General features: G+C 37.9%; 1 pseudogene; it reads right to left on the reverse strand.

The window, feature by feature from the left end:
• Window positions 1-680: 680 nt before the first annotated feature.
• Window positions 681-56,038, reverse strand: LOC133773460 (threonine aspartase 1-like; annotated as a pseudogene).
• Between the last annotated feature and the right edge of the window lie 16,051 nt (window positions 56,039-72,089).

Consider the following 72,089-nt stretch of genomic DNA (forward strand, 5'->3'; position numbering starts at 1 on the left):
CTCATAACTATGCAATATTTAAGCTTAGAAAAACTTGGGGAAAGAAGTACAAACTTTATCAATAAGAATTATTTTAAAACATTCTGAACTTAATTCTCTGGTAGATTGTTTCGCTGAAACTATTCTTTAAGAAAAATGCCCCATATGAGGGATGAGAACAACAGTTTAAGTTACCACTGGCTCCACTTAAACAAGTTAACAAATAAAAACTCCTTATTATTTATCATTGCTTTTAAATGGAGGGCTACCACTGTCAAATCATTTAATCAAGTAGGTTTACTCTTCAATTCAGACACATTACATCAAAGACAGTTGGTACTTCTTTATGAAATAAAAAGTTTTCTTCAACTTTAGATTTTCCTTGTAAACAGTTAAAGCACACATTTTGTAAAGACGATGTGATCATTCTTGGTCCTAGATTACACAATGAAGAATTTCTATTTCATCAGGGGAGAAGCAAATACAAGCACTATACACACACACACACACATTCCCACTCACCTGCCAGAAGCCCACACGTCACTAAGCATGAACTAGCACTTGTGTCTTGAGCGGTACAAGAGGTTGCTGTCAGAATTATAAAAAAAAAAAAGAAGATAAAACACTCAACTTCAGTTAAAAACCCCCAAAAGCTCAGGTTCTGAAATAACTTTCAGTTGCTCCCTTCTCAGCCTGAACTGTCAGTTCACTGGGCTTTCCAGGTGGCAAATCCCACCTTTGATGGCCACCGACTATCCTGCCACCGTCACCGGGAGGAAGACTTGAAATGTGAATCTTGGCCTTCCCACCCTGGCTGACATATTTCCAACACACATGCTTTCTGTCGTGTGGCTCCAAGAAACTCCATGCTTCCTACTAATCACACTAAGGCAGGAATCTCTGAACTTCTTAGGGTCTATGGGGTGGGGTCCAGGATAAAAAAGAAGAAATATATGCAAAAGTGTCTGCTTATTTTGGGATGAGTCAGCCTCTGCAGAACATCTGTATGATCGGCAAGCAATCACTCCACTAAGCACACTGTCTTCACTGGCAAGGAAAGGTGAACTGATAAACTTGTTTTGCATAGTCTCCAACAGAGCTCGGTGAGCGTCTTCAGCTTGTAAAGCATGTCAACATTCTCTAGCCAGTATGGTGCGCACAAGATGCTCCACATATCCTGAGCTACTCACAGCTGTGGAGTAGAGATTATGAGCTCCAGTATTTTCCACCCAGCAGCCACATCCATAAAGAGTAGCCAGTGCAACTCTCCCTGGATATTCCAGACCAAGCCTCCACTAGAGACAGCAGCAGTAATGTTCCCTTCACGCTCTACAGCCACAGTATTCGCTATGTCCAAAGTGCCTGAGTCATTTTCCTTTTTGCTTGATTTTCATCTTTTCTTTAGCTGAATGAAATCTGTTTCTACTCTGTGCCAGCTCTAGTTTCCTCTTGTTTCTTTTAAATGCAGCTAAACTGAATCTTGTGTTCATTTTAGGAGGACGACAGGGTATTCTATGATCTGCTGCCCATCTATAGGCTCCTTATCCAACTAAAAAGCTGTCATAAACTTACAGCAACCGGCACACTTAAGACTAACCAATTATTTCTTCCTTAAGATCACAAGCAACTCAAAGATTTGCACTTTCATACTTCCATTCCTTGTAGCTTACAGCCAGTGCAATAAGACAGACAGAAAAGGAAGGAAGGAAGGAAGGAGGGAGGAAAGGAGGGAGAGAGGATGAGAGGGAAGAAAGGAGGGAGGGAGGGAGGCAGCTATATTCTCTATACTGCTTCATGAAGCTATAACATGGACAGATAGGGAGATATGTTCCTTTTTTCTCTCTTCAACAAAAGAGCCATTGTTCCAAGTTTTTGGAATGAGGTCACTGGGAAGCCTTCAGCTGTCACCCTCTACAGGGATGGCTGTGGGAACAGGCAGAGAGCTTCCTTGCTGATGCTGACAGGATTTGTAGGGCTCAGTCATTTTGGCTCAGAAAGGGACATTTTACTTCCAGAGCTACTCTTATGAATTAGATACGCCAGGATTTCTCAAGCTTGTTACTATTGACATTTTGAGCTGTATATCTGCTCTGGGGTCTATCCCATGTTTGACATCATTCCTGTCTTTTACCCACTAGATGCTAATCGCAACTGAACAGCCCCACCTGGGTCATGATAACCAAAATTTCACTCAAAGTGGGACAAAATTGTCCACCATTGAGAACCAGTAGGCTAAAGCTGTCAAGTCAGTGAATTCTCCCACTTTCCAATCTTCCCTTGGCCCTTAATGTTGATTCCAATGCCTGCAAACTAAGCCCTTCAAACACTAAACCTTGTCCAGATTCACAGAAAAATGAAAATGCTGTTTAAATCCAAAATCCAAACTAAATAGTCACTAGATTCTTAGGAAGGTGACTATAATTCACCTAATCTACTTGAACTCCTTGCAGAGGCTGTTAAATAAAACAGAAATTCAAAGCTGAACCACACTTTAGCAAGCTACTTTAAGGAATTTCTAAGTATGTAGAAATACAGGTTGATGTAAATTAAGGGGGTGGACTGAATTGCTCTGCACAATTTAAAAGAAAGATTTTTGTGAATTTATTTATGGTCACATGAGGCAACAGCATAGTCAGGAAAAGCATGGTGAAGAAAAGTTTGGGAGAGGCAGGGTTCTATGGAAAATTAAGCTAAGTAAGAATTGAGCTGGCCTTTAATTAGATTGTTGGTGTTGTCATGACATAAATAAAATTTTTCCTTCACCCTTCTATAAAAATGTAATGAATTCATAAGGAACTTGTAGGTATGGTGTGTGTGTGTGTGTGTGTGTGAAAATTGAGGGAAAAGGAGTACATTTCACACTATGGGCAACCTTTCAGAGATCAGCACACACAGTAAGAGGCTGTTGATCTCTAAAATGACTGTCTTCAAGAGGAGCCTTCAGTGTAGTGCTCATAGGGAAATACTTAAGTCCTCAGGCTGCCCTCAGATTTCAGGAGAGATATCAGGGAACATGGCATTCAAGGGGAATTCATATCAATTTAATTTAAATTTGAGAGGGCTGGTCACCTTTTCTGACATCCTGATTATAATGAAATATAGTGAATAATTTCATGTTGCTTCACATTTTCTAAAACATTTTCACTACAGCATCTCAACTGAGATATACCTTGCATGATAGTTTACATCTTTGTTTTTAACACAAAAATCACTGTTCAAGACCTAACCAATGGATATCCTCAGATACTTGAGTCCTGTTCCATCAATCTCCATTTTCTTTTACATGTGTTTATTTATATTTATTTCATTTTAAATGTTTTCATTTGAAATCCATAGAGAAGGGAGGGAGAAAAAGAGAGAGCTAGTGCTTCACACTCAGGTTCACTCCCCAAATGTCTACAATAGCCTGGGTTAGGCCAGGTCATAGGCAGGAACTTGTAGCTCCATCCATGTCTTCCACGTGGGTGGTAGAGTACTTGAGCCATCATCTCCTATCTCCCAGGATTTGCATTAGCAGGAAACTGAATTGGGAATGTAGGTGGGACTTGATCCAATGCACTTGGATATAGGATGCAGACATCTCAAACAGTGGCTTGACCTGCTGTGCCAACATGTCTATTTTCCTTACACATATTTCCATCAGAGCACTTACACTACAAAATCAATAATTGTCATAAAGTATATTTTCCTGTAATAAAATAGTAATTGATCAGAGACAAGCATTACATTTTTCTTTGTCTTGCTAAATCCTAGGACAGTACCTAAATATATGCTAAATGTGGCAGGTAATGCTGCCACCTGCAGCACTGGCATCCCTTATGGACACAGGTTTGAGTACAGGCTGCAGTGGAGAATGGCCCAAGTGCTTAGGCCCCTACACTCAGATGCAAGACCCAGATGAAACTCCTGCCTCTTGGCTTTGGCCTGGCCCAGCCCTGGATGTTTCAGCCATTCGAAGTATGAATCACCAGATGGAAGAACTCTCTCTCTCTCTCTACCTTTTTTTTTTTTTCCTTGACAGGCAGAGTTAGACAGTGAGAGGGAGAGACAGAGAGAAAGGACTTCTTTTAACGTTGGTTCACCGCTATGGCCCGCGCGCTGCACTGATCTGAAGCCAGGAGCAATGTGCTTCTCCTGGTCTCCCATGGGGTGCAGGGCCCAAGGGCTTGGGCCATCCTCCACTGCACTCCCGGGCCACAGCAGAGAGCTGGACTGGAAGGGGAGCAACTGGGACATAATCCGGCGCCCTGACCGGGACTAGAACCCGGAGCGCCGGCGCAGCAGGCAGAGGATTAGCCTAGTGCGCCGGAGCGCCAGCCTCTCTCTCTATCTTTGCCTCTGCCTCTCTATAACTCTTACTTTCATATAAATAGATTAATCTTTTAAAAAGCGATTTCAATCTAGTTTTTATAGATGCATTCAAAATAAAACTTTTCAAATGTATTTTTATACTGTTATTCCATTACACTTGTGACTATACAGATAGTCAAAACTGAAAAAATGGGAAAGAGATGAAAAGAGAAAGACTAAGACACCTACTTATGTGCATGCTAATATACATGCATTTCTGTAAGTTTTTAAATATGCATGCTTACAATAGGATTAACCATTGAAATGTTTGGTCCTTTTAGTAGTGATAAGTAAGTGCTTCATAGTTGCAATAGTAGTTACAGACAAGAAAATTATGAATATACTTATTTTCGTTCACAAGGATTTTGATTCCAAGTTTGCCAGTGTAGGCTTGGAAAAATGAGAAAGAAAGAATGCGTTGGAAGAAAATTTTTTTGCCTTATTAGTAACACCTCATAAAACATTGTTCTATTACTGGTGCAAAGTGACTTCCAAATATTTGTAGCATCAGATCATACCTTTCCTGTAGTTACGAGTTGCTGGCCCCAAGGTACATTTTCATGTAGTTAGTTACATGCTTTATCTTTGATCTCCAGCCAGATATTCCTCCTTTAATCACTGTGGTTTTATGTGTGGGGTAGACTGTTGTTCGGTTTCTGTCTTTATTTTATTTTATTTTATTTCTTAATTGGGGGAGGTGTGGGTCAGAGTTGGGATTTCTCTTCTCTGAACTTCTTCCAAACTGTCTGGGGTTTAGATGCCTGACACTGAATTTCAGCATCCAGGTGTGGTATTCTCAGAATTTCAGAGGCTTGTCAGTCTGTGATGAGATGAAACATGTCTTCATTTGTCACTCTGCTAAGTGAACTTCTTTGGACAAATATCACCAGACTAGAATATGTAACACCACTGTCATCTTGATTCTCGTACAAAAGTAGAAATCAGGAGTGTGGTATATCTATGTGTTTTAAATACATCTTGCATAGTGGTTCCTTTTTGTTAAGTTGTCCACCCACTTATTGTTGTGTAAAAAATTAACCCAGGTCTTGGTGGCTTAAAACTGTGCTTTATCACATGATTTGTGGGTCAGGATTTGTGAAAGAGCTAGGTTGGGTGTCCATCACCAATCCACGTGGTGTGCTGAGGCAGGCAGGCTGGACTACACAATTTTGAAGATGACACCTTCATGCACACATGGGATGCCAAGAGGATCCTTGGATTTTTTTCTTTTCCCTTTCTCCATACATTCACTTTCTCATGATTTCTCATTCTCCAGTCCTTTATAAATGGCTTAGATTTCTAACAGCTTCAGCTGTAGAGAGAGGTTTGTTCCTTTTACCAAGAGCAATTTTCAAGAACTCCAGGGAGAGACCATCCAAGTGCCAACCCTCCAGCTTTACAGACCCTCCACACGTTATGGCCAGGGATGCAGGATGCCTGCTCACGTGGAAAATTCCACATCAGCCTCATCAATGGAGAAAATATTAAGTCATTGGACAAGAGGAAGGGCATCATATCTCTAATATGCCCTTATAAGATGAAAATAGAATTATAATAATATGATAAACAATCTGTTTACATCCCTCAAGTAGCAGCACAGAAAAGGATATAAAATTTTGTGTATAAATGACAAAGTTATACACATGCACCACATTCCTGCTCTATGTAAAACTCCGTTTAAAAATATGTTCTCTTTATTTATTTCACCTTTTACTTTTTCTACAGGTTTTATTATTCCATTTTTCATATGGTCATTTCCTTAGCATTTGCTTTCCAAATATAACTCAATATGCTACTTGGAAGATTGCTTGCTACAGCCTTTGGAAGTGACAGTCAGGATCTAAGATCCTGTGTGTATGAGAATCTATAACTGAATGACTTGCAGAAAGCAGGGAGTCACAATGTGTTAAACTGTCTCTCCAACAGGAACTAAATAACTCTTCCCATTTGGGAAAAACTTCAAAGGAAACTTCTGGTCTGCCTGAGGCCCTGGGTATAAAGGAGTCACCCTTAAAAGAGAGAAACCAGGGGCTGGCATTGTGGCATAGCAGGTGAAGCCACTGCCTGTAGTTGCCGGCATAGCATATGGGTGCCAGCTCTAGTCTCAGCAGCTCCACTTCTGATCCAGCTCTCTGCTGTGGCCTGAGAAAGCAGTAGAAGATGGGCCAAGTCCTTGGGCTCCTGCATCCATATGGGAGACCCAGAAGAAGCTCTTGGCTCCTCGCTTCGGACCGACCCAGCTCCGCCCATTGTGGCCATTTGGGGAGTGAATTAGTGAATGGAAGAACTCTCTCTCTCTCTCTCTTTCTCTTTCTCTCTCTCTCTGCCTCTCTATAACTCTGCCTTTCAAATAAATAAATAAATTGTAAAAAAATGAAGTGGGAAGCTCAAGCTGGTGTGGGATCCAGTCAGATTATGTATATAAGTAAATATACCATACATCAAAAAAATGAATATATGAACTCATTAGTGACTGATGCATTTCTCCTGTCAAAGATGAAGCAAATAAAAAATACTAGATTATACAGAAGAGAGTCCTGTAAAGAGTTCTGTTTTGCATCACATGTAGATCACACAAAAGGAAGTTTTTAGGGAGTTTCAGTAGAATCAAATCTAAATTAATAAAAGTATTTAAAAAGCCTTTAAAATAGAACTGTTTGAAGTATCTATTAAACAGTCAACTAGACACGGCCAAAGAGAGAAGGTATATTTATATACAGATTGTCTTAAGACAAATAACCTTTCTTTTCCAGATCTAAAATAAGAAATAAATGCACAGATTTAAGCCTATACCAAACCCTAAACATGATGAATGTAAAATAGCACACACCTGTTAAGAACAGAATGAAAGCAGAACTTCAAAGGCAAAAAGAAAAATTTTGAAACTTGGAGACAGATTTCCTATTTTTTTAAAAAGAAAATACCAATTAGTTCTACTGTGATTTTAGCATCAGCAAAACATTGGGGTAATTTTTTCAAAGTGCTCAGGGGAAACTTTGGCATTATGATTTTCTGAAAATTTTGTATTAGCTGTCACTCAAATTTGAAGGGATAATATAACAGTTTTTGCCTCTCAACCAATTTTTATTTTGAACAATTTTAAATATTCAGAAAAATTATAAAGTTGTATAATGAACATGGTATTTTGAATGACTAAAGTCAAAATCATTAGCATTATCTACACTATTTTAATTTTTTTGCTCTATAGATTTATTGATCATCTATCTCCACATATAATCCTTCTCTAAAGCTTTTGCAGATTTCTTGCATACTCTATGACAGTTCATTGTTAACTACTTATGCATTAACTTTCCTGAAAATAATGATGTTCTCCTTCAGAAAACAATACTGCAATCATTGTAGAAAATTTACGTGGATATGCTCAATAGAGTAAACCTATATATTATATAGTTAGAGGTCAAACCTACCTCATGTTGTAATAATGCCAATTTTAAAAGTTTATTTAAGTTATACAATTTCATGTTTCATATATATAAATTTAGGAACAAGGTGATATTCCTACCCACACTCTCCTGCCCAGCTCCAACCCTCTTCCTCCTCTCTCTCACATTCCCACTCTTAAGCTTTTCAAAGATCAATTTTCAGTTTATTTAGTGATTATATAGTCAAGCTTACACTAAGTAAAAGAGTTCAACAAATAGTATGAAGAAAAAACACTTTTTCAATGTAAGAGACAAGGGCTATAAACAATCGTTGAATCTCAAAATGTCTATTTCACTCCAATACATTACACTCCGTGTACTCTATTAGTTACCTCAGATCAGGGAAAACATATGATATCTGTCTTTTTGAGACTGGTTTATTTCACTAAATATAATGATTTCCAGTTGTATAATGATTTCCAGTTGTGTCCATCTTGTTGCAAAACAATTTCATTTTTTTACAGCAGAGTAGTACTCCATAGTGAATATATATACATCATAAATTCTTTATCCAGTCAACATTTGATGGATATCTGGGGTGATTTCATATCTTAGCTATTGTGAATTGTGCTCCAATGAAAATAGGGGTACAGATAACTCTTTCATATGCTGATTTCTTTTGGTTTGAGTAAATTCCCAGGAATAGGATGGCTGGATCATACGGTAGGTCTGTATTTAGATTTCTGAGGTATCTCTATACTGTCTTCCATAGTGGCTACACCAGTTTATATTCTGACCAACAATGGACCAGGGTACCTTTTTCCCACATCCTCACCAGCATTGTTTCTTGTTGATTTTGGCATGAGAGCCATTCTAACAGGAGTGAAATGAAACTTCACCACGGTTTTGATTTGCATTTCCCTTATGGCTAGTGATCCTGAGCATTTGAATTTCCTCTCTTGAAAAATGCCTGTTCAAGTCCTTTGCCCATTTCTTAACCGAATTTTGTTTTGTTGTTGAATTTCTTGAGCTCTTTATAGATTCTAAATGTTAATCCTTTATCAGTTGCATAGTTTGCAAATATATTCTCCCGTTACGTTGGTTGCCTCTTCACTTTGGTGAGTATTCCTTTGCAGTGCAGAAACTTCTCAGCTTCATGTAATCCTATTTGTCAATGTTTGCTTTGAAAATCATAACATGAATATTCTTTGAGCACAATGGAATCAAACTGGAAATCAACAACTAAAGAATTACTAGGTCATATGGAAACACATGGAGACTGAACAACATGTTCCTGAATGAACAGTGGGTCATAGAAGAAATCAAAGAGAAATCAAAAAATTTCTGGAAACAAATGAGGATGACAATACATCACATCAAAATTTATGGGATACAGTAAGAATAATGTTAAGAAGGAAGTTTATAGCAAACAGTGCCTACATGAGGAAATTGTAAAGTACCAAATAAACAAGTTTTCAGTACATCTCAAGGACCTAGAAAAACAACAACAAACCAAACATAAAATTAATAGGAGGGAAAAAATAATAAAATTAGAGAAGAAATCTACAAAATTGAAACAAAAATTATGAAAGATCAGTGAAATGAAGAACTGTTTTTTGAAAAAATAAATATAATTGATACACTATTGACCCAACTAACCAAAAAAAAAAAAGGCAGAAGTCCAAAATCAATAAAATCAGAGATGAAAAAGGAAATGTAACAACAGATAGCACAGAAATAAAAAGAATCATCAGGAATTACTACAAAGAGCTGTATGATGACAGATTGGGAAACTTAGAATAAATGGATAGATTCCTGGACACATGCAATCTACCAAAACTGAGTCATGAAGATATAGAAAACCTAAACAGACCAATAACCAAGAAAGAACTTGAATCAGTAATAAAGACCTTCCCAACAAATAAAAGCCCAGGGCCTGATGCCTGTACTGCTGAATTCTACAAGACTTTTAAAAAAGAATTAATTCCCATTCTTCTAAAGCTATTCAAAACAATTGAAAGGGAGAGAATCTTTCCAAACTCCTTTTATGAAGCCGTATCACCTTATTTCCTAAGCTAGAAAAAGATACAACAGAGAAAGAGATCTATAGACCAATAACCCTGATGAACATAGATACAAAAATCCTCAAAAAATATTAGCTAGTCAAACCCAACAATATATCAAAAAGATCATTCACACAGACCATGTGGAATTTATCCCTGGTATGCAGGGATGGTTCAACACTCGCAATCAAAGTGAAACATCAAACTGAAGAACAAAGCCATATAGTTATCTCAATAGATACAGAGAAAGCTTTTGATAAAATACAACATCCTTTCATGATGAAAACCTTAAGGAAATTGGGTATATAGAAGGAACATTTCTCCACATAATCAAGACAATTTATGACAAATCCACATCCAGCATCCTATTGAATAGAGTAAAGCTGGAAGCATTCTCCCTAAGATCAGGAACCAAATAAGGATTCTCACTCTCACCATTGCTATTTAATGTGGACTTGTAAGTTTTAACGAGAGCCACTAGGCAAGAAAAAGAAAGCAAAGGGAGATATAAATCAGAAAGGAGAAAAATCAAACTACTGCTATTTAGAGATGACATGATTATATATATATATATATATATATACACACACACACATACACACACACACACATATATATATATATATATATATTCCAAAAGACTCCACCAAGAGGCTATTGGAACTCATAAAAGATTTTGCTAAAGTGGTAGAATATAAAATCAATACAGAAAAATCGGGAGCCCTTGTATACACAGACATGTGTCTCATGGCTGAGACAGACCTTTTAGGAGCTGTCCCATTCACAATACCTCCAAAGAATTAAATACCTTGGAAAATTTTAACCAAGGATGTCAAAAATCTCTATGATAAAAATTACAAAACACTAAAGAAAGAAATAGAAGAAGGCATTAAAAAATGGAAAAATCTTCCATGTGCACAGATTGGAAGAATCAACATCATCAAAATGTCCATAATATCAAAAGTAATTTATAGATTCAATGCAATCGCAATCAAAATACCAACAGCATTCTTCTCAGATCTAGAAAAAAATGATACTAAAATTCATATGGAGACAAAAGAGACCCTGAATTGCTAAAGCAGTCTTACACAACAAAAACAAAGTTGGAAGCACCACAATACCTGATTTCAAGACACACTACAAGGTAGTTACAATCAAAACAGCCTGGTACTGGCACAAAAACTGACTTATAGACAAATGGAACAGAATAGAAACTCCAGAAATCAATTAATGCATCTACAATCAACTGGTCTTTGACAAAAGGCTAAAATTTATCCCTTGAGCAAGGAAATTATCTTCATCAAATGGTTCTGGGAAAACTGGATCTCCTCTTGCAAAAGTGTGAAACTAGACTCATAGCTAACACCTCACACAAAAATACACTCAAGATCATCAAAGACCTAAATCTGTGACCTGACACCATCAAATTCTCAGAGAACATTGAGGAAACTGTGCAAAACATTGTCTTGGGCAGACTTCTTGGAATAATTTCTTTTATAGTTGTTCGTGTCCAAGATTATCCATAGTGAAACAAAGAATATTCATTGCATTTAGTTGTCATGTCTTGATTTAGGTTCCTTTAATTTAGAATTGTCCATCTACTTGGTCTTTAACCTTTAGTTATGTACAGGTCAATTTATTTTAGCATTGCCAACTAATGAGGATTTGTTCTATTGAAAACAACATCAATTCATTGAGAAATTTCTCATGTTTGATATAACTGTAGTTCTCAACAGTATACCTACAATGTTGTTCATTTAGATTGCTTCCATCTTTTGTTTGTTTTTGTTATTGTTAATGGTTTAGAGTGCTTTTTAGTTTTCCCTGTTTCATATTTATAATCTCCATTTTTCTATAGGAGAAAAATAATTATCCCAACACTATCAACATATTTTCTTATTTGTGTGTTCAATTCTATAATGCACACACAAAGCTTTTGGAAATTCTACTTCTTGAACACTATCAAGTGTAAACCTGGTGAGGAAAGTTTATCTTTTACTTGTTTTATGTGTTTGCTCTTCAAATATGTTCCACTGAAGGTTTTCAGCAGGAGTAATGTGTTTTGTAGTTATTAGATTTAGTTGGTTTTTCTGTTTCCATTGTTAATCTGACAAATATGTAATTACCAAAGAATTCTGTTTTAAGGCTTTAATTCATCATCTAAGTAAATTTCATCTTTAGAAATAGAAAAATCATTCAAGTATTAAACATTACAAAACAATATGGTCATGTATTGAAGCCGTATTATTCTCTTCCCTATCCTCTGCGTTCCATTTCTACACAATTGTCACAGAGAACACACACATCCTTGTTTCTTCCTGAATACACAGTATTTTGTATACATATACATATATGCACAAAATAAACATATTTTGTCTATTTGTGTACACACAGATATATATATGTACTTCAAAATGTACATAGTTGAATGGAATTAAAAGATTATACACATTTTCCATGAATTTTTTAAGACCTAGAATATAACACACACACATACACACACACATAGACACGTGTATGTATAGCTCTGTGTTGTTTCAAATATTTTCTATTACAATAACAGTGTCACAAAAATATCACATGCAAAATTATCCCTATTATTGGAGGTGCATTTTCATGGCAGATTCTTAAAAGCAATATATCTATGTCAAAGGATAAGTTTCATGAACAAAACAGTAAAATAATAAAAAAATTTAAAGAAAAATTACTCAGAAAAAAACTTATGCTAAACCAATAGCATGGATTCATTTTTTCAGTATTGTTATTTATTAACTGTGAAATGGGGGAAATTTTCTAAATCAGGTTTTTGTCAAAAAAGAAAAGAGAAGACAAGGGCAAATTGTGAGACTCAGGTTGGAAGTGATGTAAATACTAGGAGGTGAGCAAAGGTCTTACACTACGAAGATAGCAAGGCAGTTAAAATATCTAATAGCATTGCTTGCTGCTAAAGATAAAAACATAGAGATTCAGAAATAAAACTCACATGTGCACAAGGACAAGGTCTTTTATATTGGCAATTAGACATTCTTTGCATATGTGTTTTGTGCACCTATATTAAATGCAATGTAGCAATATAGCCTCTCAGAAATATACCCAAGTTATTGCACTTATCATAAAAACAAAAATATGGAAGACAACTTTGCAATATACTTTAACCTTGAATAATTCATTTAAACTTTCGGATATTAAGTTCCTTATCTGAAAAACAAAAATACTCTATAATAACTCCTATCTAAAAGGATTTTTTAAAACTTTTATTTAATGAATATAAATTTCTAAAGTACAGCTTATGGATTACAATGGCTTCCCCCCTCCCATAAATTCCCTCCCACCCACAACCCTCCCCTCTCACGCTCCCTCTCTCCTTCCATTCACATCAAGATTCATTTTCAATTCTCTTTATATACAGAAGGTCAGTTTAGTATATATTAAGTAAAGATTCCAACAGTTTGCCCCCACATAGCAACACAAAGTAAAAAAATACTGTTGGAGTACTAGTTATAGCATTAAATAACAGTGTACAGCACATTAAAGACAGAGATCCTACATGATATTTTTTAAAAATTGTTTAATTTTCTATGCAATTTCCAATTTAACACCAGGGTTTTTTTTTTCATTTTCAATTATCTTTATATACAGAATATCGATTCAGTGTATACTAAGTAAAGATTTCATCAGTTTGCACCCACACAGACACACAAAGTGTAAACATACTGTTTTAGTACTAGTTATATCATCACTTCACATTAAGGACACATTAAGGACAGATCCCACATGAGACATAAGTGCACAGTGACTCCTGTTGTTGATTTAACAATTTGACACTCTTGATTTTCTAAGAATAAAAAGAAAGTATTAATATGTAGTACAGGGGCATTGTTGTGGTACAGTAGGTTAAACTATTGTCTGCAATGCCAGCATCCCATCCGGATGCTGGTTCAAGTCTCGGTTGCTCCATTTCTGATCTAGTTCCCTGATAATGTGCTTGGGAAAGGAGAGGATGATGGCCCAAGTACTAGGGCCCCTGTATCCATGTGGGAGATCCTGGATCCTGGCTTCAGATCAGCCCAGCTTCAGCCATTGTGGCCATTTGGGGAATGAACCAACAGATCAAATATCATTCTCTCTCTCTCTCTCTCTCTCTCTCTCTCTCTCTCTTTCCCTCTTTCTCTGTAACTCTGCCTTTCAAATTAATAAATAAATCTTTTTAAAATGTAGTGTAAAATAATCAGTACAATACAAATATCGGTGAACCCTATTGTTATAAGCATTAACTAGTAGATATACGGACACATAAAATTTATGAGGATCATGGCATTTTACTAGTACAGGTTATTTTGCTTCCTATCTAGTCTCTACACTAAAAGTTATATCTGAGTATAGTTGGAAAAATTGAATATCTTTTTCAGGGGCCAGTGCTGTCATGCAGTGGGTTAAAGCCCCAGCCTGCAGTGCCAGCATCTCATATGGGTGCTGATTTGATTCCCAGCTGCTTCATTTCCCATCCAGCTCCCTGCTAATGTGCCTGGAAAAGCATAGGAGGAGAGTTCAAGTCCTTGGGCCCCTGCACCCATGTGAAAAACCTGGAAGAAGCTCCTGGGTTTGGATCAGCTCAGCTCTAGCCTTTGTGGACATCTGGGGAGTGAATCATCAGTTGGAAGACTTCTCTCTTTCTGTCTCTACCTCTCTGTAACTTTATCTTTCAAATAAATGAAATAAATCTTTAAAGATTGTGTATCTTTTCAATGTGCAAAGGAGTATTTTGGTTTATCTATACATTGTGAAATGGTTAAATCAAGCTTGTCAACATATCTAACATTCCTCATTCTCATCATTATTTATTGTAGGAACATTTAAAATGTGATGCCTTAGCAATTTTTAAGTATACAACAACCAGTTGTTATTTATTGAAATTTATTGAGATTTGCTTGTCTGTTTTTTATGTATATCACCCCTTTTAACATAGCACTCCTATAAGACATGTGAATTAAAATAATTCCTTTTGTGCAGATGAGATAGACGTTATGGTGAGAGTAAAATAGTTCTCAGGATGTCAAGAAAATAAGCAAAAGATGAAATCAGCCTTGGCAGGCTGCTCAAGGGCTCCCAAATCATACAGTAATTTTCATCGCCCTCTAGGACTCAGGGCTTGCGAGTTCTTGAGTGTTTCAAAATCAACTGCTTCTCTGTTGCACAGACTGGAAGGAGTGTCCTCTGAATTCCTTTAAAACAGAGGCATAAATTCTTGTACCATTGCATCCTTAGAGTTTCTATTAACTTATGACAATTTGATTTTATTGTTCTCTCTTTGGCTGTAATTATTTCAGTTAGCGAGCTTTTTCTAGATTGTACCATTTCCTTTACTTCAAATCATAGAAAAATGGTACTATAGTCTTCGAATTACACATTTGTTATCCAAGTATCTTCCCAGTTGCTAGGGTTTCTCTCCCATTCTTCCTACTGAACTGATAGGAATCTCATTCTCATAAAGTAGTTACTGCACTTACCCTTCTTGTGCTACAAACCTCCTGCAGCTTGCAAAAGAGATGCCACAGGAGGCTTCCCCACAATGGGGCTCTCCTGTAGAAAGCTACAAAGTTGGTCCACCACCACACCGGTTCCCAGGGAAGAGCCTCTTAACCTCTCTCCCTGAGCACAACTTTCCATTTGTTGTGAGTGAGGCTCCAGGGTCAGCAGGAGCTGCGTGAAGGATCCTGGGAGTATCAAGAAGTAACAGCAGTATTGAGGGTGGACAGAGGTAGAATTATCAGGAGAGGAGCTCAAGAAGCATACACCACTCTGGCCTCCTCTTATCAAATAATCATAAATAATTAAATTGGGAAAGGGAAAATGACTATTTTTAAACAAGCACAGAAAGTGTTATTTTGGAGACTGGTAGAATGCAAGTGAGCCAGCTATTCATGTCATACCCAGGAGCTCAGACAGAACTAAATTATGCTTCAGATTAATGTATCGGTCAGTTCAAAGGTTAGACAAACAGCTGTTTCTCAAGGAGGCACACTACAAAGCTTAACTGTTCATTGGAAGGTCTGCAATGGTCTCAATGGATTCCCAAAGGAGGCACTGTTATTTGTTTCTGATTGGGAGATACCCAAAACTGACTCCACGCTACTGATGACCTTTATCGCTGGGGCACGAGGGCGAAACTCTGGAGCCAGTGTGGTTTTTTACCAGTCTCTGGGAATAAAACAGAAAGAGAGAGGGGAAAAAAAACACCAACCCATCCCCCACCACCATCCCCACACACAATGTGTCTTCAGCAATTGGAAGATTGTTCAGAAACCTACAGTTTGGATGGGTGACAGAATGCTGTAGAGTCAGGAAGTCTCCTTGCTCCTTTCTACAGAGCATAAATAACTTAAAATAGGAAGCTCTTGGAGAATGCTGTGTGTAGTCTGGTTTGATGTGATGCATAGTTCCATAACTGCTAGTAAAGAAAAGGAAATAAGTTGCATCTTGACTCAATATTTACCATAATTCCCTTGATGATTCTCAACTACTCTGGAGGAATAATTCTTCATATGACACAGCAAACTGAACAGGATAAAACAAAGTAAAGCTATAAGAGAAAGACACAGAAAAAAAGGGAGAGAATTTAGAGTTATAGATTGGGACATAATATGTATTTGAATGTGACTTTATTTAAAGTTTTAATAAAAATAAATTCAGGTCTTAGAAAGATAATATAAACTCATGAAGAGATCCTGAGAAAATTTCAAGAAAATTCCATTAATTTATTTCTCAAATATTTCCACATTCTATCCAAGAGTGATGGTGTTAGAATATATCCTTTCTTGGCGGGGCCAGTGGCGCAATGGATAACGCGTCTGACTATGCATCAGAATATATCTTTTCCATTTATAAATAAAGATATTAAAATTCATGGTTGGTATCCATGTAAAGACATGGTGATTTAGAAGAAATGGTGATTTAGAAATGAGATTGGCACTTGGGGAGAATTTGGAGTAGGTTGAAGGAAAATCTTGATTGAGGATACTTCAATTTTGGATAGAGAATAATGTTGCCTGTGAAAGAAATAAGGATGTGGAGAAGAAAATTGGTCTGAAGGAATGTGAGTGCCAAATTAAACACACTAAGTCCAAGCAGCTTTTTCGTAGGCAGATGAAGATACCTGAAACTGGGAAAGTAGAAAGACCTAGAGAGGGAAAATAGAAAGACCTAGTTATGTGTTGACAGTTTCACCAGAGAATCAGCAAGAAGTTAAAGGATTTCTGAAGATCAAAGATAAGCCAATTTCAAAAGCCTACATTTAAAAAAAATTAATTTTCCAAGCTGCACCTGGGACTCCACTTCCAAAGAAAACTCATGATCAAGGTTAGCTGGGTCTGACAATGGTCACACTGGAAGATCTAGTAGTTTTCCCTGACCAGGTAGAAGACAGGGTTGTGTTCAGGTCAAGACCAAGTGGCCTGAGTCATGAAGAGTGAAAAGAAAAATCGGAAATCTCCCTCATATTTCATATGTGTCTATCGGCATCAGGTGACTAACAAGGTCAATGAGCTGGAAGAGCAAGTGCAATTAGGATTGACCAAGAGGAGGAAATTAGCAGAAGGAGGTATGATTATGGAACAGGATAGAAAGTAACTGGAGAGGCACTGAGTGTGGCTTTTCAGTGATTCTCTGTCAAAGTTTTTCTTATTTGTAGCATAAGGCTACTTGATAGATAAAATGAAACAACATAGAAAAACCCACTCTGCATTTTTTAACTTGTCTCATATTATTTGTTCTTCTAGTGTAGTGTCAAAATGCTTCCCACTGAATAAATGATTACTAAAATCTATGTAATTAATAAATTGAATCTGCTCTAGGAGGTGGAGTGCTCTGTGCTGAGATCTTGTGATGCCATTCAGCATTAGATTGGATTGTCGGAGCTGTGCTCTGTCTGGACATGACTGGTGTCAGGGAGACTGGATTTCAAAAACTGCACTCATGCTCTCAGAAATGCCATCAGAAATAACACTCAGGGTTATAATATAGAGTAAAACATGAATCAAGTGCTGAAGTTAGGTGAGGTGAACCTGGACTGGGTCACGAGTACTGTACTTTTGATTCTGAATCCCTAAGAGCCAAGTATGCCCTATTCCTATTTATATCAATGATCATAAATGATAGCTATCACTTTTTAGCCTTCGTTAACTATTAGAAAAGGCCTATGATATAGTTTGATGGTGTTTCCTCAAATGAAGAGATGTATTATTGTTGTAGAAGAAGCACAAGGGGACCAAAAGCCAGATCTTGTCTTAACACTCACATCCATGAATTCAGTCACAGATACTGATTAGATACCTACTATGTACTATACACTGTGCATATGCAGATGAACAACATAAACAAAGTCCCTGCTATCACAGAGCTTAATTTCATGGGAGAAGACATAAAGTTAATATAAAATGCAATAAATTAAGAAAAGGTGATTAAACTTCCTGAAGCATGGTAAAGCATTTGAGAAAAGGGAAGTTTAAGGAAATTAGGAGATGGTATGAGATTCACAGGAAAAGACTGATGAAAATCAAATTTGACAGCAGTGATGAAATATTATTTTCAACAAGCATAATCAATTGATCTGGTGTTAGATCAAACAATGGGCTATGGGTTTGATCAGTAGTTCCAAATCACCTGAGAACCTGTGAAACATGGAGATTCCAGAACATATCCCTGGAAATACTGATTCAGTACATTTTGATGAGGTCTCAGAGTACAGCAAATGAATACTCCATATAGTTCTGAACTAGTTGATCCTTGTTTCTTTGAAAATTTTTGAACCACATTGACAATTGTTAAGGAGCTAATTAGGAGTATGACTGCTGTACTGGTTAGGAAAATGGATATGCAGGAATTCAGGCTGATGCCTTTCAGTGCCAGAAATGGGCTGAACTTGGCACTTGTTGGCCTAAATGGATGTATAGCTGTTCTACTGAGTTTGTTTTTCTCCTAAGTTTTAAATAACTTCAGTGTAGACTTAAATGTTGTATATAGTGCAAGATTTTAAAACTGCATTTTCCTCAGGGAAACCTGAGGAAAAATACCTTCTGTTTATCCATTAATTATGCATGGGTACTTCTTAGAAAATGATGTTATAGGAAGAGAAATAAAGTAAAAAGGGAAGGAAACCATGAATATCAAAGTCTTTCTATTCTATATGCTTTATATTTCCTCCAGATTAAAATGAAGAAAAGTTTTACTTTATATGTAAAATTTCATTTTACTATAGAAGTTTGAAACATTGTAGTACAGTTAATTTTAAGTTTATAAAACTTAGAAAGCCTCAACAGAAAAAAAATCTATATGAATTGATAGCATATCTCAACTTGGTATCTATTTCCTAAAAACAGCTAGATATTTTAGGACAAAGGAGAAACCTCTTCTGCGTTCAATATTCACTTACTTCTTTCAAAAATAAGACAATATTCAGAATGTTTTATTGGCATGATTACTATTCAATATTTTTCATTTGTGGCATCTCCAAATATATTTCTGCATTAGATTACATCAGCTTGCCTTTACATGTAAGAATAATATAAACTTCTTTTAAACTCAATCAACCAAGAAAAGTGTTATCAAATCCATGTCCTATCTCTTTCAAGTAGATTGTTGTATGGCTACAAAGTCTCAGACTTTACAAGGCTCCTGAAGATATTAATGATTAACCAAAAGGAGGCACGGGATGAAACAATTTGGAACCTTAGGACAAGGAGTCAAAGAACCCTCTCCTCATTTTCATTTTACATGGTGATAGGATTCAGAAATCTTGATAATCTTCCAAACTCCGCCCCAGTATCTTTCATGAATCTAAATGAACACAAAGACATTGTGCTCTTATCTCCCAGAGGATTTGGCCAAATTCTTGAAAAGGAAAATCTTAATCCAGCACTCAAAAATGAGTGAATGAGAACAACAGCAAGAAATTAAAAGGAGATTGTGTCATGTCACTTTGTTGCCTACCTTGACTAGCTTTAGCTTGTCAATTCCCTGGAATACAAGTTGATTTCAGCAAGGTAGATCAAAAGAATGGAAGAGTTTCAATTTACAACCATTAAAAAAAGGGGGAGCATCATTTGTAGAACCACTTAGAGTGGGTAGATTTTTGTGATGTTAATAGTCTGGTAGTAAATTGCATATTTTAATATTCAAGTAAAAGGATGTTTAACAGATATTAGCTTTGGTGTGACAAAAAAGTTCCAAAGTAGGGAAATATCACATTTAACAGATTTTAGGCACAGCAAAAAGGTCTTAAGCCTGGGGTATGATAACACTTAACAATTTGTGACTATAGATGTCACAGAAAAGTTAAAATATGATGAAATCATCTTACATTGTAAGAGGAAATATTTTCAAAGACATCATAGGCTATAGTTGCTTTCCTAGTCAATTTAGAAGTTTCTAAAATTCTTTAGATATGTTAAGTGTGATTTTTTTACATTGTTAAACTACTTGGCAGTTGAGTCCATCCCTCAATTATACAATAAACTACAAAATGTAAGAGAACTCTAGAGACCATTAATGAGCACATTTCCTATTTATGAAACATCTAGTTTCTTCAGTCACCATACAGATTTTGACTTGAGAGTACCATAATCAGCACAGCAATGGCATCACATGCCCTTTCTAACCCAGCCTAAATCAGGAGCAGGAATTCACAGAATCCCTGCTGGTGCAGGATACAAAGGTACATTATGAGCAGAGCTTTCATGGTTGCCTGTAAGTCAGGTTCTTCTTTTTCTCAGTTCAGTGCTCACTTCCCAGTCTTTTCTTCTCACATTTTCCATGGCGTGGTGCTAGTTCTCACTTCTGAAGGAAGAAAACAAACCAGAAGAGCCCTCTGTTCTGGATGGAAACCCTGATTGTGGAGAGTCACAATAGCTTGTCCTGCTGACCACAGTGCAGACTCTCCACTCTTTTTGCAGAGGTCTGAAGATAAAGAGAGTTTAAAATCCCATCTGCCTTCCAAATCCTGGGGATTAACGCTGTTGCTATTTGCTCTTCATGACAAGCCAGTTGGGAAGAATGGGCAGGGCCAGTCAGTGGGATAAACTCAGTAAATGGGGACGACTACTCAACTTCCCTCACCCTCGCTGAGTGCAATGATGACAATGTGACTTTGATTCAAAACACTGAAGGCTTCCACCTCCTTATGTGTAACCATAAGATGATAATAACTCTGGTAACTCAGGCATCTAAGGCAAACATTGAGTGGTTTGTAGAAGTTCACAGAAAGACAGCAGTATCACAACCAGAATTGGAATAATTTCAGAAAATGTATTTCCTGCCCTCAGCCCTAAATAAGAAACCCTGAATTTTTAGACAAGGCATTAGTAAGAAGTTAGATAATGTTTTATTTTTATTTTTTACCTTTGGCATGGCACAGATGAATGGGTTAATTTATCTTAATGTAGTGCTTATTTTATGTTTTAAATAACTAGATAACCCAATGGATTGATTAAAATTCTAAAACAACAAACGATCCTGTTACCGCAAGGTCCCGACTTGCTGTAAAGTCTCAGAGGTAAAAACACTTTGAGCCGATGGTGAAACTCCATCCTCTTGTACTTAGGTATGGCTCCTGGTAAGGTAGAGCATGTCTGGTGCCCTGCTGTTTGGAAATGACCCAAAGGCAGAAGTGGAAGATGGGGTTTCAGCAGGAGAAACTGAGCATCTCAGAGGATTTGCGCTGTGCTGCAGAGACGCTTGCCTGTGAGTTACAATTTCCAAAGAAGACTTAGCTGGTAGTTCTAAATAATTGCAACTGTTTAGGTCATTCACCCTGAGATGGAAGGGATCTCTGTAGTTAATATATTGTGGTAACTCTGGATGGCAACTGTGGACAATTTTAGAAGCAGGGAAATATTAGGAGGAACCTTGAAAGATCTAATTCAGACATGCAAAACACATTTCCTTTGACATTCCTTTCTCCCTCTCTCTTTTCATACTTGACTTACCCCCCACCCCCCTTAAAAGAATTCGTGCATTGCATGAAATAAAAGTGGGGCTGGTGTTATGGTGCAGTGGGTTAAGATGCAGTTTGTCATGCCAACATCCCAGAACAGATCCTGGCTGCTCCCCTTCTGACCCCGCTTCCTTCTAAACTACCTGGGAAAGCAGTAAAAGGTGGTCCAAGTACTTGGATCCTTACCACCCACATGGGAGACCAAGATGAGGATCCTGGCTTCTGGGTTTGGCCTGGCCCACTCCAAGCTGTTGAGGACATTTGAGGAGTCAAACTGTGGATGGAATATCTCTCTCTCTCGCTCCTCCTGCCCCCATCTCTCTGTCTTATAAATAAATAAATAATTAAATAAATCTTTTTAGAAAAACTGGATCTCAAAGGTTTGCTCTTCCAAATATGTGTTCCTTTTCACATATGGTTGCTGAAATTTGAGATTCCTCTGAATAAATTAAGTTATAACAGAAAAGCTTCAAAGCTGGTGGTATCTACATGTTGGAAGTGATCATTTACAGACTGACTCCTGCTGGGTGATTTTTAAGCTTTAGTACTGAGGACATTAAGTTGCATTTACAGGGGCAGTGCTGGCTTGCAATTGTGAAAAAAGCACTTTGAGATGAATTTGGAATTAGGTCCCTATAGGAGGTGAGGTTCTCTGGTTGCCTGAAGTATCAGTTGGAAGGGTAAAGGGAGGAAAGTTGTTATACTGTAAAACTTGCACACAGGCACACAGAAAGAATCCTCCATGGTGGCATGGGATGAGAGCCCTGCCTTCAGCTCAAGGAGCTGCTGAAATCTGATCAACCCAAGGCCATTCCACAGGAGGCTGTCATCGCCTTGCCCAGAGTTTGCAAAACTTAAAAGGGAAAACACTTTCACTTTCAGAGCTTTTGTAGAAGAGACAACTGCTACTTCTCATACTGAGGCATTGCAACAAGTCTCATTGTCTGATTGATTTGTAGTTTGAAGATTTTTTATTCTCTCGTTGGATCATTCATTTCTCTAGAAATCTCTGTCTTGTATACTCTGAGCACCCAAAGACTGGATCATTAGGGAGGATACGATCTCCTGCAAGTCCTTTCATTCTGGCTGTCTTCCCTATCTGGCTCTCCTTCTTTACTCCAGCTGCTGTGTCATCATGCCAAAGCTCCACCCGTGTTTTTTGTGAGGGACTCACAGAAATGTTGGCCTTCAAGTGTCTGTGTGTTTGTAAAACGTGTATCCAGTGAGTCAGTATTTCTCAGAGGAGGCATCTTCCCCATGAGAGGACAATAAACATATTCCACAATCATACCTCTGAGAGCATTTCTTCCTTTACGTGGGTTGATTTTGAGATGGATAAAAATTTGTATTAAGAAAAGTTGCTCTAAAACTTTGTGAATATTGCTTGCAATGTGCTACTTAATTCCACATTTTAAAATATTTTACTGATATAATATTTGCTTCTTCTGCAATATAAATTTTAACTGTGGAATGATGCATTGACACCAACTTTCAAAACAACATCATCGTGGGTATTAGAACTTCTACATGTACAGAAGGGATGCATTGTTGGGGATTTGAAAACAGCCAAAGCTTGTCTTTGATGTTTTAAATGTGTTAATATGCATTAGACTGTTATGGAGTAGAAGAATGAATTGTTGGTTTGTAGTTCTTTCCTGTTTGGCATGAGATTTAAATAAAACACTGGTTGTAGGATGCCCAGCACAGGACCTGGAATCTTACATACTCGATATTGTTAATTGAATCTGAACTTGAATGGTTTGAGATTCCAGATACAACAAACATATAACATGTAACTCAGATTGTGACTATGAAGTGTGTCTAAAATACTAGAAATAGAACAAAAATGAAAAAATATATTCTGTTAGTTGTCATCAATACTATATTTATGATGATAATATTCTGCCAGCTCACTTAAAAATTAGAGATCATATAAAATTTTAAATGTGATTGAATTGGATTGGATTAAATTGGAGTACCTTGGCACGATCCCATCGAGGTGGCATGTACCAATGCCATCTCACTAGTCAAAGTGATCATAATGATAGGCTCACATTGATCATAATGATAGGTCTAAGAGTCAAAGGAATCACATAAACAAGACTAGTGTCTGCTAATACTAGCTGATAGAATTAAAAAGGGAGAGAATGATCCAACAAGGGAAGTGGGATACATAGCAGACTCATAGAATGGCAGATGCCCTAAACAGAACTCTGGCCTCAGAATCAGCCCTTAAGGCATTTGGATCTGGCTGAAGAGCCCATGAGCATAGTATAGGCATGGAAAGCCAAGACACTCTGGAAAAAAAAAAAAAAAAGAAAAAAAAACACTAAGTGAAAGATCTCTGTGAATGAGATCCAAGTGGAAAGAACGGGCCATCAAAGAAGGAGGTACCTTTCTCTGAAGGGAGGAGAGAACTTCCACTTTGACTGTGACCTTGTCTAAATAAGATAGGAGTCAGCGAACTCAAAAGGCTTCCATAGACTTGACAACTCATGACAAGAGCCTAGGGAGACTACTGATGCCTTAAACAAGAGTGTCAATTGTTAAGTCAACAACAGGAGTCACTGTGCACTTACTCCTCATGTAGGATTTCTGTCCTTAATGTGTTGTTCAGTGTGAATTAATGCTGTAACTAGTACTAAAACAGTATTTTACACTTTATGTTTCTGTGTGGGTGCAAACTGTTGAAATCTTTACTTAATATATACTAAATTGATCTTCTGTATATAAAGATAATTGAAAATGAATCTTGATGTAAATAGAATGGGAGAGGGAGCAGGAGATGGGAGGGTTGTGGATGGGAGGGAAGTTATAGGGGGGAAAGCCATTGTAATCCATAAGTTGTACTTTGGAAATATATATTTACTAAATAAAAGTTTAAAAAAATTTAAATGTGGATCTTCAAAAAGAATAAAGAGGAAGAAGAGAGGCAGAGGGGAAAGAAGAGAAGAGAAAGAGGGATCGAAAAAAATAATTATGTGTGATGCTTGACATTTGAAGGGGGAAGTATACATCGTAATAGTTTTTTAAAAAAAGGAAATGAGAGTAAGACATCTTGGATTCAAACCCTGCACTAATACATAAGAAGTCATCAATTTGAGTCAAATAATTTGATCCTTCCAAGCCACGATTTCCTCTTCTTTGAAATGGGAATGTAATAGTACCTGCCTACTTGGGTTGTTGTAAGAACAAATTAAGATAATGAGTCCATTTAACAACATTTAACTCAACAACATTTAAATCAGCAACAGTACAAAAAAGTTGTATTAAAAGATGGACAAAAGATTTCAATTTCAACTTGCAAATATATGAAAAGATTCTCAGTATCACTAATCATTAGAAAAATGCAAATTAAAGCCACAATAACTGCAAAAAGTCCACAGAAAATAATAGGTTTTGGCAAGAATCTACAGAAATTGGAAAACTTTTGGCACTATAGGTGGGAAAATAAAATGTCGTAGTTGCTGTGGAAAACAGTATGGAGATCTTCAAAGAATCAAAAACAGAATTATATGAGGCTGGCATTGTGGCCTAGTGGGCTAAGCCTCCATCTACAATGTCAGCCTCCCACATGGGCGTTGATTGAGTCCTGGCTGCTCTGCTTTCAATCCAGCTCCATGCTAATGCACCTAGGAAGAAAGTTCCTGGCCCAGCTCTTGTCATTGCAGCAATTTGGGGAGTGAACCAGCAAGTGCAAGATATCTCTCTCTCTCTCTCTCTCTCTCTCTCTTCATCTCTTCATGACTTTCCATAACTCTACCTTTCAAATAAATAAATATTTTGATGGCCCAAGTCCTTGGGCCCTGCACCCCATGGGAGACCAGGAGAAGCACCTGGCTCCTGCCATGGGATCAGCGCGGTGCGCCGGCCGCAGCGCCTACAGCGGCGGCCATTGGAGGGTGAACCAACGGCAAAAAGGAAGACCTTTCTCTCTGTCTCTCTCTCACTGTCCACTCTGCCTGTCAAAAAAAAAAAGTATACTTAATGTATGATCCAGAAATCCTACTTCTGGATACACACCCTAAAGAACTGAAAGCAGGATCTCAAAGAGATATTTGAAAACTCACATTCATTGCAACATTACCCACTATAATCAGGGATGAAGTAATCCAAATATCAATAGATAGAAGAATTGACTTTGTCAACAAAGTATATAAATACAGTGGAATATTTGTGAGTAACATGCTGCAACATATGTAAACACTGACAATATCATGCAAGTATAATAAGCCAGCTTCTAAAGACCCCCCCCGCCTTGTAGTGTTACCTAAAGTAGTAAAACTTAAGAAAGAAAGAATGATGGTTACCCAAGCAAGGGAAAGGAATCAAGGAGTTTTTTATTCAATGAGTACAGAGTGTCAGTTTTACATAGTGCAAAACTTTTAGAGAGGTGTTGTACTGCAATATGAATACAGTTAACACTACTGAGTTGTGCACTTATGTTTTCCTTGACCACAATTAAAAGTAAAAATAAATATCAATTTATATAAATATAAAGTATGAAATATTAAGAAAATTGAGAGAAGGCTTAGTTTGGCAATGAGGCATTGAAAGAAAGCATGTGAGGTACAATACTTTCCAAATTAATGTTGAAAATTATTTTTACTTGAATTCCATCCCACCAGGCATTTATGAATTTTATTGCATAGTTAAATACTCAGAATGCAATTTTTTTTATTTTCTGAGTAGATAAAGCACTAGTGCATATATTTCAAAGTTATATTTCCAATGATTGTATCAAACTTTCCCTATTAAAAAAATCTACTTTGTTAGTATTTTCTCCAAACCTTAAGGGGTTTGTTGGTTGGTTGTATTCATATTTTTTTTTCAAATTAAGCTGATAAAAATTATTTGGGAAAAAGCTATTATGAATATAATAAATTAATTCAAATAGGGGGAAACCTACATGTTGTACCACATGGGCACATGATAGTGCTTGGTGTTTTGCAAAAGAAAGATCTTGGGATGAGAGAGATGAAAAAGTACAAAGGAAAATTCTAAAACAGGAATAAAGGATGAGAAAAAGCAAAAAGGAAGAGGTATATGGGTAAATACAGCAACAAAAAGAGATAGAGGATGATTAAGTTTCAATTTAAGAAAAAAATATCCAGGAGTTGGAGATCAGATACAGATATTACAGTATTTAAAGTAAACTCCATTGGACTGAACTAGATGCAAAAATTGAATGGAGTATGAGGTGTTTCTTCTACTTAAGGTGGAATTATTAGATAAGAATTAGAATAGTCAATTTCTGGGGAACTTCTTCACAAACTGACAGATGAAGACTTAAACTAGTTCTAGAGAAGCTAATATAATACAAATTATTTCATATCAAAATATGTGTTTTAAGCATAAAAATACAGGAATGAAGATAAAGTCAAAATATATATTTTATAAGACTTACATATACGATTGCAACAATTAAAAAATTGTAGGACTTATCTACATACCCCAAGCCGTACAAATGTTTTGAGAACCACACAAATGACAGATGAGGTCCCTGCCTACTACCAGGAAGCTTGAAAATCACCTTGGAAGCCGAAGTCCTAAGTCTCAGTTACTATTTCAGAGAGAGCACACAGTATGCCTCAGAGACAGAATGAGTAAAGACAAAGATACAGTGAGGATAACAGAAGTTTTCATCTCTGTGACACACTGAAATCTTTGGGAAAATACACCTGGCTCTAACCCATGGCTACAAATCCAGTTCAGCTCACTTCCCACATTGGACTGTCGAATCTCATCTTCGCCCCAGACTTCAGCTACCCACAGTGCATGCTCTGGGCATGGTGCTGGACCAACGACTCAAGTTCCCTACCACCCACCTGAAAGACCCAGATTGAGTTTCTGGCTCAGCCTCAATTGATATAGGCATTTGGGGAGTGAACCGATGGATGGGAGATCTCCGAAACTCTGTTTAATTCTCTTCTGTCTTTGTCCCTCCACCTCTCAAATGAAGGAAATAAATGAACATATTTTAAAATCAATAGAGCAATTTTCCCCATGGCTGTATGTGTTGGCCCTGTGTCTTGTCTCTCCCTTCCTCCCTCCCTCCCTCTTCTTCGTCCCACTCATTTCCTGCCTCAGAAATCTTTCTTTTATTCTGCTGTAAGAGACAGACAAAAAAAAAAAAAAAACAAACCCATATTTTAATAAGACCATAAGTTGCATTTTTAAATCATCTTTACTTGAAGCCTCAACTGTGGCTGGGGACTTGACTTTCACTCTGTTTGCTCAGAAACCTGTTGAAAAGTGGAACATACAAGGGTCTGATCTCTGACGTCTCAGCTAGACTCCATCTTGTGAACCTGCAAAGAGAAAGATGAAGCAGAGCACTCTCTCGTTGCAATCTGAACACAACTTCCAAGGCAGATCTGTTGTAAAACAAACATCAGTTGTAGGAAAAAAAGAACAAACAAGTTCTGAAGTGAAGAAGTGAAAGAATAGGTGGTATTTTCAGAAATATTTTAACAAAAACTTTAAATATTTACTGAATGGGCTGGCCCTGTCGCATAGTAGATAAAGCCACTGCCTGCAGTGTCAGCATCCTATATGGACGCCAGTCAAGACTCGGCTGCTCCACTTCCGATCCAGCTCTCTGCTCTGGCCTGGGAAAGCAATAAAAGATGGTCCAATTTCTTGGGCCCCCTGGACCCCCATGGGAGACCCGAGAGAAGTTCCTGGCTCCTAGCTTCGGATCTGCCCAGCTCTGGCCATTGCATCTGTTCAGGGTGTGAACCAGCGGATGGAAGACTTTTTCTCTCTCTCTCTGCCCCTGCCTCTCTATAACTCTTCCTTTCGGATAAAAAAATTTTATTTTTAAAAATAATTACCGAAAATATGTGGCTGAATTGTTACAATGTTTCTTGATAACCTGCCTATATACTAAATTTATCTTTTTGTCGAAAGCATCTAAGACTCTTTTTCTCTTACTCTTGCTTCTACCATCATTCTCACATTCTTTCTCTTGCCCTGAGCAAAGTAATGCATCCACTAGTCAAGCTAACATCCTCAAGGCATTGCAGACACCAGAGTATTTATATATACGCACATATATACATATATAAAGTATATGAGTGAAATTTACATTTTGAGACTTGATCATTGTTTACTGCTCCTGTCTGTACTCCTGAGCAACATTGGTTCTTCTACTTACTACTTGTGGAATTATTTATTTAGTGGAGGGTTAAGCTTGCAAAGGAAATTGAAAACATGTCATTGTAAAAAGTAAAGGAAAAATAAGAAAGGAAAAAGGAGAGAGGGTGGGAGGATAGGATGGGAAATATCATTATGTTCTCTTTTTTTAAAAAAAAAAAGATTTATTTATTTGAAAGAGTAACACAGAGAGAGGAAAGGCAGAGAGAGAGACAGAGAGGTCTTCCATCCGATGATTCACTCTCCAGTTGGCTACAACAGCCAGAGCTGTGCTGATCCGAAGCCAGGAGGCAGGAGCTTATTCTGGGTCTCCCACAGGGATGCAGGGGTCCAAGCACTTGGGTCATCTGCCACTGCTTTCCCAAGCCATAGCAGAGATCTGGACCAGAGGTGGAGCAGCCAGGTTTCGAACCGGCTGCTTCAGGCTGGTTTTTCAGGCCAGGGTGTTAACCCGAAGCACCACAATGCCAACCCTATATCATTATGTTCTTAATATTGTATATATGAAATTCATGAAATTTCTTCCCCTTAAGCATATTTCAAACATTTGTTTAAAACAGAAAACACTGTGTCTCCTTTAAGCTACCAACAAGACCTTTATAAGGGGATCTCAGCTTATGCTTGACCATGGGATCCATTTGATGTTGGAACATCAATGGCAGTAGAATGGTAATAAAAAACTAGTTGGGCCGGTGCCGCGGCTCACTTGGCTAATCCTCCTGCAGCACCGGCATCCCGGGTTCTAGTTCTGGTTGGGGCACTGGATTCTGTCCTGGTTGCTCCTCTTCCAGTCCAGCTCTCTGCTGTGTCCCGGGAAGGCAGTGGAGGATGGCCCAAAGTGCTGGGGCCCTGTACCTGCATGGGAGACCAGAAGGAAGTACCTGGCTCCTGGCTTCGGATCGGCGCAGATGGCCATAGCAGCCATTACGGGGTGAACCAACGAAAGGAAGACCTTTTTGTCTCTCTCTCTCACTGTCTAACTCTGCCTGTCGAAAAGAAAGAAAGAAAGAGAGAGAGAGAGAGAGGAAGAGAGAGAGAAAGAGAGAAAGAGAGAAAGAGAGAAAGAGAGAGAGAGAGAAAGAAAGAAAGAAAGAAAGAAAGGAAGGAAGGAAGGAAGAAAGGAAGGAAGGAAGGAAGGAAGGAAGGAAGGAAGGAAGGAAGGAAGGAAGGAAGGAAGAAAGAAAAGAAAGAAAGAGCTAGCTGGGGCAAGAGTTGGGGAAGAGGGATGTGGTGCCCAGGCTCTCTCCGATCCCAGCTCATGCTAATTCAGATCTTGGGAGGTATCAGGTGATGGCTCAAATGATTGATAGTGTTCTTGCTACCCATGTGAGAGTCTTGCACTGAATTCCCACTTCCTGCCTTCTGGCTTCTGATTGGCCTAGCCTTGGCTGCTTTGGGCATTTGGAGAGTGAGTCAGCAGATGGAAGATTCTCTTCCTCTCTCTCTCAAAATAAATAAATAAAATTTAGCTTGTTACACACACACAAAGGTACTTTAAAAGGTTCCTGGAAGGGCCAGTGTTGTAACACGAGGATTAAGCCATGTGTGATGCTTGCATCCCCTATTGCAGCACCAGTTCAAGTCCAGGTTGCTCTGCTTCCAGTTCACCTCCTTGCTAATGTGCCTGGGGAAGCAGTGGAAGATGATCCAACTACTTGAGCCCCTGCCATGCAAGAGGGAGACCTGGATGGGGTTCCTGGCTCCTGGCTTTAGCTTGTACCAGTCCTGTCTACTGAAGCCATCTGAGGAGTGAACCAGATGATAAAAGATCAATATCTTTCTCTTGTCCCACTCTTCCCTTACCCCTCCCTTTCCCTCTCCCTCCCTCTCCTTTTCCCTCTTTGTCACAACCTTTCAAATAAATGAAATAAGTCTTCCATCTGCTGCTTCATTCCCAAAACGGTTGCAGTGGGCTGAGCTATGTCTATCTGAAGACAGGAGCTAGGAGCTTCCTCCGAGTCTCCCACATGTGTGCAGGGGCCCAAGCACCTGGGCTATCTTCTAATATTTTCCCAGGCCATAGTAGAGAGCTGGGATTGGAAGTAGAGCTGCTGGGACTTGAACTGGCGGCCATATGGGATGCCGGCACTGGAGATCAGCGCTTTAACCCACAAGCCCTGAAATAAATTTTTTTTAAAGTTTATGGACAATATGTATTATAAAAAATTCACACAGATTCATGAAAATTTTACAACAAAATAAACTTATCTTTTAATCATACTGCCTTTGTGGAAAACAGTATGACATTTCTTTGAAAACCTAAAAATAGAACTACCATGTGATCCAGCAATATCCCTCCTGGGTGCATTTCCAAGGGAACTGTAATCAGTTTATGAAAGAGACATCTACGATCCCAAATTTACTGCAGCACTACTCACAATATTCAGAAAACACAAACAACCTGAGTGTCCTTCGCCTGGTGAATGGGTAAAGAAAATGCAGTACATGTACACAGTGGAATATTACGTAGCCATTCACGCATGAAATCCTGTCCTGTACACCAGCATGGATGGAACTGGAGGCCGTTATGTTAAGCAAAATAAGCCAAACATGAAAGACAATTATCACATGCCCTCATTCCTATGTGGAGTCTTAAAAAGTAAGTGGTCTCATAGAAGTTAAACGTACAATTGTGGTTTCCAGATGCTGGGGTGGTAGGAGGGGAAGAAGCAACTGGGAAAGACTTTCTCAATGGATATTTGGTTATAGCTAGATAAGAGTAAGAAGCTCTGGGGCCCTACCCTATTGTGCAGTTGGGTAAAGACGCATAAATGTTAATTTATTGTATTTTTCTCTATAAAAACCCGAAAAGATAGGATTTGGGGAAGTTTTCATTGTGAAAGAATGTTAAATGTTGGAAAGTGTATCTTTGTTTTTATCTTGATTGAACATTACACAAGGTAAAATTTCTATAAAACATAGCACCCCACAAAAATGCACAATTTTATGTCTGAAATATTTATTTAAAAATGATTTCACTTTTACAAACAGATTTCAAGTTTTTCACACCAAAACGAAGTTTTTTTTTTTTTTTTAGTTCCTTTTTTCCACAAACTTTTTGATTTACCCTATACTCCAGCATAGGACTGATAAGCACAAATCAGCAGTCATTCTTTTTTTCTTTATTGTCCTATTTTGCTTCAATATTACTGGGCTGATATGTTTCTGTTGACCAGGGTGCAAAAGTTGTGGAAAAGGTTAGCATAGAGGAGGCTCAAGGGACATGTTCAAGATTAACTTTTTCCAATGAATAAAATAAGCTAAATGTTAATTTGAGATTTCTTACTCCTGTGTAAGAAATAGTTACTAAAGAAAATAAATTTTTGCAATGTTAAATAATGGAAATCTGACTAGATTAAGGTATATTATAAAGCAAATAGTGACTCACATCATCTGTGCCTACGTATAAAAATAGAATCTCTAATATATACATATATAAGTATATATATAATTGTGTATGTGTGAAAGAGAGTGAGAAACATAAAGACACACACACACACACAGAGATATTAGGAAAGATTGCTAAAGTGTTCATTTATTTGTTCCACTATCATTTATAGTGTCCTTGCTATGTTTCCCGTACTGTGCAAAGTATCAAGCTAACAAAAACTGTCGGCATAGGGTTTACATTCCAGTGAAATACACACACAATTAAAAGCCAAAGCACAAATAATACATCTGGTAGTTAAATTGTGAAGGCTTTGAGTAAAAGAAACGAAGAGAGAAAGAGTAGGTCCTTCTGGTTGTCCTGTTAGAGAGGATGTCAGGGATGTCTTCCCTCAGAAACAGCATGCAAAGGAAGAAAGAAGAGAGGCTCTCAGAGAGCAAGCCATGTGCATAGGTTAGATGATGGGAAGACCACGCACAGAGCTCTCGGGATGTGTTTGTGCACAGCTTGTCGAATGCAGGGGCAGAAGGTCAAGGGAACTGCAGCAGGGTGTTACTTGGAGTGGATATTTTTATCCCTGCATACTCATACTTGGCAGGTCCACTTTTTAACATGGTATAAATTTAATAACTGTTTTTAATCACCATAGCCCATAATTCCATTCTGTAAAGTGGCATATGATTTTTGGAGAGAAAGGAAACATTTAACAAGTAGTGTTCACTGGCACACAGAGAATACACTGAAAAGAACCAGATTCAATTACCTAGTCACTTTATGTGGGTATAAAATTGGAATGTGGGTAAAACTCTAACACCATTATCAAAACTACATGAAAAACCAAGTGAGATATCTGTAACAGAATTCCTGCCTTGTCTGATGGGCTGCATGTCCATGAAAATAGGATCCTATGTTAAAAGGATACTATTGTAGATACTGAAAGATCAAAATTCAGATTGCTGTATCAGTTAAACTGCTATCTTGGGTATTACACTGCTTTCCTAGTAATCAATGCCAAGTGTTAATTTCTCTCTGTGGTATGTTTTTTTTTTTAAGATTCAATAACATTGAGGTGTCCAAAATCATTTATTGATGCTCACTTTCAACTACCTGAGAAACAGAAATGGTTGTTTTTCAAATTAAATGCTTTACACAGAGTATAATTTCATAAGTTAGAGCTCAACGGAGTAACAACATATGTTTTCATTTCTTTTCAGTGTTCTCTCTGTTACACTCCAATCCCATATATACCAACAGTAGCAACTGTCTTTTCTTCATATATCATCAAACATTTAGTGTCATAGAGTTATTAATCACAGTTTGCACTTAGATAGCCTGAGTTTGAAAAGGCATTACTTAGAATTCTATAAACAGTCATTAATCCTTCAAAAAAAAAAAAAAGAAAAAGGAAGGAAGATAAAATTTTGGGAGATCTTATGCTTTGTAATCATTTCATCCAAATCTAAATTTTTCTGTTTCCAGAATTACATGCACACCATTTTTTTTTTCATAGGACCAAGCTTGTTCATGTTTTTGAGGATGTAAAACCAACTGTACTTCTGATACCATAAGGCTTAAAATTCAGAAGGAAGTGGATGTTTTGGCCAGCCCTAGCCTTTTTTGCTCTGAGGCCATCTTTTCCAGAATTTTCTCTGACCCTGGGGTCAGCTCATTGCTAGATGCTCTCAGTATCCTCAGTGAGTTCCAGGCAACAGCTTCTACATATGATATCACTTGTTCCTGTAGTTATATTTTTCCTGAAATGACATTGTACAATCTAAAATAATATTGGGCTCTAGATTTTCAAAATTATTCTCCATGTAAACTGTTTGTTTGTTTGAAAAACAACAATTTCTGTTCTCCAAAGAATTCAGAATGAGCACCAACATATGGTTTTGGACACCTCAACTTCATCAAATCTTTTCAATGAAACCTATTTTATTCATATTATTTTTGGAATCCCCATTAAGGTGCTCATGGTAGGTGATAAATGTGTTACTGAATAATGAATGCTATATGGCTCTAAATTTCTGAGTACCATTCAGTCCCTATTATGAATTAATTGTCTGACCTTACACAAATTCATTACATTTTTATCATTTCTTGCTAAAAATAATGCTAATAATAACACTAAAAATGCTATTTGGGGAACAGTTTTTATGTACCACATATTGTTCTGACCCATGTATTAATTCTTAAAGTTTCATAAAAATCTTATGAGGTAGATTTTTTTTAGCCTTAATTTATAGTTGTAATAATTAAGGCCCAGAAGAATAAAATACCTTGCTTTTACTAAAACTAGTAAGTGGCAGAATTGCAAATTTGAGTCCAGGCATTTAGCTAGAAAATGTGGCCTGACTAGATACTTAAATGATTCTTCAGGGGCCGGCATTGTGGCGTAGTAAGTAAGGCCGCTGCCTGCAGTGCCAGCATCCCATATGGGCGCTGGTTCATGTCCTGGCTGCTCCACTTGTGATCCAGCTCTCTGCTATGACCTGAGAAAGCAGTAGAAAATGGCCCAAGTCTTTGAGCCCCTCTACCCACATGGGAGAACCAGAAGAAGCTCCTGGCTCCTGACTTTAGATGGACGGCTCCTGACTTTAGATGGACGCAGCTCTGGCATTTGTGGCCAACTGGGGAGTGAACCATTGGATGGAATACCTTTCTCTCTCTCTGCCTCTCCTCTCTCTGTGTAACTCTGACTTTCAAATAAATAAAAAAAAAATCTTTAAAAAAATGATTCTTCAGTTCTTTTTCAAAATCAATGTTGAATAACAGTGAATTTGTTTTTAGGAAAAGACTTATCCATTGATTGGATGTAGATATGCAACTTTGCCCCACCTTTCATTTATTGTATAGCTAGTAACTCAGAAGATTGTTTATCTTTAACATTTATTTATAAATTATAATAATATATCCCTTGTTGATCTGATATTTAAATAAATTACTACCCATAATATATCACTGTTTAAGAAATGACATGATTTCAGTGTTGTAGAAATAATATTCATCTAATGCTCAAAGAAATCCATAGCCAAATAAAACAATGAATAGCTCCAAGTTATACTTTTCTGAGATACCACATCATTGAGAAGATAGAAAAAGATGACTTTTAGGCAGAATTGTTCAAAGTAAAGATTCACAGTGGCTGAGTTGTTTAGTAAATAACGAGATTTTGGTGGTTTTAAGGTAACGTCTCACTCCAAATCAATCTCAAAGTCTGGTTTAAAACACAGACGCTGCTAGTAGCAATAAAAAGTAAACATACTCTGTTTTATTTACTCAGACAAATCATAACACCTCTGGTTTTCAGATGACGAAACAGAGTCCAATGCATCCATAGTCAATCTGTTGGTGAGAAGCAGAGCAAGGATGGGATGATGGCTCTGTCAACTCAACAATTCTGTCTTCTTAAGTGTTATTTTGTTCTCAACTTGAAAATGTGGTTTTAGATAATATATACATTTTTCTGCTAGCATCACATGTTTTGGCTTCACTTAGCTCTGGTCAGGGTGATCCACACTAAGGAAACACATTCATTCACTCAACACATTATTTATGATGTACGAAATTGACAGGGACAGGCAGTGTGCACAGCAAGGTCTCTGAAGTTAAGCACATCAAGTGAAAACATCACTTAGTGTCACTCACTTTTCAAGGATAGATTTACTACTAAAATTTTAATTTCATAGCATTAAAATGAAGCTACTCGCCACCCCCCCGCCCCCAAATCACAAGACCCGAATGAGCTTTGTTTCTAGATGTATAGTGCAAGCAGGCCAGAGGCAGAAGAATCTCCTCTAAGAGAAAATACTAGTTGCTACATGGGCATCTAGCCAATCTTGAAAATGAGCACGGCATTTTCAGTCTTCAGAATATTAAGAACAGGTCATAAGAAAAAGAAAATAGGAAGTAAGGCCCGGAGGTTGAGAAGCCTGGAGTCGGTTCAGACTGTCTGAATCACTTATGTTGTGGTGGTGATTTGAGCTGACAAAATGTTATTGGAGGGATCACTCTCCTCAACACTGTTTGCTTTGGGAAGTCAGGCAGAGATTTATTATGGCTGAAAGCCTTTACAGCTGTCGGATGTAGTCCTGGGTTACGAGAGTTGAAAATATCAGCTGAAATTAATAGCATGAGTTGTGATTTTGAATATTTGCAACAGTTGCAATGAAAAAGAGAGGGGGAAAAAAAAGAGAGAGACCACAGTTTTGTTGTGCATCTATGATTACATTGAACTGTGGAGAAAAAAGTCTTGATATATCAGGGAAAGAAAAAGGCAATACAGTATCCACTGGATATCTAAAATAGATGCTTGAAAGGCTGTAATAAAAGCATGAAAATTAATAGGATGACATTGAGATGTAAGATGTTAGATTGCACATGCGGAATGAAACAAAAAAGACAATTCTGGAACTAATGTCTTTCCAAATAAAGTTCATCTTGTAGAGTAACTCTCACTGTAATTCATGAACATTTGTGAAAATACCAAGCAACATAGATAGGTATTTGAAAGTATTAATTATAACTTTATATCTACATATGCAATTCCTATAATCATATTTATCCATCTATTTTTTAAAAGATTTATTTACTTTCTTGTAAGGTGTAGATAAAACAGAAAGAGGGAGGGAGAGGGTTCTTCCATCCCCTGAATCACTCCTCAAATGGCATCAATGGCTGAGATTGAGCCAGACTGAAGCCAGGAGTCAGGAAATCCATTTGGGTCTCCCACATGGGTGGCACCTTCTGCTGTTTTTTTCAGGAACATTAGCAGGGAGTGGATCAGAAGTAGAATTGCTGGGGCTTGGTGCTCTTATCCATCTATCTTTAAAACTGTAATCTCAGTCAAATGCTAAGGGAAATATTTCAAGTTTTGTTCTCATTTCTAGGTTGATAGACAGAACTGAACACACCCTAAAGAATAAACAATTTTTTGTGAGGCTGAACTACTCATATTTAATGTTTGTTATGAATACTAATCACCAGTTATTCAATGGTTTCTGAATTTGCTTTTATTTTATTATGAATTTGCTTTCATTTTATTATGAATTCGCTTTATTCCATTCCCAGCAATAATCTCATGGATTACTTCCAGCTGAACACCTTGCTTCTGAGTGAAATCTATGTGTTGACAAGTTCTTCCATTACTTACTTAGAGGACCAGACATATAACCCAGAATATGGACACCCAGGCAAATAAGTTGTTGAAAGAATCAACACAAGCAATAAATGTGTGCCTATGCTTGTATCAACAGGAGATAGCCAGCCCATTATTAATTGAAATATTTATTTGTCCAAGTTTAAATAAATTCCAACACTTCTTATAGACTGTGGTATGTTAATTTTAATATTGACCTGCTGGTTCCAGTGACCCGTACCACTATATTACGGTTGTAAACAGGAATGTTATTTGACTAATTGCCATGAAAATGCCTTAAAACTGAATATATCTGAAGGGTGGGGGATGTGAATATTTTGACTGCATTAATATCTGATTTCATCATTATGTTTTTATTCAAAATACTATTTTTCTGGAGTAATGAAACACGTCTTTCTGAACAAGCTTATATACCCTCATTACCTTGGTTATCTTCATCATTTTATAATTTTTGTGGTTTTAATTCACTTCAGAAATAGTCTAAATAACAGCATGAAGCACCAATGAAAATTCCAGTATAAGAGCCTGATTTGTGAGTCTGAGTAATTGTTTATAAGTGATACTTTTGACAATTATATGCCACCATACCACTCCACCTCTCTAGTTTCAAATGCTTTGTGGCTTCTAAGTGGTTTCAGGATAAGAACACATGTTGTCTGTTTTCTCCTCTCTCTAATCTCACCCCAATACCTCCCTCACATTTCTCATTTCTGTTAATTTATCCTTCTCTTAGTTTCTTAAACAATTTGTACCATTTGGTAGTGCTGTTACTGTGACCAAAATGTCATCTTCCCCCCTCAGAAGGCAACATGGCTTATTTTCAGAGCTGGCTTATTTTCAGAGCATTTACCTCGGGTCAAAATTACACCTGTGCCTTCATGAGGCAATTTGACTATTTCCTTGCTAGTCCCTAAGCTCCTTGAGAACCACAAAAATTTCCCACAAAATTGATATGTTTAATTTCTAACTCTGAGTTCCTCAGAATGTGACTGTAATTGGAATAAGAACTTTAAAGAGGTAATTAATAGTAAAATGAGGTCCTTAGAATAGCCTCAAATCAAGTATATTGTCCAAGCCACCCACTCTGTATCATTGTGTTATGGCAGCCCTTGCAAACTAATATTTATAGTATATTCTTATTTTCTGGGATACTGCAATTTAAATTTTTTGACTCTGCATGAGGTAAGCATAGCCCATCATGAGAGTCTCTTCCATCCCAGTATTGTCTCAGCAATAGTAAAAGATATTTTTTCCCACTCTTGAGATGGTGTAATTAGTTCTAAAAAGAGATGCTTCCAACATCAACTGTTACTACCTTAAAGTGTGCCACTACTTCAAAAATCACAATGATAATAGAGAAATAACTTAAGTTCGGTAGAATTTAGAATATACTTGTTGGGTATCTACTTGGTGCTCTGTAATACTTACTGTGCAGAATATAAGGTCAACATGACACGTCCAGTCACACAAAATTCAGAGATGTCCCTGTCATTGCAGATAATCCAGACTCATTTCATTATGGGATAATGACCTCAATCAATGAGGCAGACATTATTTCCATATTGGCCTACAAAATGACTCTGTTTTCTAAATTCTTAAATATGATATTGCATAGAAAACTTTTCTTTCTTACCTCAAACAACATAGATGACCTCAATTCAAATATGGGAGTAGAATATTTTTATAGGATATTTCTGAAAGTGAAGGTACTGTGGGAAGAAGGCAGATTCTTTTTCTATTTTGAGCAGATGTGATTGTATTTGAGATGTTGATTGTATATCAGTGTTTCAGATTATGTTACAATAAGCAATCAAATTGTTGAACATGAGGAAAATGATTTTAAAAGTTAAGGTATATCATGAAATGTTGCTCTCTGAAATGCAAAATAGTTAACATGAGAAAATGCATACAATGCATGGAGCACAGGCTATGAAACAATGTACAGTATGATGCACTTAAAAAAATAAAAATGAATAGCTATACAAAGAAAAATAAGTACAAAATCAACTGTGTCTGGGGAGTAGGATTACAGGACACTGTGTGTACGTGCACACGAGCCCTTCCATACTGACCAGCTTTCTGGAAATAACAAGTATATTTCATTCTATGGACATACAACATCAAATAATTTTATGGTGTGAAATCATGTTATAAATTTCAAAAAATAAAACACTAAGACTGGCAGCTCCATACATTTTTTTCATCTTTTTTCAGGAGGAGAGGGGAGGAGGAAAGCAGTAGCCACACCTGGAGGCACAACATACAGAACTGACCCTTTCCTATCACAGGAACATCAAGCCCAGACATACCTTCAGACAATTTTCATGTATGAATACTGGGTCAAGGCAGGAAGTTAAATTTGGTTAAGTATTAGCAAAATATCATCATGAGCGTTTGAAGTTGCTCTAATTAGTATTTATTTTTCCTTTCAATACATTTAAAACCTCCACAATTTTAGACAAATTATTACTCTTTTTTGTAACATAGGTGTTGGTCTCTGGAGACAACCATACAGTCACTTAAAAGGACATGCATATGTGTATGTGAAGGTTCAACAGCCTATGTATGACTCTTTTGGGGAAAACAGCAATATACTAACAGCAATTCAATTTGAATGCCCTATACATGAACCTATCATGTATGAGAGAAGTGAACGCAGGTCAGATGAAGCATAAAACAAGCTGCTCCTTCCACCACTGAGTCATCTGGGACTTTTCCTATACCTCCAGGTAAATATGGTCATCTAGAAACACCTTCCACATTTCAGGATATAGTCAAAGTATCCTTATTCCTAATCAGAAGAAAGGCAAATTATTCCTATGGAGAGACAGAGGAAACAAGCACTTTTTAAAAGATTTATTTATTTGAAAGGCAGAGTTACAGAGAAGCAGAGACAGAGAGAGAGAGAGAGAGAGAGAGAGAGAGAGGTCCTTAATCTGCTGGTCCACTCCCCAGATGGCCACAACAGCCAGAACTGAGCTGACCTGAAACCAGGAGCCAGGAGCCTCTTCCAGGTCTCCCACATTGATGCAGGGGCCCGAAGACTTGAGGCATCCTCCACTGTCTTCCCTGGCCACAGCAGAGAGCTGGATTGGAAGTGGAGCAGTCAGGACTCAAACCAGTGCCCACAAGGGATGCTAGCATTGCAGATGGAGGCTCCACCAACCATGCCACAGGGCCAGGCCTGGAAACAAACATTTGATAAGAACTTTTTTTTTTTTTTTTTTGAGAAGCTGGGATCATGGTGTAGTGGAGTTAAGCTGCGGTCTATGATGCCAGCATCCCTTAGGGGTATCAGTTTGATACCTGGCTGCTCCACATTCAACCCAGCTCCCTGCTGATGAGCCATGGAAAGCAGCAGATGACCCTGGTGCCCATGTGGGACTTCTTCCAGGTATCTTCTGGCACTTGGCTTCAGCTTGGCCTAGCCTTGGCCATTGAAGCCATCTGGGGAGTAAACCAGTGGATGCAAGATCTAACTCTGGCTTTCAATTCAATAAATGAATCTTTTCTAAAAAAGAATTTTCTGAGTGTCTTCCTAGGTAGTTCACATTCAGTATCTCAATAACCCCATGCAAACATACATAAGATTCTCTAGATGGATCTCTTCATGATTTAAAAAACTAGCTTGCTTTGGGTGCCTGGGACAATAAATATTTCACTGAAAGACATGTAATAAATGGTATTTGACAGAGGTAAGAATAAAGAATAAAACAGGGCCGGCGCTGTGGCTCACTTGGCTAATCCTCTGCCTGCGGCGCCAGCACCCAGGGTTCTAGTCCCGGTCGGGGTGCCGGATTCTGTCTCGGTTGCTCCTTTTATAGTCCAGCTCTCTGTTGTGGCCCAGGAGGGCAGCAGAGGATGGCCCAAGTGCTTGGGTCCCTACACCCGCATGGGAGACCAGGAGGAAGCATCCAGCTCCTGGCTTCAGATCGGTGCAGCGCCGGCCATGGCGGCCATTAGGGGAGTGAACCAACAAAAGGAAGACCTTTCTCTATCTCTCTCTCACTGTCTATAACTCTCTCTTTGTCTCTCTCTCTCTCACTGTCTAACTCTGCCTGGTTAAAAAAAAATATATATTTGCTTCCACTTGGTTTAAAGGAAAAAAATCTGTTCTATTGTACACAAAAACATCATACCAACACACAACACATGACAAAACTGTAATACAATATAGTTTCATGTAATATTCAAATATTAACATTCAAGCACATGGAAGTCACCTTCTAAAAGACAAATTGAGGTTTTGTTCACAACTACTTTTTTTTTTTTTTTTTGACAGGCAGAGTGGATAGGGAGAGAGAGACAGAGAGAAAGGTCTTCCTTTTGCCGTTGGTTCACCCTCCAATGGCCGCTGCGGCCAGCGCACTACGCTGATCCGAAGGTAGGAGCCAGGTGCTTCTCCTGGTTTCCCATGGGGTGCAGGGCCCAAGGACTTGAGCCATCCTCCACTGCACTCCCGGGCCACAGCAGAGAGCTGGCCTAGAAGAGGGGCAACCGGGACAGAATCTGGCACCCCGACCGGGACTAGAACACGGTGTGCCAGCGCCGCAAGGCGGAGGATTAGCCTAGTGAGCCGCGGCGCTGGCTCACAACTACTTTTGTGTAACTTTACAAAATTTTTTCACTCAACAATGTCTGACACTGAGCTTGATGTGTAGAAAGTCTGATATTTTAAAAATATTAAGATACCAAGTTAGATCCTAATCTGTTATTTCACCCCCCCAGAGTCAGGCTTTTCTGCTAGGCTCAGGGCCGGTGCAGACCTGAGGTCGCCCTGCTTATGACATATGTCCAAAATGGCGCCTGCTCTTTGTCTTGCTCGCCTTTGAGGGGTGAGCAGAGAGAGAGAAACTCATGTCCATATTGGTCACTTTTTTTTTCTCCCTCTCTCTCTTCTAGTTAGCCTGGTGAACTTTTCCCCACGGAGTTTCAAGCCTCGTTCCCTCTAGTCTACTCTTTCCGCTTTCCTGCTGGTGTCTCGGGCTATTGAGGTTCGGCTCACCTCGCGTTCCAGCGCTGGTGTGTTGAGTCTGCCGCTGGTGTCCCGAACTTGGGCTCCCACGCTCTCCACGCAGGTCCTAGTGAATCACTAGTTTTGGAAGAGTTTCCTCTGCTGTTTCTTCCCCTACTCTTCCCTGAACCTGCAGTATCTCCACTTTTATTAAACTGTCTCTTCCCGACTATCAGTGAACTCCCTTCCTATTCTGCCATCTTGCAGCTCTCCTAACTTGGCAACCCAGTGGGAGACTGCAGGAGAATTGGAGCCCACACCGAGGGCAGCAGAGATTCCCTGTGTGGTCCTTGGGAAAGAGCTTCCGATCCCTGGCTCCTGTGGGTATATCATTCGCCTGCTAACTACCTCCAATTATGTTCAGCTGTGCATTCAGCTGTGTGGAATTACTTCTCTTTTGAATCAAAAAAAAAAAAAAAAGAATGAAAGAAAGAGAGATTTACCACACCTAACCTGGGAGTGTCACCTTTGACACACCCTCACCCTGAGGAACCAAACAGAGCTCTCAAGCCACGCTCAAGTTAAGCCTCTAAGGCTCCACTGAAAGCAGACAGTATACTTAATATAGAGCCATAGTATAACAAGAAAAAACACCACAGTGAAGAAACCAAATATCTCCAACATGCCAAACAACAAATGCAAAAACCGAGGTAACAAGAACAAGGAAGACAGTATGACGCCCCCAAATGAAAAAGACACCACAATTCAAGATTATGAAGATGATGAGATAGAAGAAATGCAAGAAGCAGATCTCAAAAAATTGATAAGAACATTAAGAAGTTCTCAAAAACAAATTCTTGAACTACAGAAATCCTTAATGGACAAGATAGAAAATTTCTCTCGTGAAAATGAAATATTAAGGAGGAATCAAAATGAAATGAAACAACTAGTAGAACATGAAACTGTGATAGTGACAAAAAACCACAATGAAATGAAGAACTCAATAGATCAAATGACAAACACATTAGAGAGCCTTAAAAAACAGAATGGGCAAAGCAGAAGAGAGAATATCAGACTTAGAAGACAGAGAACAGGAAAGGAAACAGGCAAACCAAAGAAAAGAAGAGGAAATTAGAAATCTAAAAAATATTGTCGGGAATCTACAGGATACTATTAAAAAACCTAACATTCGGGTTCTAGGAGTTCCTGAAGGCATGGAGAGGGAGAAAGGATTAGAAGGCATTTTCAGTGAGATACTAGCAGAAAATTTCCCAGGTTTGGAGAAGGACAGAGGCATCCTAGCACAGGAAGCTCATAGAACCCCTAATAAACATGACCAAAAGAGATCCTCACCACGACACGTTGTAATCAAACTCACCACAGTGAAACATAAAGAAAGGATTCTAAAATATGCAAGAGAGAAACGTCAGATTACTCTCAGAGGATCTCCAATTAGACTCACAGCAGATTTCTCATCAGAAACCCTACAAGCTAGAAGGGAATGGCGAGACATAGCCCAGGTACTAAGAGAGAAAAACTGCCAGCCCAGAATATTATATCCTGCAAAGCTCTCATTTGTGAATGAAGGTGAAATAAAGACTTTTCATAGCAAACAGAAATTGAAAGAATTTGTCGCCACTTGTCCAGCCCTGCAAAAGATGCTTAAAGATGTGTTACACACAGAAACACAGAAACATGGTCATCAATATGAAAGAAGATAAAGGAAGGAAACCTCACAGCAAAAGATCACAGGAAGCTCAATTTCTCTTTGACATAGAATTAAACTCTGATGCTCTGTTAAAGCAATGTGTTAAAGTAATCTATTATGTTCTCTTGATGTCTGTTAAATTCTAATTGTTCAAAAACAGCTGAAATTTATTAACAGCTATGGGTTATTTAAATATGTGCTTATTTTCAAAGATTTGAATAATCACCTTGTAACAATGATCACATTTGGTCTATGTTATGACATGATTTTAAGGAATCTTATTTCAAACAGATATTTTGGATTTTGAGCCTTCTTGGCATTCTAGACAGGCATTCAAAAAATCAAAGTTTCAAACAATCTGGAATCTAAAATTTCCAGTAAATCCTGGACTTTGGTTGTTCCAGTTTGGGCCCAACTGAAAAAATCGAAGAACCTATGTCTCTCATCTTATAGAGACAACAACTAATCAGGCTATTTGGATTATATTAGAAGTCTGTCAAGATGTGACGTGGTACTAAATTTTAAGTTTCTATAATGGAAAATGCTATTAATACAAATGTTTGAGAATTCAAAAGTCTAATGATCTTGTGTTACTAGACATGATAGTTATCTTAATGAGAAAGCCCCAGAGGCCTAAAGGGTTAAATACTTGTAAAATCCTACAGGTGCTTTCAAAAATACTGTGAAGTAAGCAAGTGCCTCTTGTTGGTTGATGAGTTTATAATTTTAAACATGGCGACTTAAAGTCTTTTGTCATCCACAGTTATATATGAGGTGCTGCTCATAAAACTAAAGCGTTGTTGGTTCTGTGTTTAGCTGTCCTCCTATAGGTTCCTATGGACTTTTTCCAGCCACTTCTATTGTATTCAGTACTTTGGGATGGCTCTGAAAACAGATGAAGCCAATAATGTATTAACAGTACCAACTGAGAGAAAGTATGGTTAACTGAGGTTACTAAAAACAAAAAGCAATTCAAATCCATTGGCAATCTACAAAAAGAGTTTAAGATTTTAAAAGCTATTATTAAAATTGCTATATTGGTCTATTATGCTATGTTATATCTGTGTACATATTGTATGTCCACATGGGAAAATTTTATTAAGAGTTTTATTTTAATTGGCTTATAGATAAGATTGTCCATACATTTAAGCTGCTAAAATTAATCAAAGATACATTTTAATTCATGTGACCTAAATCTCTGCATCATATGTTTTATACTTGTTGGTAGAAAGAAACTAAAAACATTTTAGATGGTTGTGCTTAAGTTTACTGGCTAAACAAACTACACCATGTTAGATATTTAAGAGGTGTTTTCAAATACATGATTCTTAAAATTTATAGAAGGCATTGGACCTTCTGGTAAATGTTTTCTTAAGTTGTTATCTAATGGTTAAAACTGTTTGCCAAGTATTCATGTGATATTGCTATTGTCAGCAAGCGATCTATGACTTGCTCCCTCATTTCTCTATTCTAAGCCCAACTTGTTCTTTCATTTCTCTATTCTCCTCAAGGTAGGAAACTAATTCTATTATGAAGGAATCTGTAGGACGCACAATTTAATCTTTAGACCTTATAAAAGAGATGGCTAACACTTTTCTGTAATAGCATATCCAAAATAAGAGCTTAAATATAATCTGATAGCTAGATTTACTTCGCCATCAGCAAAGTAAACAGTAAATAGAAAAAACCTCCCTTTCAGACCAAAGGGAAAGAAAGTTTTAAAGTGAGAATATAATTTTCCTCATGGGCATTGTCTACCTTAGAAAAACTACTACAGAACATGCCTGTGACTATAGACTTGTAGTTAAGGCCACCGAAGATTAGAGATGGGACTTGGGCACTCCCTTGACTTGCATCCTCTGATCTGCTTGAACACAAACCAGGAGGAAAAGAAAGGCATCAGAAGCAATGGGTGGCAGGCCTATTAATGGCTGATCTATACAGTGATCTGCCCTCAAGGAGACCCAACAGGCCAGTCCACTGCAGTGGCTTTCAATGTGGTAAGCCTGGGCTTCAGCAGAAGTCAACTTGTGAAGAGCCTGGCAGCTCTGCCAAGAGTTGGATCACTGGAAATGGACCTGCCCTGGAGTCGAAGGATGCCCAGGTCAGAGCCACAGATCTTATTGGCTCTAAGCTGAAAAGCCCTTCACTCAGCCCAACTTCCAAAGTGACCACTGCAGCTGAGGGGATGGCCAAGTAGGGTCAGCAACATTGTAGGCAGAACTGTCAATTTCTTGGTAGATATGCCCCCTGCCTTTACCTGGCCAGCTCTCCTCCCAGGCCAGCCAAGTAATGAAAGTCAACAGAGTGCCTTCCCCTAGGAGGTTCACACCTCCCTTAGGATGTACCCCATGTGAAGAGATAGATAGGTCTTGGCCTCTTATCTTACAAGGCCTAAAGCCCACCAGATTATTATCAAGCCCCTTCTATCAGGTTCTATTTGCCTCTCAATCAGAAAACTTAATTGTAGCTTAGACAGCACCTTTCTTAGCTCCTCTAATAATGACTCCGTCCTTTGTTCTAGACCCTGTCTAGCGCACGTGGGTCTCATTCCTTTGTAATCATAACCTCTACTCTACCTCCAATGGCTCTACTCCCAACCTGTGTGTACTGATGGTCCTCTTTCCCACTTAATGCTGTATAATTGTTCAGACCTGGTTAATGCCACTCTTAGGATCATTGGTTACTATCCTCACTCTGTCTTTTATGACCTTGTCTAAATATGATCAGAGTCAGTGAACTTGGAAGGCTTCCATAGCCTTGGCAACTCATGACGACAGCCTAGGATGGTTACTGGCGCCATAAACTAGAGTGTCAATTTGTTGGGTCAACAACAGGAGTCACTGTGCACTTGCTCCTCATGTGGCATCTCTGTCCTTAATGTGCTGTACGTTTTGATTTAATGCTATAACTAGTACTCAAACATTTTGTTTCACTTTGTGTTTCTATGTGGGTGCAAACTGTTGAAATATTTATACTAAATTGATCTTCTGTATATAAAGAGAATTGAAAATGAATCTTGATGTGAATGGAAGGAGAGAGGGAGCGGGAGAGGGGAGGGTTGTGGGTGGGAGGGAAGTTATGGGAGGGGGAAGCCATTGTAATCCATAAGCTGTAAATTGGAAATTTATATTCATTAAATAAAAGTTAAAAAAATACCAAGCAATATTCAAAATCTTAATTCTTTCTTATATAATATTCTCCCAAAATATGAAGGGTTTGTTTCTGTGGATTCTTGTGGTGCAGATGTGCAAAGAAGATGTGAATAATTTGAATTGTTTCTCAAAGATCACTCAGCTACTAAAAGTGGAGATAGGCAAAAATCATAAATGCCAAGATCTCTTTGTGAACATGCTGGATTGCTAAATTTCTTTTTGCAATGTATAGGTCACATAAGTTTTTCCCTAAAGTTTGTCTATGCATTCAGGGTACCCTTTAAACAGAGGAATTTGGATTTAAAAGGCAAGGGAAGCTGAGTGTTGTTCATTCATTATTAAAAACACCCGAATATGAGATGGCAACGGGGGACATGGGATGAGGATTACGCAGGACCTGATGATGCTATCTCAGAATTCTTGTTTTGTAAATTTAAATTTAATGATAAAATATTTATATATTAAAATCAGAGTTCAGAGTAAATATGCATATGATATTTAGCACAAAATAAAGGTGTAAACTTGACAATTTCTAGATACAGCAAAGCAAAACATAAATTTTCTGACAGATTTCCTAACCAATACCATTGCAATACTAACATCTATGTAATAGGGAAATTTTTCTGTCAACACAACTTCAAGTTGAAGTTCCACATCAACACTCATAAGAAAAACATATCCCAAAGCTGACAAAGTAGATGTGTAGGGGATTCCCTCCACACTTTATATTATTGGGAGATGATATTCCTTTTTGGTATGTGCTGATGGTCCATGGTCATTGGCCAGCCTTCAGTGCTAGTCATATCCAGAACATAAGGAAAACAACAACCAAACTATTTGCACTCTGTCAGTTTATTTAAAGAAACATTGAGAACAAAATATAAGTGATCCCTATAGTAACAGTGCAACATTGATTAAAAAGTTTTCAGTTCGAGTGGGACTTGTGCATTTATGCTAAGAAACTATATGGTTATTGTTGTGTTTAACTGACTGGTTTTCTTCTCAGAAATGGTTGTCTGGCTATATTTCTTCTTCATTTTAAAGATATTGACTTACAAATGAAATAATCATCAAATTGGCATTACCTAATTAATATGATAAAAAATTTGATTACATGTAATTGCTGGTAAAATAATTTCAAATTCATGGCTGCCAACATTGAAAAATATAAAATGAGAAGTTAATAATTATCTAACTTACTAGATCCATGTTGGTAGTAATATGAGAATGATGTTAATGATTGATAAAGAAAAAATTGTTATTTTATTAAAATAAACCATAAACCAGATAATTCCAATTTACTTTGTCCTGCATTTGTTAAATAATTTGTGGAAAGCATTTATCAAAGTGCTGTACATATTGTGAGGACACAAAGTTAACCACAGTCATTTTACTTTAATGGAAGAAAAATTCTCGCAGGATACAATTGTAATGATATCACTCCTGCTAAAATATCAGTACTAAAATATCATACTGTGGAATTTTGCATGGATATTCTCCCTAGCTTTCATAACTTGCAAATACTGGGTTTCATAACTTGTTTTATTTGTGTGTGTGTATACACTATATTGAAAAGACAAACCTAGACTGAAGATTAGGTGTTTATTATAGTCAATATGAACATAAGGTAAACTTTCTAACCAACCATTTCCCCTATCATAATCTACTCAATGGAACCTGCAATAAGGGCTCAGTGCACTTTCCCCATAGCAAGACACCACATAATCAATGGGGGAAAATCAGAATTTGTTCAAATTTTTTATATTTTTCACATGTATTAGCATCTAGTCCAAGGGATTTTGAAATATATATATATATATATATATTTATATACACAAAAAAAACCTCATAAATCTGTTTTCTTGCCTATTTATTTGGACTTTATTGGGGCTAAAATCTGTTTCAGCTCATTTATGCAGACTTGGTTTTCATAAGAGCTGTCTTCATTTGAATGTTTAAACATATGCCACTATATCCTTAAAAAATGACAAAGAAGAGTGTTTGTGGCAAATGAGACCTATTTTTTTAAATTAGTTATTCTTCCTGAGTGTATACTTTGCTTGGAAAACAAAAGCAATATAGACCAGAGACATAGAGGGCATTTAAAATTGTTAAAAAGAAGTGTCATAGATGTGATAATCTATGCCCTTTGGGGATGCCTTTCAGAAAAAAGGATTCCTTCTAAAATTGCTATCTTCATCAAATCTGGGGCTTGTGACACAACACTATGATTCATAGCCCAATAAGAAAAGTAAGAATAGAAATAGAGATTGGAGCATCCAGAGAGGACAAAAGTAACAGATGGCTGGGATTCTCAAGCGTACCTCAAAGGAGGGGGCTGGTGCTGTGGCATAGCAGGTTAAGCCACTGCCTGCAGTCAGCATCTTATATGGACACTGGTTCTAGTTCCAGCTGCTCCACTTCCAATCCAGCTCTCTGCTATGGCCTGGGAAAGTAGTAGAAAATGCACCCACGTGGGAGACCCAGAAGTAGTAGCTCCTGGCTTCCTGCTTAGGAACTGCTCAGTTTCAGCTGTTGTGGCCATCTGGGAAGTAAACCAGTAGATGGAAGACCTCTCTCTGCCTCTCTGTAACTCTGCCTTTCAGATAAATAAATAAATCTTTAAAAATAAAAGTACCTTAAAAGAGAGAAACTTAGAAAGACCATTTTGAGGTCTGTCCTTTGAAATAGAAATAGTGACGTTTGTGTAGATGAGGTGATGAATATTATCATCAGAACTAAATCTCAAGCAGTTACAGACAGAGCCAATGAGGAATATATACACTTGGAATAAAAAAAGTACAAGTAAATCAAACTAGCCACAAGATACTCGTGATCCACAGAAATAATTCAAGATAGATCTTACTACATATGATTGATTTTTAAAAAGTCATTGCGTTGTGGTTCACTACACAGTGTTTTTTTAGTTAAAACAACAGTGATAAAAAAGGTGCAGACAGAGACTTGAAAAGCATGTGCAAGTTAAGGTTTGCTTTGCTTTTCAATTTATTTTTTGAATTTTGATGAACATGTAATACTTGTACATTTTTATGGGGTACAGTGCAGTATTTCAGTACATTACAGAGCATAAACTTATCATACAAGGCCATTAGGCTTTCCATTTCCTTTTCTTTGCTTTTGGAGCCTACTTGCTCCTATTTTCCAGTTCTTTAGAGAGTATATAATATATTATTGTGAGCTATAGTCACCCCCACTATGTTGCAGAACCCCAAAACCTGTTACCTGACTGTTTTAGTATCCACAATCCAGCCTTCCATTCCCATTTTCACCATTCTTCCTAAGAACTTTCTAAGTTCAGATCTACTATTTTTTTAACTTCCACATATGAGACAGAAAATACAATATTTGGCTTTCTGTGTCTGGCTTATTTCACTTAACATAATTTTCCCCAGTTTCACCTACTTGTTGAAAATGTCAGGAAGTGACATAAAAACAGACACATGGTCCAATGAAATAGAATAGAAATCTCAGAAGTTAATTTATGCATCCATAGCTGATGACTCTTCTACAAAGGCACCAAAAATATACACTGACAAAAGGACAGTGTCTTTAATAAATGATGCTGGTGGGTATTATTATGCAGAAGATTGGAGCTTGACTTCCCTCTCTGTCACTCTATACAAAATTCAACTCAAATTTTATCAAATATATAAATATAAGACCTGAAACTATGACACCAGTAGAAGAAAACATAGGGAAAACACTTCAGGACATTGCCACAGGAAGCAAAACTCTTAGATGAGACCTAAAAGCACAGGCAATAAGAATAAAAATAGACAAACAGGATTATACCAAGCTAGAATGTGTTTGCATACAAAGAGAACAATTAACAGAATAAAGAGTCAACTGACATATTGGAGAAAATATTTGCAAGCTATTCATATGACAGAGGATTAACATCCAGAATATATAAAGAACTCCAAAAGTTCAACAATTTTAAAAAATCTAGTTAAAAATGGGCAAAGGATATGAACAGACATTTCTCAAAGAAGAAATACAAATGGTCAATAAAACAAAATGCTCAACTCTGAAGCCATCAAGGAATGCCAATCAAAACTACAGTGAGCTATCATCTCACTCCAGTTAGAATGGCTGTTATCCAAAAGGCCAAAAATACCAAATACTGGTAAAGATGTGGCACGAGAACTCATGTACACCACTATTGCAAATGTAAAGTAGTATAACCATTATGGAGACTTTTACGGAGAATTTTATGGAGACTTTTTACTCAATAAGCTAAAAACAGATTGACTATATGATCCATCCATTTCACTACCAGATATAGATCCAAAGATAATGAAATCAGCCTACCAAAGAGATACCTGTACTCCTATGTTCACTGCACCACTATTCACAATATCCAACACAGTGATGTTAACTTTCTTTTTGCCCTTAGGAATCATATGACCTCTATCAGATACAAAAACCCCACTCACACCTGTTCCCAGATGAGAGAATGACAATTACCATACATGCAAGTGATCATCCTATGTTATTCAGCCACTAGTGTACCTATTTGCTCACTGAAGACTCATGACTGAGCCCATCTATAGTCACTTGTGCTATTCAAACCAGAAGAACCACTCAAATACCTGGTAGAATCATGATCTACATAAGTGATTACTATTATTATAAGCATTAACCTTCAGCGTCATTAATTATACAGCAAAAAGGACTGATTCAGAATTTGCTCCCTAGGAATGAGGTATTGCCATCTCCAAAATCTAAAACAACATCACTTGCCGGGGTATATGGAATCTTGAGAAGTAGTATGAAACAGCACAGTGATATTTGTTTACAGTAGGCTTAAAAATGCAGGAATGCACCTGGTAGTAGGAAAACAAGTAGCAAAACTATTCTCTGCAGTAATATAAAAGATGGAAAATGTATCTACAGCTTACGTCTAACTGAAGATGATAGAGGAAAAAAAAATATGACCTAAAAAGAACGTTGGTTGATATACAAACTGAATTTACAAAGTAGAGAAGCTAGAGTATGTGGGATTAGAAAATAAGCCTCTTATCTACAGGCTTGTTTAGCTATTAAAATATTCTTAAATTAAATAATATTCTTGAGGTAAAGTTCAAATCCAGGGTGCTGCCAGCAAACACGCCATCAAAATTAACATTGAATCAAGTGTGCAGCTGTAAGAGCCTTTGTCCAAACCTCAAAAAAGATTGCGAGAACTTTCTCAGCTAATGTTTGGGAAAGGCTCATGCTCTCCTCAGGGCATGGTCCACAGCAGTCTGACATTCCTAAAGTAAAGATGACTTGTCTGAAAAATACTGGTGGACTACTGGATTAGGCATTTAGGACATAGAATAAACCTGAATCAGATTAATAGAAAACCCACAACGTTTTTAAGAGAGTTATATTGATGAAAACCTGTCATCTTAAGCCAAAAGAAAATGAAATAATTCAAAGTGAAAAGTGGCCTCTGATCCTGCAAGTTTCCATTGACATAAAGCTAACTGAGAAATCTACCCTGTTGGAAGCCTAAGTCCTATCTTATTGAAAAGGAATACTTTTTCCCGGGTATTCTGCAAATACTTACTTCCCTTAAGTATCTGCAAGGCCCTGAAACTGGAGGGTGCATCTTTGAGATCCTGAAAGCAATGACTGAATGAATCATTCCCTTGGACCAGTAGAAGTTAACAGAATGAGAGCCCCTAAATAGAACCAGTTCATTGTATGGGAAATTGGCAATATTTTCCTAACAGAGCTTCAGAATTCTGTTAGACTAGTTATTTAATTATGCCTGTAAATTTTCTTAGTTTTAAATAAGAATATTTCCTTTGATTATCCATCCTATTCTTACCATTGTTGAACATATGGGGCAGAGAACTTGTCTTTTGGGTACAGAAGTTTCTTTATCAAGAGGATCCTCACCCAAAAAGCTGCATCAAAGAACTTTAACTATATCCATTCCTTATTTAGATCATAAAGATTCTCTACTTCAAGGTTGATGCTGTAATTGAATGATACATTTGTCTCTTAGGAAGAGATATATTTTTTGCATGGGGGAAAGAGGAGGAGGAATTATTTAGTCTAAGGGCAGAGAGTCAGGGGGTCTTTGGAAAACTGACCATGGTAATTCCTTTTTCTAGATACATGCCATTTGGTGGTACCTTTCCTCACGGGCTCTGGGCTTGATCATGAGATTTGCTTTAGCTAATGTTTGCAAGCAGAAATGCTCTTGTTCTTTGGTGTTCTCTCTCTTACTGCTCTGAGAACCCAATAACTACAGTGTAAAGGCATTGAACTTAGTTTGCTGCATGTTGCGAGACAATGCTCTAGTTATTCCTATCACTGCAGATGACATCATACCAATTGCAATGCATGTGAATGAAGATGGCCATCCAGGCATCAGCTCACTCACCACCCAGGTTTGGACACAGAAATATGCCCAGTGGTGATCATCCTAGAAGGTCCAAGAATTGTGAGCTATTATTTTATTTTTTTGTTGAAGTACTAAAATTTGAAGTGGTGTATTACTCTGTAAAAGCTCATTGAAACAGTGTTACTTTATATATGAAATTGATAAGCAAACTACTCAAAAAATGTAGATAGTTCAATTTGAGTGTCTACAGTTCCATTAATCTCAGTTGCTTTATGGATATCTAATATGTATTTTGTGATTAGGACAGATTTCTTCATTTCCTTTTCAGATTGTAGTGTAAAAGTCAACTGATATTTATGTCTTGATTTTTATATCCTGTGATTTTACTGAATTCTTACATTCATTCTATTATCTTATTTGTTCTATTCTTTCAGTTAATTTTTGCTGAGTTTAAGAACTTTCTGCATATACGATAAATGATAACTGCTGTCAAGAGGCAATAGTTTCAAGAGAGCAAAATCTATAAATGGCATCCTCTGTTATTTATAGAAATACTACAGGAGTGGGTTTTCATGTAGCAATTAAGCTACTGTTGGGACTACTCACACCCCATATTCTTTTTTTTTTTTTCAAAAGATTTTATTTATTTATTTGAGAGAGAAAGCTATAGACACAGAGAGGGAGAGACAGAGAAAGAGAGGTCTTCCATCCTTCTGGTTCATTTCCCAGATGTCCGTAACAGCCAGAGCTGCGCTGATCTGAAGTCAGGAGCCAGGAGCTTCTTTTGGGTCTTCCACACAGGTGCAGGGGACCAAGCACTTGAGCCATCTTCTACTGCTTTCCCAGGCCATAGCAGAGAGCTGTATCAGAAGAGGAGTGCCTGAGACTCAGACCTGTGCCCATATGGGATGCTGCCATCACAGGTGGAGGCTTAGCTCACTAAGCCACAGCACCGGCCCCTCACATCCCATATTCTAAAGCCTACGTTTTAGTTCTGTCTCAACTCTACGTACTAGTTTCCTGCTATTGCAGCTCTGCGAAAGGCAACAGTGATCGCTTACATATTTGGATCTCTACCATTATGTGGGAATTTCAGATTGAATTTCTGGCTCCTGGATTTGGTCAGTCCCAGTTGTGGCTACTGGGGTAGTGAATCAGCAAATGGGATATCTCTCTCTCTTTCTCTCTCTATCATCTCTCTTCTGTTTCTATCTCTATCCCCATCAATGTTTATAACTTTCAAATAAATGCATAAATAAAATGAAATATGTGTACATATATATTTATAAATAAGTACTCTTTAAGTTTTATTGTAGAGACACTTATGGTAAAGGGAGTATGGGTATGTGCCATATAATTTTTATACTTATATTTCTGTACTCTTAAGCCAATAAGTAAAAATTAGTAAGCAATAAAGAATGTGGCTATGGAAATATGCAATTTATTATAGACTATTGGTGAATAAATATAAATTCATAGCTATTTTCTTTAAATGCTTAAGTATTTAGGCAATGATTCCTTTGGTACAACACTTCAGTGACTGAAGAAACAATAGATAGATTTGGCTTCATCAAAATTGAAGCCTTTTGGGACTGGTATTATGGCACAACAAGTTAAGCTGTCACATGTGATGCTGACATCCCATATCAGAGCAGTGCTGGTTCAAGACTTGGCTGCTCTGTTTCTAATCCAGTTCCCTACTAATGAGCATGAGAATGTACTGGGTGATGGTCCAAGTACGCGGGCCTCTGCCACCTGTGTGGAAGACCTGAATGGAGATCCTTGCTCCTGGCTTCAGCCTGCCCAGAATTGGCTGTTGTGGCCATTTGGGGAGTGAACGAGCAGATGGAAGATTTCTCTCTCTTTTTCTCTTACTCTCCATTCCTCTCTTCATCATTCTGCCTTTCCAATAAGTAACAATTGAAAACTTTTGCACATCGAAGTACAATGTGAGAAAAATGAAAAGGCAAAATATACCAGTTAGAAAGCTACTGGAGTAGTCCAGGATGGCAACAACTTGAGACTTAATCAAAACTATGGTATTGGGGATGGAGATTAAGAACAGATTCTAAACACATTTCTCACATACACTACAATTAGGTGTCCAGTAACTGAGTGGCATTTTCTGGCACAGATGCTTAGCTTGCTGATAGAATCAAGGCAATGTGGGATGAATATATAGGAGTGTAAAAAGTGGACATCAGCTGTATTTGCTTACATCTATCCATCCCTTAAGCTCATAGAATGCTACCAGGTTTGTCTCTGATGTGCTGTTCTTCCTTATCTTGTAGATTGTAAGATAGTGGTGAATCTGATGGTCTCTTTTCCCATCCCACTTCCCTATGCCCATGGAAAAAGTGGTGGTGGTGGGAAAAACATGCTGACCAATCAGCATGCTTCCTCACCTCACATTGTGTTCAAGGATGGTCTAAAACAGCCTAATGAGATGCAATCCTAGAGTGTTAGCACAGTTACTGGGAAGAGGAAGCCCTGTCCCACTGGGCGATGGTTTGATAAATATTATAGTTCCTTCAGGCAAGTGTTTCTTTGACACCCTCAAAAGCAGTAAAAGCCTAAATAAAAACAAGCATTTGAAAAGGTATAGCCATGGTCAGTGCATTTGTTGGCTGCAGTATAGACATATTGTGGAACTGCTATCTTTTAATTCTGTGTACAATACTGTCAATGGGTTCTCAGATGTCAAATTTATAGTCACTGTTTTTGCTCTGGTTAAAGCTCAGTTCTGATTGTGGTATTCACTAGCTAGTAAGTGATGCAATGAAAAAGTGAAGCAACCATTCTTTCCTTATTTTCATAAAAAAGTCATTTTTTTCCTTCCAATCAGTTTCCCAAATTCAGACTACCAGATTTTTATGACCATCTTCCTTATTTTCTCAGGTGTTCATTAGTAAGACATTTACACACACACACCTTTGCACATGCGCCTGTCTCTCCAATCAACAGAGTTTAAGCAAAAGCAACAGCTGTTGATGCTGAATTGCAATGTACCATCAGAGAGCCAAAGATGGACACAACATATCTGAGGAATCAATTATCTTCTGATGAGGTCAGATGCATTCAAAACAATATCATAAACTTCTTCAGTAGCAACATAAAATATTCTGTGACTATCTGAAATTTTCCCTTCCCTTTAATATAGGTCAAAGTTGAAAATTCTTTCTAGTGTTCTTGTACAAGTTAGATATATTAGGATCTCAGATATACATGGTTGATTCATGATCTGTTGCTTTAGACAAACTTTGTTTTCCCAAAGACTCTGGGAGCTATTCTATGATAACAAGTCTTGGTTTCATAAAATTCCTATATTAGCTGTCTGTAGTCTTCCTTTTCTTCCAAAGATTAATTTGGTTTGGGTGGGAATTTTCTGATAAAACAGATCTATCACAATCTACAAAAATAACTCAAATTATATCAAATTATGGTACCATAGTTACTGTGGGAAGTATTAACTCTCTAAGAAAGCATGGCCTTAAAACAATTTTTAAACAATTTCTTGCTTACGTGATTGCTTTATGAGGAACAATTTAAGATTTATCATGCTTAATTGGTCTTCAGGGAAACATTTACTATTTTCAACATGATACACACAGGAAACCTCCCCACGCACATCTCACTAAGACATAATGTATCCTTTGAGATTATAGATTTGGAATGAACGATGACTGATGTGCTCTATGAAAATAGCCTATTATTTATAGATGGGTGGATTTACTGCAAGAGACTCCACATCCTACATTTGCTCCATTGCTTCAAGATAAGGTCACTTTTCAGTTATCTGCCTTGAGAATAATAATCCCTATATAATTGCTATACTTGTTATACATTATACATGTTTTCATTTAATATCTATCATTCCATGTAATGTCTAAATTACTGTATAGAAAGTAGGTCATTGAAAGATACTTTTTATTATGTAAAAATTATATTTATGCTTGGATTCGGCAGATGTTTGGGGCATGGGAGCAAGAGCTTCCTGGATCAGCTACATACTCAATGAATTGCCACGTCATCTCAAGTTAATAGGGTAGTTTTCAGAACAAGAGATCCTATTTTCAATCTGGTTGTGCAATTTACAAACTGTCTTACCTTGGACAAGCTACTGAATGTCTCTTACCTCAAGTTCTTCAACAATAAGACAGGAATATCTGTTGTTTATGGCTTAGAATTTTTGCAAAGAATAAAAATTAACACATGAAATATATAGAAAAATGTTTATTGAAGACCAAACAATGCATGAATGTTAACTGACATTTTCTTAAAGTAGCCCTGTGCTATGGTAATTTTTATTTTAATTTCACAGGTGAAGAAAATAGTTTATACAGAAAGATTCCAGAAATGATACCCTTTATCTAAATCCAAATATCCTTACTTTATCTTCAGTAGAGTTTACTTTATTTTTTAAATATATTTTTTAATTTATTTGACAGGTAGTTATAGACAATGAGAGGGAGAGACAGAGAGAAAGGTCTTCCTTCCATTGGTTCACCCCCTTAATGGCCGCTACAGCCGGAATTGAGCCGATCTGAAGCCAGGAGCCAGGTGCGTCTTCCTGGTCTCCCATGCGGGTGCAGGGGCCCAAGGACTTGGGCCTCCTCCACTGCCTTCCTGGGCCATAGCAGAGAGCTGGACTGGAAGAGGAGCAGCCGGGACTAGAACCGGCGCCCATACGAGTTGCTGGCACCGCAGACGGAGGATTAACCAAGTGAGCCACGGCACCGGCCCCGAGTTTACTTTATTTTACTTTTAATGAGGTAACAGATGTTTTGCTTTATTATTGTTGCTGATATTTCTGTCATGACAAAAAAGAAGAAAAAAAAACTCCATTAGTGATAAATCTTGATTTGTCCTCTATTCTCATTTTTTCAAAAAATATTTATTTTACAAGTAATTTATTAATACATTAGATTCTTAGGGTCACAGTAAATGCATGATAATTACTACAACAAAATTTTCATCATTTTCATGTTAATATGATAATACAAAGAGAATAGATACAATTTTAAAGTATAATGAAATTTGCCTTCCTTCTTCCCTCCCTCCCCTTTTCTTCCCTCCTTCCTTCCTTCTTCCTTTCTTCATTCCTTTCTTTCGTCCTTCTTGTCTCGTTTCGGCAGCACATATACCAAAATGGTAACGCTCTTAAGGTGGTTTTACTCCTTTCAAAACAAAGGTCTTTATATGCCTTGAAAGGTAAAAAAAGGAAAAGCAGGGATCAGAACGTCTGAACCTGCTATTGAACACAGACAGGGGCAAGCAGGGTCACTTTACATTCTTCTTGTCTGAAATTATCTATTTCCACTCTACAGCATCTTTGTTTGTCATTTCCCCAGTAACGTGGTTACACATAGGCCAGCTTTGTCTCTCTATCTAAACTCTTATCATGTTACCTTTAATACTCACATACAGCAACAGCAGGGTCAATAGAGCCATCTCTCTGACAGTTTGCATGAGTTCATTAGTAAGAGAGAACTGTCGGAACCAATTTTCTAGGTGACCCTGAAGTCAATATGGCCAATAAGGAGACTTTCATATTTCTTGAAATAAACAATTTTAATGAAATTTGATCATTTAAACATTACAACATAAAAACTTCTGGTGAATACTATTAATAGACTATCACCAAATATTTAGAACATGGAGAAATTCTCATATTATGATATTTGATTTCATATGCTCAGTATTCAATATTTTTTAATTTTTAAAAATTTTTTTTTGACAGGCAGAGTGGACAGTGAGAGAGAGAGACAGAGAGAAAGATCTTCCTTTGCCATTGGTTCACCCTCCAATGGCCACTGCGGCCAGCACACCGCGCTGATCCGAAGCTAGGAGCCAGGTGCTTCTCCTGGTCTCCCATGGGGTGCAGGGCCCAAGCACTTGGGCCATCCTCCACTGCACTCCCTGGCCACAGCAGAGAGCTGGCCTGGAAGAGGGGCAACTGGGACAGAATCTGGCGCCCCGACCAGGACTAGAACCCGGTGTGCTGGCGCCACTAGGCGGAGGATTAGCCTGTTGAGCCACGGCGCTGGCCCAGTATTCAGTATTTCTAATAGAATTCAAAAGATCAGAACATCAGATTCTCAACAGTACTCTGACCCTCATGAAAAGATACTATTAAAAAAATTTAAAATACCATCTGTTATCTGTTGATAAATGGGCTAGATAAACATGAAGAGCTTTTATTGGGAAAAGAAAATTATTTTGAAACCCTAACAGAGGATTTTTCAACGTTAAATTTCAATACTTTTATGTTGTATGGCTTTGGGAATGGGGTCGTAAGAAAAGAAAATCATCCAAAGAAAATTAATTTAATTCATCTCCTCCTTTCATTCATCTTAAAAATCTGTTTACAAGGCTCTCTCTGTTGGTTTAACTCTAAAACTTATGTATACAAGCACACAATCATCTTCAAGTGTGTAATCAATATATTTGGATCCTTGTAGATGTCACTGAAAGCCAGAAATCAGTGTTGGTTTTGTTTATTGTTAGTATGACCAGGAAGATTTCAACATTAATAGAATATCATATCGTTCATGCAGCACACACACCCTTGCCTTCCATGGCAAGAGTTACAGGAAGAATAGCTCAGTTTTCTTCCAGATGGTGGGAGATAAGCATGAGAAATTGTAGCCAAGAGGACAGATCTGGTGAGCTGTGCACCTCCCCTTCCGGAGCTGCATTCACAGGAGTTCTAGAATGTCCATCTACCTGGTGTTCAAGGAGCATGGCTACCCAGCCCATAGGTTCCTTGTTGCATTTGAAAATCTCACAAATACAGATGCCATTGGTTTTGGTTTTGCTTATCATCACATTACAAAGCTATATCTTGCAACTTTAAATCTTAAATACTAAGAATTCCCCCCACCACATTCCACAACCTCACTTCCTATTTGCTTCATAAGAGAGCTTTTATCAAAGCACAAGGAATGTAGAGGTCAAAGTGTACAAAACTTAACTCAATGCAGAAGAGATGGTGAGTTTTTATAACGGCTTATTTCACGTTCATGGCCATGCTATCATATACACTCAGCTATGTGGCATTATTGCAAGCCTTTAGAGCAGGGTGCATTTGTTTCCAAGGCTGCATAACAAACCATCAGTTCTGGAAACTAGAAGTAAGAGGCCAGAGTGTCAGCAGGGTTGGTTCTTTCTGCAGTCTCTGAAGGAGAATCCATAAAACAGTGTTTTCTGAGGTCTTTTCTTTTTGTACAGTCAGATTCTGGATAATTCTCTAGTCTGGAGGGCATGATCTTGGTTACCAGCTCCTAGAACCTGAACAGAAGGGAAATGATCAGCCTGATGTTCAACTAACGCCACCCCTGCTGTCAGTGGATGGGAAGGTAGGTCCTTCTCCTACAACTATACTGCAGAGTCCTTGAGTGAAACATTGTGGAGAGAAAAATCGTTGCCTAGTGCTGGTTAGAGGAGGGTCTCTACGGCATAACTTCTTTCCCAGCAGATTCGCAGTAGCTCCTCATGTTTCAGCTCCATTTTGCATCCTGGTTTTTAACTCTTAAGAGTTCATGGTAGCAAATAAGTTAGGCCTCCTCCTGAGTACTTTTCCTCTGATGCTGATATTTCTTCCATGTCTTGTCTCTATTTACATTATCATTATGATGATGGCTCCACAGAGTTTATATTTCTTTTTGTCAGCCAGCACCATGGCTCATTAGGCTAATCCTCTGCCTGCGGCGCCGGCACACCGGGTTCTAGTCCCAGTTGGGGTGCCAGATTCTGTCCCGGTTGCTCCTCTTCCAGTCCAGCTCTCTGCTGTGGCCCGGGAGTGCAGTGGAGGATGGCCCAGGTCCTTGGGCCCTGCACCCCCATGGGAGACCAGGAGAAGCACCTGGCTCCGGGCTTCGGATGGGTGCAGCGCCGGCCATAGTGGCCATTTGGGGGGTGAACCAACAGAAGGAAGACCTTTCTCGCTCTCTCTCTCTCTCACTGTCTAACTCTGCCTGTCAAAAATAAATAAAAAATATATTTATTTTTGTCATTTTGATAGAGTTTCTTTTCATGTTTTAAACTATGGCATTTTCATTTCTAAAAAGTTTTTTTCTGGCTGGCGCCTTGGCTCACTTGGCTAATCCTCCACCTGTGGTGCCGGCACCCTGGGGTTCTAGTCCCGGTTGGGGCACAAGGTACTAGTCCCGGTCGGGGGGCCAGATTCTGTCCCTGTTGCTCCTCTTCCAGTCCAGCTCCCTGCTGTGGCCGGGGAGGGCAGCAGAGGATGGCCCAAGTGCTTGGGTCCCTGCACTGGCATGGGTGACCAGGAGGAAGTACCTGGCTCCTGGCTTCTGATCGGAGTAGCGCTGGCTGTAGCGGCCATTAGAGGAGTGAACCAACGGAAGGAAGACCTTTCTCTCTGTCTCTCTCTCTCACTGTCTATAACTCTCTCTCTCCCTATCTCTCCCTCTCACTAACTCTACCTGGCCAAAAAGAAAAAAAACCAAAAAAGTTTCCTTCTTTTCTGTCCCTGAGTCCACAATATAATAAGAAACTGTATTTTCTTTTAAATCAGGGGAGCTCACCCTAATTATAAGATCATGGAAATTTTTTTGCTACAAACATATCCTTTCCCTCTAAGTTTGTCCTGCCAGTAATATAAAAAACAATGATTTTTATACTACTTTTATAGCTTTTTGAATGTGCTGTTTTACACATTGCAATATTTGGTTCTCTTTTAACAAATTATTTGTTTATTTGAAAGGCAAAGAGAGAAGAGAGAGATAGAGAGATTCCATCTGCTGGTTCAATCTCCAAGTGCCTGCCAGAGACAGGGCTTGGTCAGTCCAAAATCATGAACCAGAAATACAATCTTGGTCTCCTACATGGGTGACATGGTTCCAACCAATTAAGCCATCACTTGTCATCCAGTAGGGCATTTTAGAAATAGTGTTTTTTAAATGTACTGACAGACAGGATTATTTGTATTTGTTTTTTCAATTTTTTTATTAAGTAAATATAAATTTCCAAAGTACAGTTTATGAATTACAATGGCTTCCCCCCCATAATTTCCCTCCCACTCGCACCCCTCCCATCTCCTGCTCCCTCTCTCATTCCATTCACAGCAAGATTCATTTTCAATTATCTTTATATACAGAAGATCAATTTAGTATATATTAAGTAGAGATTTCATCAGTTTGCACCCACACAGAAACACAAACTATAAAATACTGTTTCATTACTAGTTATAGCATTACTTCACATTGGACAACACATTAAGGACAGATCCCACATGAGAAGTAAGTGCACAGTGATTCCTGTTGTTGACGTAACAAATTGACACTCTTGTTTAAGGCATCAGTAATCTCCCTAGGCTCTAGTCATGAGTTGTCAAGGCTATGGAAGCCTTTTGAGTTCGCTGACTTGGATCTTATTCAGACAGGGTCATAGTCAAAGTGGAAGTTCTCTCCTCCCTTCAGAGAAAGGTACCTCCTTCTTTGATGGCCCTGTTCTTTCCACTAGGATCTAACTCACAGAGATCTTTCATTTAGGTCTTCTTTTTTTTTTTTCCAGAGTGTCTTGGCTTTCCATGCCTAAAATACTCTCATGGATTCTTCAGCCATATCTGAATGCCTTAAGGGCTGATTCTGAGGCCAGAGTGCTATTTAGGACATCTACCATTCCATGGGTCTGCTGTGTATCCCGCTTCTCATGATGGATCATTCTCTCCATTTTTTATTCTATCAGTTAGTGTTAGCAGACACTAGTCTTATTTGTGTGATCCCTTTGACTCTTAGACCTATCAGTGTGATCAATTGTGAATTGAAATTGATCACTTGGACTAATGAGATGGCATTGGTACATGCCACCTTGATGGCATTGTGTTGGAATCCCCTGGCACATTTCTAATTCCACCATTTGGGGCAAGTCCGATTGAGCATGTCCCAAATTGTACATCTCCTCCCTCTCTTATTCCCACTCTTATATTTAACAGGGATCACTTTTCAGTTAAAATTTAAACACCTAAGAATAATTGTGTGTTAATTATAGAGTTCAAACAATAGTACTAGAATAAAAAAATATACTAAAATGGATAAAGTATTACATTGTACATCAACAATCAGGACAAGAGCTAATCAAGTCACTGTTTTTCATAGTGTGCATTTCACTTCAACAGGTTTCCCCTTTGGTGCTCAGTTATTTGTTGCCGATCAGGGAGAACATATGATAATTGTCCCTTTGGGACTGGCTTAATTCACTCAGCATAATGTTTTCCAGATTCCTCCATCTTGTTGCAAATGATCGGGTTTCATTGTTTTTGACTGCTGTATAGTATTCTATAGAGTACATGTCCTGTAATTTCTTTATCCAGTCTACTGTTCATGGGCATTTGGGTTGGTTCCAGGTCTTAGCTATTGTGAATTGAGCTGTGATAAACATTGAGGTGCAGACAGCTCTTTTATTTGCCAATTTAATTTCCTTTGGGTAAATTTCAAGGAGTGGGATGGCTGGGTTGAATGATAGGATTATATTCAGGTTTCTGAGGAGTCTCCAGACTGACTATCATAGTGGCTTAACCAGTTTGCATTCCCACCAACAGTGGGTTAGTGTCCCTTTTTCTCCACATCCTCTCCAGCATCTATTGTTGGTAGATTTTTGTATGTGAGCCATTCTAACCGGGGTGAGGTGAAACCTCATTGTGGTTTTTATTTGCATTTCCCTGATTGCTAGTGATCTTGAACATTTTTTCATGTGTCTTTACCTTCCTTCATATTGATGACCGTGTTTCTGTGTGTAATACATCTTTAAGCATCTTTTGCAGGGCTGGACAAGTGGTGACAAATTCTTTCAATTTCTGTTTGCTATGAAAAGTCTTTATTTCACCTTCATTCACAAATGAGAGCTTTGCAGGATATAATATTCTGGGCTGGCAGTTTTTCTCTCTTAGTACTTGGGCTATGTCTCGCCATTCCCTTCTAGCTTGTAGGGTTTCTGATGAGAAATCTGTTGTGAGTCTAATTGGAGATCCTCTGAGAGTAATCTGATGTTTCTCTCCTGCACATTTTAGAATCTTTTCTTTATGTTTCACTGTGGTGAGTTTGATTACAACATGTCGTGGTGAGGATCTCTTTTGCTCATGTTTATTAGGGGTTCTATGAGCTTCCTGTGCTAGGATGCCTCTGTCCTTCTCCAAACCCGGGAAGTTCTCTGCAAGTATCTCACTAAAAAGGCCTTCTAATCCTTTCTCTCTCTCCATGCCTTCAGGAACTCCTAGAACCCGAATGTTGGGTTTTTTAATAGTATCCTGTAGATTCCCAACGATATTTTTTGGATGTCTAATTTCCTCTTCTTCTCTTTGGTTTTTGTGACTATATAGCAATACACTGTCATCTCTTTTTGTAGAGAGGAACTACTGTAAGTATTAATAATTGGCATTTCTAGCTATGACAGCAACCCTACACATAAGAACTGAGGAGATCATTTGAAACTTTTGTGGGTGCCCATTCATGGAAAATAGAAATAGAGGTAAGTTTATTTTGGTGTAAAAATTTTTGAAATTTGTTTTTTATGAAACTGAATTTTCTTTTTTAAAAAGAGATTTTCAATTATTTATTTGAGAGGTAGAGTTGCAGACAGTGAGAGGGAGAGACAGAGAGAAAGGTCTTTCAATTGCTGGTTTACTCCCCAATGGCCACTAAGGCTGGAGCTGAGCCAATCTGAAGCCAGGAGCCAGGAGCTTGCTCTGGGTCTCCCATGCAGGTGCAGGGGCCTAAGCACTTAGGCAGTCTTCCACTGCCTTCCCAGGCCATAGCAGAGAGCTGGATCAGAAGAGGAGCTGGGAATTGAACTGGCACTCACATGGGATGCTGGTACCCCAGGCAGAGGATTAACCTACTGCACCACAGTGCCAGCCCCTAAAATGCATTTTCTACAACTTTTTTGATGACCCTTATATGCATGAATAGCTATCTCATATCTAAGACATATATGTGTGTATATATATATATATATGTATATATACATGTTCACACATTTTTATATCACATTCATGAGTTTCTATACTGCTTAATTTTATGATTTGCTAGAACTATTATAACAACAATGATAATAAATACATAAATCAAATAAACTTCTTTGACACTAAGCATCACTTTTAGTGAGAGAAATAAATGTTGAAATTAAAGATGACTCTCAAGTCATGTACACATTCTGTTATTTGTATTTCCCTTTGAATTATTTGAGTGAGTATAAGACATATTCTAGGCTATAGGTTGTTTTTCCAATTGCCTTTTAAGATAATGGGCCATGTAATTTATTTGGCAGCAAAACTGTTGACATGCTGGAATGTGTAGCTATTTTAGGGTTTTCAGTCCTATGTGAGTCAATATATTTGCCAATCTTAGTCTCCTAGATAAGGATTTAAGATTTACTGTGCAAAGAGCACATTTCTAACATCACACAAATAATGTTAAAAAATTTAGTAGAGAAGAGTTCATTATAATTATTTTCTGGGAGAAAATATCACAGAGAACTTTAAATGCATGAATTGCTCTAAGCAAGAGAGAAATGTATTTGCTGTGCAATTATCCTGTAAACAATGCAGGAAACTGATGCCCAAGAATAACTTTCCCCTGTACCTTCTTGTTCCAAACAATCCAAAGTCCAAGTTACAACCAAACATAGTTTTCTCATGTCATGTCCGAAAGTATCTTTCATATAATTATCTGATGAGTATCAAACAGATGATGTTGCATTAAAAGTTGACCAACGGCAAAGTTCATAAAAGACAATCAGTAGTGTTGCCTGGAATTTCTCCTTAATGTGTCTGAAGAGATAGCTTAAAAAGTAGAATTCAACTAATAGTACTACTTAAAACATAGAAAATAGAGGCTGAGGTACGATAAAACCTTGCGATGTTTCTTAGAGAAGGAAAGTTCCCACTTGGTTTTAGACTTGTGTTGATGTTTCATCTGCTCCATTTGATATACTTTGCCATGATAGATTTACCTTTATTGAATTTTCGAACCTAAAGATGACTTGAATCTGAAGTCACTAATGTAAATATTAGATTAATTGAATCACCAGCTACTTCAAGTTAGTTTTTTTTTTTTTTTAATCCTAAGCAGACATTGAACGTAAATGATATGATCTGGAACAAGTTCATTTATGGTGTGAAAGAGTATTAAAGAAGAGATTTTCTAAAGATGGAATAAACTTTATCCATTTAGTTATCCCATCAGTTAACAAATCTATAGAATAATGTCCAGAAATGCTTGTGAGTTGCCCATGGTCACAGATTTAGTTTGAGAGAAGCCATGGTATTCCAGGTATCAGGAAAGGCTCTGAAATCACATATTAACACTTTAGCAAATGCACTTCATTCTTATCATGGTTCCCACTGTACACATAAAAATAAACCTCACTGAGATATTCTCAGATATATCAAATATCTATCTAGTAATTGAACCCCAGTACAAACAATGACAAGGCTGTGAAATAGAAAAAAAAAACAATTAAAAGATAGCTTTATTTTATACAAAAAATTAAAACTAAAACATAGTTTTTTTCATAATTTTCATTTTCCACAGACTTTTCAAAGTTCCCACATATACCATTTGATGCTTATCTTCAAAGCAGTGTGTAGTTGTGACTGTAACTGATTGATAATAGAATAACAACAATAATAATAGACTATAGCTACCACTAAATAATTCTGTGAATGATTCTAAATATGATCCTTTCTTGACATAATTATCATTTTAATGAGATGATCTTGAATACTTAAAACTACTTAGACCCTAAATTCATATATTATATCTGGTTATAAATCTATATTAACAGATTATTTTGAATTATTATAATTAATTCTCATTGAATAGATAGATCAATTGAGCATTTCTCCCCATGATTTATAGTAGGAAGATCTCTAATTTCAAAATAATTTAAGTTTCTTTCCCCAAATTATTGGACCCTGAACTCAGTTCAGGTCTCCCACATGGGAGGCAGAGACCGGACTGCTTGAGCCATCTCAGGATGGGTATCAGCAGGAACCTGGACTTGGAAGCAGAGCCGGAACCCTGACCACAAGCAGACGTGTCCCACACTGCATGTTAACCAATGTGTCAAATGCCTGCCTGGTCTCTCGTCTAAAAAGAAGACCATAACTCATTACACAGACTATTTCTTCAAGTTCTAATTCCTGTCAGTCACATTTTAAATTAAAAAAGAATCCCTTTAGTTAATATGTTAGTAATATATCCCAAATTATTGTGACTTTTCACAATGTAAAGTGATAACTTCCTTTTTTTTTTCCTATTATTTGCCCAATTTCTGCTTGTTGCACCAAGGTTCAGGCTTTGAAGTCTATACATTCCAAGTCACTGCCATTGAAACCTTTTGTGTTTTGTCGGGGAGCTTGATTCTAGTAACTGAAGACTAACAAGGTCTTAAGATATTGTATTGTACAGAATTAAATGTGTACTTCGGGCTGGAGAATTGTTAGAGTCTTGTGGTATTAAAACTTCACAGATCAAGGGAGAGAAAGATCCAACATGGGAAGTGGGATACACAGCAGACTCATAGGATGGCAGATGTCCTAAACAACACTCCGGCCTCAGAATCAGCCCTCAAGGCATTCAGATCTGGCTGAAGAGCCCATGAGAGTATAGCAGGCATGGAAAGCCAAGATATCATGGAAAAAAAAAAAAAGACCTAAATGAATGATCTCTGTGAGTGAGATCCCAGTGGAAAGAATGGGGCCATCAAAGAAGGAGGTACCCTTCTCCGAAGGGAGGAGAGAACCTTCACTTTGACTATGACCCTATCGGAATAAGACCAAAGTCAGCGAACTCTAAAGGCTTCCATAGCCCTGGCAACTCATGAATAGAGCCTAGGGAGATTACTGACGCCATGAACAGGAGTGTCAAATTGTTAAGTCAGCAACAGGAGTCACTGTGTACTTACACCCCATGCGGGATCTGTCCCTAATGTGTCGTCTAAAGCCAAGTGATGCTATGACTGGTACTGAAACAGTATTTTTATACTTTGCGTTTCTGTGTGGGCGCAGACTGATGAGGTCTTTGCTAATTATATACTGAAGTGATCTTCTGTATATAAAGAGAATTGGAAATGGAAAAAAAAAAAACAACCTGGTGTTAAAATGGAAATGGCATAGAAAATTAATTATTTTGAAAAAAAAAATTATGTAGGATCTCTGTCTTTAATGTGCTGTACATTGCTATTTAATGCTATAATTAGTAATCCAATGGTAGTTTTTTCACTTGATGTTGCTATATGGGCAAAATGTTGAAATCTTTACCTAATATATACTAAATTGATCTTCTGTATACAAAGAGAATTGAAAATGAATCTTTACATGAATGGAAGGGGAAAGGGAGCGGGAGGGGGGAGGGTTGCGGGCGGGAGGGAAGTTATGGGAGGGAGGAAGCCATTGTAACCCATAAGCTATACTTTGGAAATTTATATTCATTAAATAAAAGTTTAAAAAAAAAAAACTTCACAGATCAGTTTACAGTTTCTTTAAAACTTTGAACAAACTCCACTTTTAAAGATTTATTTATTTTTTATTTATTTGAAAGACAGAGTTAGAGAGGCAGAGAGAAAGAGAAGTCTTCCAATGCTGGTTCACTCCCCAAGAGGCTGCAATGACCCAAGCTGAGCTGATATGAACCAGGAGCCAGGGTCTTCTTCTGGGTCTTCCACGCGGGTGCGAGGGCCCAAACACTTGGGCCATCTTTTACTGCTTTCCCAGACCACAGCATAGAGCTGGATCAGAAGTGGAGCAGCTGGGTTTAGAACCAGTGCCCATATGGGATACTGGCACAGCAAACAGAAAGCTTAGCCCACTGCGCCACAACACCGGACTCCCACACTCTGCTTTTAATTGCAGTACTATTATCATAATGCTCATTATTTTGGGAGGAAGTAAAGCTCTATTCCCCTTGAAAGTTTATGACTTCTAATCATCTCTCTCCTTTATCCTTTGACCCTCTGGTATCTCTTTTAGCTCGTTCACCTCTTTTGTACACTGAAAATCATTCTGGCTAAAGAATTTCAGAAACACATACAAGTTTGTAGGAAAGATGTAGAAAATGGACAGAGCGGGCAACACTGTGGCATAGCAGAGTAAGGTGCCACCTGTGATGCTGGCATCCCATATGGGCATCAGTTCCTGCCCCTGCTGCTCCAGTAGTAATCCAGCCTCCTGCTAATGGCCTGGGAAGGCAGCTCAAGATGATCCAAGTTGTTGGGTCCCCACCATTCACTTGGGAGACCTGAAGAAACTCCTGGCTTCAGGGTGGCCCAGCCGTGACCATTGTGGGCATTTGGGTAGTAAACCAGTGGAGGGAAGACCTCTGTTTCTTTTTATGTCTCTCTCTCTCTCTAACTCTGCCTCTCAAATAAATAAATAAATCTTAAAAGAAAAAAAAAAGTAGACTGTTTAATGCATCCGATGGTGGAAACATTATAATAAGGCCTTAGGACAGACCTCCAAACCAGGGAATCACAAGATAATGCTTTCCCATCTCATGAATGTTTTCATCTGAACTCACATTAGTCGATACTATAGTATTAAGGTGTAAAAATATTGTACAAATACTCTAAACTTTTTTCTTAGAGGAAAATAATCAAATCTATATGTAGTTAAGATTTCTGCTGCTTTCTGTCAATATGATGTTAAGATTTTTTTTCCTAGAGGGTACTATGCTTCTGTAACATGTTATTATGTTATTGTTGATAAAAATACTCAGGGCTGGCATTGTGGCATAGTAGGCTAAGCCTCTGCCTGTGGCGCTGGCATCCCGGACGAGAGCCATTTCAAGTCCCAGCTGCTCCTCTTCTGATCCAGCTCTCTGCTTATGGCCTGGGAAAGCAGTGAAAGATGGTCCAAATGCTTGGGCCCCTGCATGCACGTGAGAGACCCAGAAGAAGCTCTTGGCTCCTGGCTTCAGATGGGCTCAGCTCCTGCTCTTGCAGCCATCTGGGGAGTGAACCAGTGGATGGAAGACCTCTCTCTCTGTCTGTCTGTAACTCTACCTCTCAAATAAATAAATAAGCTCTTTTAAAAAATACTCTGTTTAACATAGCAACCACTATGAAACTTCAGATAGTTAAGTTTACTTTTGTAGAAACTTCTTAGTAAACATTTTTTCTGAATAGTCTTGGATAATTTTTGTAAATACTACATTTTAACCTATTTTGTTATTAGTAATTCTTTAATTTTGTGTTCTGAAAAACATTAATACACAGAAGACATTAATTTGAATATTTAAGCTTTGATTTCACAGTAAAGCTGTCCTTGTAAATGAGTGATAGTGACTACTTCAGGCTTACTGCATCATATTCCAGGTCCCCCAGTCTCTTGTGGGTCTCTTGTCCATGAAGTTCTAACAGAACAAGATAGTTGCTCTAAGGGACTGCCTGTGAAGAGCAGGACACACAACTGGGAGTGTGGACTGGGGGGATCTGGATGCTAGAATCCCAAATCAGATGAATCACAGGTCTTATTATCTTCAAAGACTTACTCCTTGTGGTTAATAAAGTACCCTGCCTTGCCAATAGGAGTGCATTCTGTTCCTGTTTTAGGGTTTTATGTTCAAACCAGAACAAGAAGTTTAAGCAATGAGGAATTTTGAACTTGAACTACATGAAAAATTTACTGGATACCTTGTCTAGCTTTTAAATTACTACTCAGCATTTGTAGCATGTTTGAAATGCAGTCTATATCCATAAATAGAGCTCCAAAACTGTCCTCATTCCCAGGATTTTTTTTAAATGCACATAGAAGGAGTGAAATTTTAGGGGATTTGTTAAAAAACAATTTTATACATATTTAAATTAAATAAATGATATGCTCTATTTATATAACATATATATATATATATATATATATATATATATAGTCTTCCTCTGTGGACAGATAATTATATATGTACCTAAATATATATGTATACATATATATGTACTATACACATAAAACACAAATATATGAAGAGAAAGATCATGAACATATACTAGAGGGAATGTACTACATAAATGCTAGAAGAATGTGCCAAAGTGTTAACAGTTAATATCTTCTATTACCAGAATTAATAGTGATTTTTATTGTTTTATTGAGAGCCTCTGTGTATTCCAAATTTTGAGCATATGATTAAAACATGTAATCATATGTACACACATGTAGACAGACACTACACACATGTATAGCTTCTTTGTTCGAACAACAACTTTTTTGAAAATATCAAATACCAGACCAGCGCCGCAGCTCAATAGGCTAATCCTCCACCTGCAGCGCCGGCACATCGGGTTCTAGTCCCGGTCGGGGTGCCGGATTCTATCCCGGTTGCCCCTCTTCCAGGCCAGCTCTCTGTTGTGGCCCGGGAGTGCAGTGGAGGATGGCCCAGGTCCTTGGGCCCTGCACCCCATGGGAGACCAGGAGAAGCACCTGGCTCCTGGCTTCG

Source organism: Lepus europaeus, chromosome 14, assembly GCF_033115175.1.
Source record: "Lepus europaeus isolate LE1 chromosome 14, mLepTim1.pri, whole genome shotgun sequence".
NCBI lineage: Eukaryota > Metazoa > Chordata > Mammalia > Lagomorpha > Leporidae > Lepus > Lepus europaeus.